Source organism: the organism of the source record quoted next, unplaced genomic scaffold, assembly GCF_019419815.1.
Source record: "Pyrus x bretschneideri cultivar Hongxiangsu unplaced genomic scaffold, Pyrus_bretschneideri_v1 Contig2, whole genome shotgun sequence".
NCBI classification, from domain to species: Eukaryota; Viridiplantae; Streptophyta; class Magnoliopsida; order Rosales; family Rosaceae; genus Pyrus; species Pyrus x bretschneideri.
The window spans coordinates 13,903,415-13,975,503 of NW_025999501.1; the positions used below are offsets into that span (position 1 = coordinate 13,903,415).

Sequence of the window (72,089 nt, forward strand, 5' to 3'; positions counted from 1 at the left end):
AACTACTCCTCATTTTGCCAATTGATTTTATGGTAGAACCTCAATCTTCTTCAAACCGTATGTGCCATGCATTAAATCAAATGATCATTGACACCTGACTTACTCGTGTTTTATGTATATAAGAAGTGTAAATTAGGAGATGTAGAAGTAGAACTCATTTCGTGAAAGTCTTACTCGTCTAATTAATGAGATTAAGCTGCGCATATCTATCTAGAAGGTAAAGACCAAACTGGACACATGACTCGTTCACATTGTATGCAACATGAATTGTAAATTTTAGAGGGTCCCCTGTAATTTATCATATCGTTTATATCAACTCATTGGATTTGGAATGGAAGGTTACCAAATCCTAACCTCTCTCTATTTTTCATGAGTTTTGGGAAGGAATCCTAAGCTACAACAGCATCACCTTGTATTTTTTTAGCTCCGGGATGGTCGATAAGATCCACCCATTTGCTCATTTAGTCAATGACTTGGTTGAAATTTTATTCGGTTAGGCCAATGGAGAGAGGTGACCCACTCTCCCTATTTATTTTCCTTTAGAAATACTTATGGATAGTAGAAACTAAGAACCAATATGTATAATTTATGGTGGGACTATTTCAACTGTACTTTAGCTTTTAATTTACACGTTATAATTTGAGTAGTTGACAAGTTTAATTGATTCAAATTTAGGTAGAGCAAATAGAAGATCAAGGGATTAGCTTCAAATGTCTGTTTCTAATTGTTTTTGGAATGACTAGAAGTGTTTTATGATTACAAAAAACGATTCTGACTATGTTGGACAGAAAAACTTAAAAATGCGTACGAGTTTTAAAAGTCTTTCTAAATCTTTAAAGCACTTTCTAAAAAAGCATATTCTAGTTCTTATTTAGTATGCACACCCAAGTGTTTTTTTTTTTTTTTGTTTGATATAAGCAATTAAGTTATAAATAAAACTCCAACGTGTTTCTAATAAAAACACTTGTAACTAGCTAGAAGTGCTTATTAAAAAGCAAAATCTCAAACGAGTTTTAGAACACTTAAAACAATATGGTTTGTATGTAACATGACCATGTCGTATTGAAAAACTTCTCGTGCCAACAAATCTTTCACACAAGTTAATCACAAGCTAAATGGGAGATATTGGTGCAACCATGTTAGTTAATACTTGCCTTCCCAAACTTCGTGAAATGCTAACCAGGTCCAGTAGTGCCATGCATGACTTAATTGGAGAAAGTTAGTTATATATATGCGTGTACATAATGTCGATATGGAGTAGCAATTCCTCATTATGTGGGTTTGTCGCAGTATAAATGAAACTGCATGCATGGTAGAAGTAGTAGCGTAGGACTTTATATTCCATAACCCATGGAGTTAGATGGCAAGTTTATTTATTGTTACCCACTTTGTGAGCCGGTGGTTCCAACCACCCCCTTATGGTGGTGAATTCCTTTACACGAAAACTACCATCTACTTTACATTTTTTATTTTTGGGATCATGATGAAATTTTCCAACATACTTTTGAAATATCTTGTATATTTCAAATTTAAATCACGTGTAATCATATGCAAAAGTATACATGTCAAATTTAGGTGTGTTTGCTTACATACCTAATTAAACATTTGAGTTTATAGCTTGTTTTGCGTTTTTTTTTTTTTTAGTAATAAGAAAGACTTATATGACTAAATTGTAATAATTTTAGTATCCGCGAATAGGTTTTTTACTATGAGGATGTTCATAAATTTATTAAAGTTACAGACATTCTATTTTTTTATGTGTTATTCAACAGTTAGAATTGTTCAGCTTTTTAGATTTTTTTTTTCACGGGTTATCATGCTAAAAACCAGTTAAATTATAATTGTTTGTAGTTTGATTATCCACATTTCCATGTCAACTTTATCTAACGAAATCGGACAGACTAATCCGTGAAAGTCTTAAATTAGGAGAGTTTATAGCTCGCTTTGATACTATTTGGTACAAATTAATTATAATCATGACATTCAAACTAAAACAAATTTTATAAATCCAAAAAGAAAATAAAATTTGAGGTAAATTACATTTTACTTGTTCAGTTTAAATATTTTAATCTCATATATTGAATTACTATTTTATTTCAATTTCATGTAACCATTAGAAAATATATTAAGTTAGCTATTAAGTAATGACGTGATAACAGTGAGTTCCACATTTGTGCTGTGCCAAATGACCAAACAACTAATAAAAAATATTTGGATAAATTACGTTTTGCAACCTAAGTTTGCGTTCAATTGGAACATCATACAATATTTTTAAAACATTTCAATTTCATACTCTTACTTATTATTCCATTTCAATGTCATACATCGTCCCAATTTCTGTCAGTTTCTTCGTTATGCACGTCGCGAACCCCACATAATTTGTGTCACATGAATAAAAACAAATAAAGTAATTTTTAATTATAAATGGTCCACCCTCTCCTTCTCCAGCAACCTTTCGACAAGTCCTTCACCGACGTCTATTTCGGTAAATTTAATTAACATAATTTACTGGGATCGTTGAGGTGTGCTTGAGACGAGAACACAAAAGCTTTTCTAGCTTCTCTCTTCTTCTTCCATTTATTTTTTCATCATTTCATGTAAGTCACAAGCTTTTTTTGGGTCTTCTTAAGCAATGTATGACATTGAAGTGAAGATTGAAATGTTTTAAGAATGTTGTGTGATGTTACAACTGAACACAAATATGAGAGTAGAAAATGTAATTTACTCAAATATGCTTATTAGTTGTTTGGCCATGTGGCACAAGTTGGGAACCACATTAGCACAATTATGGAACCCATTGTTACCACATCGTCACTTAACTACTAACTTAACAGATTTCCAAACTGTTGTACGAAACTCAAATGAAATAATAACTAAATGTATGAAATTGAAATGTTTTAACGATGTTGAATAAGATTGTAGTTGCACGCAAACCTAAAGAAATAAATGTAGTTTACCCAATTTATTTATTTATTTTTAAACATAAGTTTACCCAGTTTATTAAAATTTATATTTTAACCATGCTTTGCTTGCATGATAAACAAGGCACCTTCCATAATATCACGAGATGTTAAATTAGATTATTTGACAAAAAAAAAATTATAATATATGTGGTCCCATGACAAGCCACGTGCATATAGATACATCAAAAGTTCATATGAGATCAGAAGCACTCAAACAAACATGTTATGTTGTACCCTCTCTTTCTAGTACAAAATTGTCATATTATTCCACCTTCCGATCCATATCCAAAACCTAGAGAGAGAGAGTTTCATTCGATTTATTAGTGTGAGAGTTACAATTTCAATCCCTCTCGCTCTCGGCGTTGGATCCAATGCACACAAACTCTCTCCCATCTCATCTGCCTTTCCAGTTACACCGAAAAATTACTCCATCGTCGAAAGACTTTCAAGAAACTCAATCTTTCGTAGGGTTATGTAGCTAAAACAGTTTCCCTTCTTTCCTCTACCTCTAAAAGTGAAGCAAAGCTCTCACAGAAATACCAGAAAACCCAACCCGATTGGGAATAGGAATACCAGAGTAATGTGAATTCGATCGGTCGGTCATATTTATATCGATCAATACATCCCGTATATTCTAAATTCCTTTCTTTCTTCCCACCCACCATTGATTCCGATATCTCCTTTCCGTCTTCTTCGTCTTTGCATGATCGTCGTTCATGGAGTCAAACCTAGTCGACCGGATCTCCGTCTTCAACGTCTCGAATTCACTCAAACAAGACCGGAGCGAGAAACCCATGTCGGAGTTTCGATCCACGCCGTCGGATCACGATCATGCGCCTCATGATCATCAACAACAAGAACGGTCCAAGAAACAACAAACAAAGCAGTCCCAGAACATTACACCAGATCACATTAACACCCCGGCAAAACAAGACCGCAAGAAGCCGCCGCTGCCGGGGGAAGATGAATCGTCGACGAACGGCAAGGATGTCATGGATGAGGACGACGACGGGTTCAAAACGCCGACGTCTCTGGAGCACAAAATCCCGCCGATGACAGAATGTCCACCAGCGCCGCGAAAACCGTTTCTAAAGAGAAGGCGGTCGCCTTCGCCTCCGCCGCCGGCTGCTCGCAGAAAGGTTCAGTTTACTCAAGCACAACTGAATGATATTTTCTCCAACTTTTTACTCGTCCCGGATGCGCGCGCCAAAATCAAGAAAGCCAGACGATCAGAGTGATTAATTAAATTGTTCGATATTCGTCCATCCATATTATTCATGGTAACCCATAATACATAATGAATTTAAATTCTGATCTCTCTCAGCTCCATCTCTTTTGTTTTAATTTTTTTTTTGTTGGGTGAGATAGATCTTGGTTAAAGGGAAGGTGACGTATTAAAGTTGGAAAAAGAAGAAAGAAGAAGATTTTATGTTCTTTTGTGCTCGAGGTGTTATTCTCTTCTTCTACTAAAGATAATGAGACTGAAGAAAAATACAAATTATTATGTTTCGTACAAACGAAAGTTTAGTTCTTTGCATAATTTTTTTGAGTTGAATTATTTTCTTTTTTTGAATAGTTTATTTCTTTTTTCTTTCATGTTGCACCTGAATCTGGTGAAGTCACTTCTTTGGATTCACTACAAAAAAAATGAGCACTGCACACAAAAAATTATATGTGCCTTTTGAGGCCAAAAAGCACCAACATTTGTGCTCATAGACCAATAGCAACAGTGCAGCAACTAAGTTTGTATCTGTGCTCTCTATGGGCGTCACCATTACTTATAGCACACAATATGATGTTTTGTGCCCAAAGCTAAGCACAAATACAACCCTTATTGTGTCTTACCTCTAATAAAGGCTACTGAATGTATGGTGTAAGATGGGCACAATTGCTATTTTAAAGGCTCAGATTGCTGTATAAATGTTAAAGCAAGGGCACAACTTTAAAATTGTGCCACTATTATATTTTAATAAATACAATAAAACTCCAGCACAATTAAAAATTTGTGGCATAATTGGATATTTTTATTTAAACATGGAAATCATCAGGTTGCTCATAGAACCTAATTTCCACCTAAATTTAGAAACTTACAAATCATCCATTACAAACTAAACATAAATCAACATTAGCACTAAAATAGTGAAGTTAATATATTACATAACCCATGTTCTCGGCTAAGACCGATTCATGCAACCTAACAATACAACCCATCCAAATGTTAAACCAAAAAATACATGTTATCCTATGCTGGATATACCCGGGATTCTCTATATACAACAAAATATAACATATCCAAGCTTGTATCCCCAAGTCAAACGTACTAATGGTTAAACTAGCAATATATAAACAAAATACACATCTACAAGGGCTGCTTGATGACAACTAACCAGTATTCTCACTTTGGCAGTCCTCATGCATCATAGCACTAGAAATTGGAGGTCCACACTGCACATTCTTGTCATTTCCACCTTCGAAACGCGTTGAAATCTGAGCGTGTGAGCTTCCACACCCTTGCTGCTGATATATATATCTTAGATAATTATAAGTGAGCTTGCTTAGATAATTATAATTACACCCAGAGAACAGCATGTGCAGCAAGCTAGTACCAACGAAACACTCAAAAAAGGTAAAACTCATTTTCATTTCTTCCCAAAATTAAACATAAAAATGTAAAAATTGATCTGCTTCAAACCCAGAGATTCAGAAGAATGGTCTACGAATAACAGAATCAAATTCTCTAACTTCTCAAGCTCTAGTAAGAAGCTTTCCTCGAGCTCTTGGAACCACTTTATGCAATGTTTCAGCCTCTTAACATACTCAGAGTCTCACATTTTTCCTAGAAAATCAATTAACATTAAATTTCATAATCTAAAAATATACCCAAAACCCATCTCAGGTAAACTAATCCCAATAAAATTAAAAAACTAATACATTCAAATTTCAAAGAGCAAACAAGATTAATAATAATAAAATTAAGTGAAAGCTCACAGATGTTGAGATTGAATATTCCTTTTGCATCTCTGGCTCAACTATGCATCAACACAGCAAATACAATCTTTTCATTTGCGATCTCTGCATATCCTCGATAATTAAAAAGAAGCAGAAGCACAACATACCACTGAGCATTAAACCTAAACCCAACTAAGGAGATCAGGTAATCTACTCAAACATACCAACTTAGGGTCCTTGTGCCACTTCAACGTAATTTTGCAAATAGACAACTTTATGTCCTCGCATTTGGCAACAATTTCCATGTCTCATAATTTCCCCTAAAATTGGCACCCAATAAAGTGATATAAGCAGAGGAGATTCAAGCAATGGAAACTCTACCTATACACATATAACACATGTTTGACTGACCTCAGGTCCATAGAAAGGATGTCATGTTTGACTGACCTCCAGTTTGGGCGTTCCTCCTTTCTAAGCATTATATAAAACGAAGCAAAAATTTTGAGAAAAAAAAAGAAATCGATATACCAGAGCATATGACAATTAAATAACTATATAAAAAAATATCAATTTTATGTAATTAGAAGAAAAGCAAACTCAGAAAGATAATTTAAATTTTAGAGAGCTGCCTTCGAAGCGTTAGACAACTATCACTGGAAGCTTGTAATGACTACCCAGTACACAATTGTGAAGTCGGAAGAGGAACTTACAGAAATCATTTATACTCCCTTAGGATTTACATATCTCAAGTAGTCATCCCAGTTGTTGCTAGTCTCATCATAGCCTAAAAGAAATTCACAAAACCATTCATATCACACATGAATTTTGATATAAAAAATATACCTGAATTTAACGAAGAATCTGACAATCCATAAATAAACCAATCTAAAGCAAGGACTTCACCGATAAGTTTTACCTCCATAGTAATAGGCAGCAGACAGATAATAGTTACGGAGATGGCACATAGATGAATCCATGAAATCAGGTAACAAAGGGGTAGCAGACGCTCTGATGTGATTTATCCATTTGTAGCATTACCAGAATGCATAGACCCGTATTGGTCAACAGAAGGCTGCATGGAAAAAGAACTCAAGCTTGGAACCACCACATATAACATAAATGAATGAATGTTTCAAATGTAGTTTGTTAATAGTTTTTCACGATCAATTGTTGTACTACCTAAATACCTTATCTCATCCTGTTCAATTTATATCACGTCTCATACCATAACTACAAACAAATACACAGTTACTCAGTTTCTCAAACAATCAACTTTCACAATATACAAAATAAAACTATCACAATATTACACAAACAAAAAACCGAAAAAACAAAAAACAAAAAGAATTATTCCACAAAAGCCTCAAAAGGAAAAAACCAAAATTATTTACCTTGAGCACAGAGGGCTTCGAAAGCTTCACACAAAAGCCCCAAAAAACGAAGAGTACCGTCTCCTGAAACGAAAAACAGAAGTCAATCATACGCCCAGACAACGAATCTAACGATATAAACAAAACCCAAAATTACAAAAACAAAATTCATACCTTTTATATACCTTGAGCACAAAGTGGTTCCAAGGTTGCACATGAAAGCCCCAAAATTGCAACACCACTGTTTCCTGAAATTGAAGACTAAATCGTATCCAAGCGCACACACAAAACCCCAAAATTACAAACGCAAAATTTAAACACAAACAAAATTATAAAATCAAAATTTAATCTGCTACCCCTTCTCTCCCGTTTTTCTCGCACCCTAATCTCCATTTCTTCAAATGACCTAACTCCCTGTCTCCGTGTATACTCCTTATCTCTCTCATTAAATCAAAACTCTCAAACCCAATTCAAAGCCTCATCAGAACCCATAGCATAATCTAATGAAAAATATTACCCAAAAAAAAACAAAAAGATTCAATTTTTAATATTTTAAAATTGAAGAAAACACAACCCATAGATTTGAAAAAAAACAAAAAAACAAAAAAAAAAAAACCTATTCAAAGAACTTACCAGAAAACGTTAACCTTTTTGGCTTAAAATCATCTTCAATCCAAATCAAAAAGTTGAAGAAGTTTAAACTACTTCGGATTTTTCCAGCGAGCCAAGATTTGACAGGGATAGAAACGAACGTTTGAGAGCGATGGAGACTATGGCGACAAATAGAAAGGGAGAAAAGCTTGAGAGAGATGGAGACCATGGCGACAAAGACAAAGGGAGAAAAGCTTGCAAAACACTGAGAAGGGGGCGAGAGAGGGGGGAAATGGAAAGCAAAGAAAGAAAAAGCAGAGAACTGAAACAGAACGGGCAGCGATGATGGACGCGTGCCAAGAAAGGAACAGAAAAAGAAGACCGAACCTAGAGGCACACTGATGAGAGACGCATGGGCTGGGAGGACAAAACCGCCATTTTACTGTAAAAAAAAAAAAAGCTGAAGGCCAATTGGGGGCATTTTCGTCCACGCACTGTCCGTAAACAGTGCACCCGAGTTTGGGTTTTAGTATAGAAATAATGTCTCATAACCTTTGTGTTGCCACGCTGTGAATTCACTAAATTCTGCGGTATGAAGCGGACGAGAAACATAATTATAACCTAAAAAAATATATACTAGGAGTAAATCTACAAGGGCTAATTAGAAAGAAAACATTATTATATTGGAATACGACATAAGTTGATAAAATGACCCAAGAGGAGTCCAGCATAGCATAAGATAGTTATATTTTCATAGTACACCAGTGAAATATAACATAATACAAAATATATTAATTGTCCTCGTCATTGCTGCTTAAAATCTCAACGGTAACATTCTGCATATTTCGTGAGCTCAACTGTGGGACAGACAGACCTCTAGGACGAATTTGTGCTTGATAAGTGCGTGGTTCTTCAATAATAACGACAGAATTGGTAGACTGTTCAGTTGTTGTTTCAGCAGAAACCAAATTGACAGGATATTGTTCTGTCCTACCTGGGTTTGCCCATGCTGGCAATACACGTCCTTGAGGTGCGCGTACGCATCCGTTATTGAAGGGTAATGCGTAGCCAAGGCGACCATCAACAAAAGTAGTAAGAATGTACTGATTATTAAAAGGACGAGGCATGCGCCCGGCATTAACAGGTTGTCGTGGACGTTGAACTGGAGGATTCGTTGTGGAATTTTCTGTTGTAATGTTGGAAGCAATATACGAATGTGATGCTGGAGATTCAGTTCCAATTCTAACTCCACGACGTCGCCTGTCCGCCATTGTCAATGATGTAGAACTTGCTCAAATTCAAAAGAAACATATGTGTATGAAGCAACCTTCTTAATTTCCATATACAAATTAGTAAGGGAGTGTGTGGACGTTTTATAGTAGAATAAAGGCACAAATCCATAATTGTGCCAACATATTCTTTTGCTATAGAGTAATTATTATTTATTAATATTTACTGGACACAATTTCTAACATTTGTGTCAGAAAAGAGGAATTTATAATTATTAAAATATATTCTCTATTTGAAGACCCAATGAGAAGTAGAGTGATTTATTATTTATTAATATTTAGTGGACACAATTTCTATCATTAGTGTCATAAAAAAGAATCTACAATTATTAACTCATTTGTCTATCTGAAGACCAACTAACTTTTGCACAGAGACCAACCCTAAGGGCACAATTGTTGGTTATGTGTCACTGCAGGTAGGACTTTAAAACCAAAAACCATATCACCAAGTATAAAAAACAAACCTGCAAGAAGATAACAATCCATAAAGCAATTCAAAAAGATACGAATCTAACAAACATTCATTGCACCTGGAAATGATCCTTTGTAAATCTAAAACATACCACTTAGTACTATGGTGTAGTGGTATTCTTCTTTATTTGTAAGTGAGAGATCTGAGGTTCAGCTTTCGGGAAAAACAAATTTGAACAACATTATTGCTAACTTATTTTGAGGCTAAAATATTGCACGGTAATAAACAGCTTCATACCATTATTTACCACAATTTTATAAATTTTAATTATTGGTGTGCTAGTGGAGGTAAAGACAAACGAGAGAGAACATATAGTGCCTTTGACAAATAATTTTTATAGACACAAAATATTTTTTGTGCCCATTTTCAGTAAAAAAGTTGTCATGTGATCCCACTCGACACGATTTTCGTGCCCATTACTGTTTTGTGTCTGCTTTTTTTAACATTGGGCACAATAGATGGTGCCCTCTATGGAATGAGAATTGTTTAAGCTTTTTGGTGGTCAAACTGACACAAAATTCTCAATTGTGCCCTTTATTTTGTACCCAAAGCTCATTTTTCTTGTAGTGATTCCATATTATCATGGTCCCATGGACAAATTTCAATTTGTTTCTGAGTGTATTCAAGTTGAATTTTAATGGATATATTAGCCTATCAGGGTGAAAAATTGTTTGAATGTCGTCATCAAAAACTTTAACGACCATTTTATATATTTTCTCTTTTGTAAATTTTATTTTCAAAATTTTAATAAATCACTAGTACAAAAACCTATTTGCACGACATTGTAAATTTCGTTGCGCAACATTTTGGCACCAAAACAAGAATGTTTTCCTAGCTTTGCACGACACAGGTGCATCTACGTCACGCAAAGTGTTTTTTATTTTTTTTCCTTTTGCTTTTCTTTTGGGGTTCTTGCATTGCCTTTTTCTTTTGTGATATCCACTTGTGTAAATATTTTAAATTGATGCTCGAATTAGTTCATTGTATTCATATAGGGTTAAGGAGTGTAGTTGTAAAAAATCATGAAAATCGGAGTTAAAATAACCGTTAAATTGTGATTTTTCGTTTATAACCGTCGAAAAGGTTTGTCCCGTTACTTGATATCTAAATGTTTGTTTTTTGCAATTTTTGGCATATGCGATCTCGAAGCATATTCAAACAAGTTTGACGGTCGGATCATTGAAACTTGTTTTGTACAATGCGTATCCCATCAAAACAATAGATTCACTAACACTTGGAGTTTATTTATGCTTTCATTAAGTATAACATAAGATTTTGTGGTATCCACTTGTGTAAATGTTCTAAATCAATGATCAAATTAGTTCATAAGCAAAGGGGAAAAAAAATACTTTGTGTGACAAATGTAAACCTTCGTCACACAAAACAGGATTTTTTTTTTCCTTTTCCTTTTCTTTTGGGGTTCTTGCATTGCCTTTTTCGTTTGTGGTATCCAATTGTGTAAATGTTTGAAATTGACAATCGAATTAGTTCACTGTATTCATATAGGGTTAAGCAGTATAGCTGTAAAAAATGATCAAAATTGGAGTTAAAATAACCGTTAAATCGTGATTTTTCATTTATAACCGTTGAAAAGGTTTGTCCTGTTACTTGATATCTGAATGTTTTTTTTTTGCAACTTTTGGTGTATGCGATCTCGAAACATTTACAAATAAGTTTGACGGTCGGATCGTTGAAAATAGTTTTGTACAATGCATGTCCCATCAAAACAATAGATTCACTAACATTTGGAGTTTATTTATACTTTCATTAAGTATAATATAAGATTTTGTGGTATCTACTTTTCTAAATGTTTTAATTTGACGATCGAATTAGTTCTTTGTATTCATATAGGATCAAGGAATGTAGCTGTAAAAAATCATCAAAATCGAAGTTAAAATAACCGTTAAATCATGCTTTTTTCGTAACCGTCGAAAAGTTTTGTCCCGTACTTGATCTCTGCATGTTTGTTTTTTGCGATTTTTGGCATATGCGATCTTGAAGCATATACAAACAAGTTTGACGATTGGATCGTTGAAACTAGTTTTGTACAATGCATTTTCCATCAAAATGATAGATTCACTAACACTTAGTGTATATTTATACTTTCATTAAGTAAAACATAAGATTTTGTGGTATCCACTTATGTAAATATTTTAAATTGAAGATCGAATTAGTTCATTGTATTCATATAGGATCCAAGAGTATAGCTGTAAAAAAAATCATCAAAATCAGAGTAAAAACTACTGTTTAATCGTCCTTTTTCATTTATAACCGTCGAAAAGTTTTATCCCGTTACATGATCTCTGCATGTTTTCTTTTTTTTTTTTTTTTTTTTTTTTTCGCAATTTTTGCAATTTTTGCAATTTTTGGCGTATGCGATCTTGAAGCATATACAAACAAGTTTGACGGTTGGATAATTGAAACTAGTTTCGTACAATGTGTTTCCCATCAAAACGATAGATTCACTAACACTTAAAGTTTATTTATATCTTCATTAAGTATAACATAAGATTTTGTGGTATCCATTTGTGTAAATATTTTAAATTGACGATTGAATTAGTTCATTGTGTTCATATAGGATCCAGAAGTGTAGCTGTAAAAAATAATCAAAATCGAAGTTAAAACTACCATTAAATTGTGCTTTTTGGTTTATAACCGTCGAAAAGTTTTGTCTCGTTACTTGATCTCTACATGTTTTTTTCTGCGATTTTTGGCGTATGTGATCTCAAACCATGTACAAACAAGTTTGACGGTTGGATCATTGAAATTAGTTTTGTGGAATGCGTATCCTATCAAAATAATAGATTCGCTAACACTTAAGAGTTTTTTTGTACTTTCATTAGGTATAACATAAGATTTTGTGGTATCCACAAGTGTAAATATTTTAAATTGACGATCGAGTTCATTCATTGTATTCACATAGGGTCAAGGAGTGTAATTGTATAAAATCATCAAAATCAGAGTTAAAATAGCCGTTAAATCATGATTTTTCATTTATAAGCGTTGAAATGTTTTGTCTCATTACTTAAGCTCTGAATGTTTCTTTTTTGTTTTTATGATTTTTGGCATGTGTGCTCTTGAAACATATACAAACAAGTGCTCTTTTATTATTTCTTTTTCTTAATGAGAAAGGAATACAACTCAGTTTATATACATTTGTCTAATTAGGCTTAGTAACTAATTATACTTAATTTAATCTCTTAACACAGAGATTAGTTACAAGACTATTATAACCAAAAAATTACAGTTGTAGCTATTAACTAAGTGGTATCCCTTTACACCACCTCAAGCTAAGCGGTGGAGCACCTAGAGAAAGCTTGGACCGGAGATAGTGAAACCGTGACTTGGACATAGACTTTGTATGAATATCAACAATCTGATGCTCAGTATTTACATACAAAACTGTGATGAGATCCGCAAGAACAAGTTCCCTGATATAGTGATAATCAATCTCAATATGTTTTGTACGAGCATGAAACACGGGATTGGAAACCAAAGAAATGGCAGACACATTAGCACACCATAAGGTAGGAGTGTGAGAGAGTGGAAAAGTAAGATCTTTAAAAATTTTACAAACCCATGTGATTTCGGCAGCAGTAAGAGTAAGAGATCGATATTTAGCCTCAGTTGAAGATCGTGCAATCGTTGGCTGCTTTTTAGCACTCCAACTAATGAGATTGGAACCTAAGGAAACGCCATAACCAGAAGTTGATCTTCGATCAAAAACACAGCCGGCCCAATTAGCATCCGAGAAAGCTGTAAGGTGTTGAGAACCTTTTTTAAACTAGATACCTTGATCGACAGAGCCTTTGAGAAACCGTAGAATATGTTTGACTGCTTGGAAATGAGTATCTCGGGGGCAATGAAGAACTTGACACACTTGATTAAAGGCAAAAGAAAGATCTGGCCGTGTCCAGGTGAAGTATTAGAGAGCACCAACTATAGACCTGTACTCCTTGGGATCAGACAACAGATTGCCAAGATGATCTAGTTTAGCAGTGCCAAGTGGAGTGGCACAAGGTTTACAGCCTTCCATTTTAGTCTTAAGAAGGAGATCCATAGCATATTTGCCTTGGGACAAGAAAATGCCTTCAGATGAGCGATGAACCTCAAGACCAAGAAAATAGTGAAGAGGCTCGAGATCTTTAACAGGAAACATATAATTGAGCTTGTGAATGAATGCTTGACAGGAAGAAGCATTTGGTCCAATGACAATGGTATCATCCACATAGACTAATACAATCACAAGATGAGGAGAGGTATGCACAAACAACAAACAATCTGATGTAGAATTTGCAAAACCAAGGGAGAGAAAGGCATGACCCAATTTGTCATACCAGGCTCGAGGGGCCTGCTTTAAGCCATAGAGAGACCGATTGAGCTTGCATACAAAGGAAGGTTGAGAAGCATCAACAAAACCAGGAGGTTGTTGCATAAACACCTCCTCTTTTAGTGATTTATGCAGAAACGTATTGCTAATATCAAGCTGATTTAGGAACCAATCATTCTGAACAACAAGAGTTAATAAGATGCGAATAGTCACTGGTTTTGCAACAGGACTAAAGGTTTCTTTGAAGTCAATACCCTCTTGTTGGTGAAACCCTTTGGCTACAAGACGGGCCTTGTATCGATTAACTGTGCCATCGGGTTTGCACTTAATGTGGAAAACCTATTTACAACCAACAATGTTTTGATGAGGAGAAGAGGGGACAAGAGTCCAAGTACCTGTGCTTTGAAGAGCTTGAAATTCTTCTAACATAGCTTGATTCCAGTGAGCATGTTTGGATGCTTGCAGATAAGTAGTAGGCACAAAGTTATCCATAACAATTGGATGTTTTGCTACAGAGAGCGCTTTAGGTTTAAAAATACCGGCTTTGGATCGGGTAATCATAGGATGAAAGTTGTTGGAAATATTGGATGGAGTGGGAGAGGAAGAACTTGAGGACAAATGTAAAGATGGAGGGGGAGGAGAAGGTGGAGAGGAAGACGACAGAGATGAAATAGGTAATGAAGAGGAGACTGGTGATGGTGAGGTTGCTGGAGCATGGAAAGAACTGGGAAATGGAAGAATGAAGGTTGAAGGAGAAGAATTCGAGCCTTGTGACTTTGAAGAAGGCAGAAGAGTCTGTGCATCATGAAAAGGGAAGTGCCCTTCATTAAACAGAACATGTCTTGAAATATAAAGACGCTGAGTTTTAATATCCAAGCATCGCCCTTATGCTGAAGACTGTAACCAAGAAAAACACAATGGGTGCTTTTGCCATCCAGTTTAAAAGAAGTGTATGGTTTAAGCCAAGGATAACAGTTGCAGCCAAAGACCTTCAATCTTGAATAATCTGGAGACTTACGAAATAGTAGTTCCCAGAGAGATTTATCCAGTTGAGAAATTGGTAGTTGATTGATGAGATACAAGGCAGTTGTAAAAGCTTCAACCCAGAACTGATGAGGAACGCGAGAAGAAGCCAAAAGAGTCTTTGCAGTCTCAGTGAAATGCATGTGCTTTCGTTCTACACATCCATTCTGTTCTAGTGTGTGAGGGCAGCTATATTGATGAAAAATACCATTGCAGGATAGAAAAGAATTGAACTGTGAGCTGGTAAATTCACCCCCTGAATCTGATCTCAAGACTTTGATGTTATTGCCAGTCATAGTTTCTACATAAGCTTTGAAAGAGACAAAAAGAGAGAACACCTCAGATTTATATTTCATGAGAAACATCCAGGTATATTTTGTAAACTCATCCACAATCAACAAGTAGAACCTATAGCCACTGACAGAAGGAATGGGAGATGGACCCCAAACATCACAATGGAGCAATTCTAAACTAGTAGAAACTGAACTTGTACTAGAAGAAATAGACAACTTGTGATTCTTGCCTATAGCACAATCAGTGCAAAAGAAAGATACAAGTTTGTCACCACTGTGAGCAAGACCATGCTTATTTAATATTCTTCGAAACATAGCAGAAGATGGATGACCAAGTCTTTTATGCCATGTTTGCAACGATTCTTTGGTGCTAAAGAACGCAGAATGAGGAGCAGGAACAGTAGAGAGACCATGAAAAGGATAGAATCCATCTTCAACCGGAGACAATGCAATTTTGAAGATATCTAAAATTGGTCATTAGGCAACAAAACTACATAATTATTGACCTTTAACTAGTTAAAACCAGCAATTGAAAGCCCAAATTTTTTTTCTATTCTAATATTAATAATTGAGATGCAAAATCATAGAAAATTTATGCTAAAACATTATTTCTTATCCATGTTGTATCAAAGAGATCAACAGAACCTTATTTGAAGGATTCACTTAACTGATAGCTTAAATTAAGACAGAGAAGAAGACAACCTGAAAGCAACAACTTATACTGGAAGATAAAATCACCTTTTGGATCTTCCCATAAAGCAATGAATGAACACACCATCATTAGATCTTGTAGCTTCGTCAATATAATCGATGCACTCATCAAAGTCCTGTAGATGAATAGAAAATGATAAGTCCTTCTAATGAAGTTATTTAAATGAGTGTATTATGCACTTACACATGGATGGAAATTGATGTATAAGCACCGATGCATTTATCTGGGGTTGAAAATTAAAACTAGATTGATCAGACAGACACGAGAATGCGCAAAGACTAGTTTATCCACAAATCTAGACAAGCAATGGACGAATCTAGAGGTAAGCAATTAGCCACAAGGTATTCCTAAGTTCTAAGAACCAAACACATAAACCACATAGGTAGAACATCATTGAACAAAACGAAGGGTTGACCTGAAAAAAAAAATCTAACTACTATACATGGGCATATCAATGTTAAATTAAAGTTTGATTAGGTTGTACGTCAGACAAGCTTATAAAACTGGTCATAAAGGAACATAAGATACTCCAAGATAACAACACAATAGGTCATTGCTATTTCGACCACATATGCTTTTTTTTTTTCTCTCATAAATTACAATTCTGGGCTTGGCTATGGGTCTAAGCCTTCACTAAAAATTCTAGATTTATGCTAATGTTATATAATTTACCAATCTGGAGAGAGATCCAGAGGTAGCACATGAATGGAGATTAAAACACATATGCATATATGATAAGAAATCCAATCCTTGTAGAAGACAGATCAATACAAAACATATTTGACTATTTAACATGACTATCATCAGACTTTTCTTACATACTGTAAAGCATCCAGCTTCAGCCACAATCCTCTTTTCATAAACTTCATATAAAAAAGAAAAACCATGTGCTATTCTTATAAGCATGAATGCAACAGAGTTCTTAAATCCACAAGGTTTTTTTAACTTAATCAGATTGAACTTCTTAACCATAAAGTGAAACCTATTGTGTTTAGTAACTTCCATTTTGAAATGGAAGTAAGATGCTCCAAAACTGATTAATCTCAAAGGTAAGAGATCATGGAGATAAGGAAATATGAAAAGTGAAGAAACTATGTTACCTAAAACAGAAAAATGATGACTCAACTGTTTCTCTTCCTTCTTCTTTCGCTATAACATTGATATTTTCTAACTTTAATGATACTTAAGCAGCAACTCAACTACATAAAATATTAAGCTAAATTAGTAGAATATAATAATCCGCATTTGGGCATTTTGCTTTAAGCCGTACAGTACAAAAAATTATGCTAAAAGTACAAAACAATGAACCACCAAGTAAATCAGAAAGCAAAAAACCCACATCCGAAAGTACCCAGAAGCTAAAATGAAAGAAATTTAAATGTACTTGTCATTGTTGCAATCCATTTTTTGAGCAACAGCAACTCAATCGTCACCGCCCAAATGCCAAACCCTTTTTGCCTGCTCTCTTTACACACAGACTCTCTGTCATGGGTGGAGAATTAAATTGAAAAACCCATCTGCCAAATTAAAGGAGGAGAGAGCAAGGAATTGACTCTTTGGATTCGAGAACATATATACGAAAAAAACTTTGAAAGATAGAGAGATAAACCAAACTCAGTTAATATTTGACATACATATGCACATATGCACATATACACCACACATAGGGACATGGTCCAACTCTCAAAAACTTTGTTTGAGTATTAAGCTCTAGTGATAAGCCACAAGATACAGTTTCCATAGCATGATCAAATTTTTGAGGTTTTGATTTAGAGGCAATATATGCATCAACGTTAAGGCTTATGTGATCAGTTAATATCATTGAATGTTAAGGCTTATGTGATCAGCTAATATCTTTGAAAGTTGAGGCTTATGTGATCAATTCATTTCTTTGAATTTCATCACATCTTGATTTTTTAAGTAGCCTTCTTCAGTTGAATACTTGAATAAGATATGTGGATTAAACTTTGAAGGATGACATTTCCAGAAGGACTTCATCCTTGATCCTTATTAACTGAGAAATGATAAGGTGAAGGGTGTTAACCTCAGGTGGCTTTACCCACATTTGTCCGTCATACCAGCCACTCTCTTTGTAAGGTATAACTGTTGATAGTAGCCTATCACCAACATAACTCCATCCTTGCAGTACGATAATTATATGATTTACTTGCTTTAAAGATTCTACAATGAGAGACATTCTACTAAACAAATATTAAGCATGAAAATTGCTTGGATGTGCTTGTTTTTCTTTCTTATTGCTTACAATACTACTATTTAATGTCTCAATATGAAATTTCAAGCCTTGCATTTGTTTTCATGCAATCCATACATACTGGGGAACCTGTAGTAATATATGTTCTCTGGTATTTGGGGTTAGTAGAATTGAATCCATGGCTATTTAGCAGGTTCATAATCTATCATGTGTTTAGCTTTTCTCCCCCCTTAATATAATTTTTTCAAGAGTTCTACCTATACAAGTACAAATTTTTTTTCTTAATCCATATGCTTATGTCCATGCAGATAGAGAGATGCAACAATTGTTGAGGCTCAAGCATTAGGGGCAGTAGTTCACTCTCAAGGTCCATTGTTTGGAGGTGTTCAAAAAATGTGAAGTCTTCAAGTGACAATGTCCTTGTTTGTTAGAGGTCTCTGGATAGTTTGATATTTCTTTGCATATCTCATCATTTTGTTGTTTACTTTAGAAGATTACTTCTTCTTGTTTTTTTTTTTTTTTTTGGTTTGGACATCTTATATGTACATTTTTATATATTTTATAATTAAATACTTTTTCTTGGTTTATTAATTACTGTTTTAATTACAATATTTATTAAAAATTAAATATAAAATATTTTTGCCAAAAAAAAAAAAAGGGTTTGCGTGACAAAGTGTGGCTTTTCGCGACGCAAGTCCTACGTCGCACAAAGCTGTCTTTGCGTCTTTGTGCTACGTAGATATGTGCATCGTGCAAACCCTTTTTGCGCGACGTATGTTTCTTCTTCGTCGTGCAAACCCTACTGTCATTGTCTTGGCGCTACGGTTAGCGCGTGACGAAGGTTTCGTTGCGCTATTTTTTAGGCAACGATATCAGACTTTGCACGACGAAGGTACCTACGTCGCACAAAGTGTTTTTTTCTACTAGTGAATGCATGCACTATGATAATTGACATATTAATTTGTGGGTTTATTTTGTCAAACGTTTGTTTTTCCTTGCATGGACTATTTTAAGGCAAGACATAAGTATGGTATTTATTATTCGAAATAAAGTTTAAAATAATAAACAAATTTACTTAACCCAAATAAGTGTAATTACATTACATATTGTGTTTCTAATTATGCCCCTTCTATACCATATCAACCGTGCCAACACAAAAAGAATGTGAGAGAATAGAAATAAGGGATAGAAACCCATAAATTAGTCAGTTACAAGTTAAAACCGATATGCTATTAGCTTATTGGAAAATTAATTTTTGTTAATTTATTAAAAAATTGATACATATAGTGTTTCGTATGTAAAATTATTAAGTTTTTTTTTTATATACATATATAGAGAATGAAGAATCACAATGATTCCAAATCTAGGACTTAATCAACAAAGAATTCAATTTGAAGCTTAAAAATTAAACAGCAATGTTGAAAACTGTCACATTTGTTAAAAACTAGTCTAACCTTTACCCTTGCCTCGTCGTTTTTATTTATAAATTAGTTATCAATTTCTATTATATATACATCATTCTAATAATTTTCTATGCTGATGTCTCATTTTTTCCTTTCTTTCTCATCAATCTCCAACTAAAGAAAAATTAACATAATAATAAGATAAAAATCTTATAAAAAGGCTCCTTGATGTTTCATTTATTTTTAGGGTAAATTACATTCTACCCTCTCAGGTTTCGGTGCAATTGCAACCTCATACAACATTTTAAAAACATTTCAATTTCGTACAACCGTTACAAAGTCTATTAAATTAACCGTTAAATGATGACATGACAAATATGAGGTCCTCATTTATGCTGACATGGTTGCCACATTTGTGCTACTTGGCTAAACACTTAATAAAAAATTTAGAATATTAAAATAATTAATTAAAGAAAAGTTTAAAAAAGAATAATAATAAAATAAAAAATAGAAAACCAAAAATCCCCCTCGTCTTCACCACCCGAGCCCACCCCCTTCTCCCATCCCCCATTAATTCTGCACCTCCATCTAAGCCAAATTTCCAAATTCCTCACTAGGGTTCTCGTGGACTCTCTTGGCGACAAGAACCAGGACCCTGACGAAAGCGCCACTATGCGTAGAACTCTCGACTACCTTCAAAAATTTGATGGAGGTGGAGCGTAGAAGTCTCGCACCGACATCACGGAACCTTGATGTCCTCATTGCCTAATTTGGACCTCACCAGCCCGACCTGCAACTCGAAGAATTCAAATCTGAACCCAATTCCACCTAGATCTGAACATGTTGCTAACCCATGCGCAAATTAAAGAAAGTCATTCATTGTGTGAGTAATTTTGTGCGAGTTTTGCGTTTGAGGAGTTCAGAATTAATGGGGGAAGGGGTGGGTGACGGGTGATGGGAGAAGGGGGTAGGCTCAGGTGGGGAAGACGAAGGGGAATTTGGTATTTTGGGTTAGATGGAGGTGTAGAATTAATGGAGGAAGGGGTTGGGTGGGTGATGGGGATGGGAGAAGGGGTTGGGCTCAGGTAGGGAAGGCAAAGGGGATTTTTGTTTTGTTTACTTTTTTTTTAATTAATTATTTTAATATTTTAAATTTTTTTATTAAGTGTTGAGCCACGTGGCACAAATGTGGCAACCACGTCAGCACAAATGAGAACCCCATATTTGCCATATCATCACTTAATGGTTAATTTAACAGACTTTGTAATGATTGTATGAAATTGAAATAAAATAATAGTAAACGTATGAAATTAAAACGTTTTAAAGATGTTATATGGTTGCAATTGCATTGAAACCTGATGAGCTAAAATGTAATTTACCTTTATTTTTATCATATGATCTTAATATTTTTATTGGTTCTAACTTATCAATTGACAATATGTGGTAAAGCTTGCTTTGACATTTTTATCGTTATTTATTAGTAGGCATTTGTTTGGTGATGGAGGAGATGAGAGTTTGTGGGATGCATCAAATTATTCAAATCCCTTTTTCTAGCTAAGCTTTTTGCTCCATCTGTTAATAGAATCTTCTCTTAAATCTGTGTATATATGTATAATTAGGATGGATCCGTGACACCAATTTTTTTAAATAATTTTTAACACAAAAATTGTGAGGTTCACTTTGTAATGTATTTCAACGATCCAAACAATCTATCTTTTAGGTATTTTCTCAAATATCATGTTTTTCAAAAATTAACCAAATCCGAAACAATATAACTGTTGAATTAAGGTTTTAGGGTTTCTTTGTAAAAACGTATTCGTGCATTTTCTTTACTGCAAATAAATGTCTTAATTATTCTTGATTTATCCGTTTTTTTGCAATGATGATTTATAAATGATGTTCTAAAAGATACATGGTTTAGATAGTTGAAATATATTACATTCACAAAAACTTATAACAAAAGTTCTATAAAAATAATGGTGTCATGGAACCGTCCTCTCTCTCTCTCTCTCTCTCTCTCTCTCTCTCTCTCTCTCTACACACTCACAGATTTAAGAGAAGATTCTATGAACAGATGGCGCAAAAAGCTTAGCTAGCCAAAGGGAACTGACAATTGTGTTTCCAAGATAGGCGAACATGCTCCTAGTCCCATGATAAACTAGTTTTATAAACTTCTAAGTACCAGATTAATAGTTAATGAATATAATTAGAATATATAGACGTGGGATCCAGTACTATTGTTTCTCCATGAAAGGCCATTGATGGATCTGTCTGCTTATTATTTTACAGATGAATTAATCCAAGCAGACAAAGTTTTTTATAGGTAAGAACATTCTTATTTGATCCACGAGATTTTTACTGTTTGCAAATTCGGAAATCTCATTTTTTTAAGTACTAGATGATTACTACAGCACGAATCAAGATGAACTTAAGTCTCTCTAATCATGGGAACTTTAACTCGGAGAAAGCACGCCCGATGGATATCGTTTTTAAAATTTTAGAAAGTTCCTATTGGTATTATAAAAGAAAATGAGAAATACAAATATGGTAACAAGATTCTCTTAAAATTAGACTCTTCATACTAGTTCTAGCGTGGGAACCCTACCCCCAAGCAATACACTATATTATCCATCCAGTGAACAGTAACTACCCTTAATGAACAGTAATCGTCTTTTGCATCTCCACCGTTACACTTCAATAGCCCTGACAATAGGCAATAAAATATTAATATTTTATTTAATTATAAAATAATACAAAATAATTTTATTTGTAATTTCGAATAAGATTTTTAATCGCTTTCGTTGTGCCACGTGTCATTATTCGAAAATTTATAAAATAATATAAAATAATTTTATTTGTAATTTTGGATAAGATTTTTAATCGTTCTCGTTGCGCCACATGTCATAAAATCCGAAAAGACAATTATTGGTGATGGATTTCTGATAAGATTTTTAATCGTAGTCGTTGGGTCACGTGTCATTATTTGAAAATACAATTATTGGTGATAGATTTCCGATAAGATTATTAACCAATCACGTCGCGCCACGTGTCATAATATGTTTACAATATTTGAGGATAGATTTCCATTAGATTTTTAACGAATGACAACATGCCACGTGGCATTATCTACAACCTAATCCCTTCTGAATCCTCCATATAATCCACCATCCATCGTCACAAATCTCACACCAATTTTCTCAAGATCTCTATCATTATTTATAGTTTCTGCTTCATTTTTATAATGTCTTCTTCTTCTTCAAGATGATGTGGGAAATCGATCAGCAAGAGGAAGAATTGTTTAACCAATCAGAATGAATGTTCAATCTCTAGGTGACCCAAAATGAGAGGGAAGAGGATGAGGAACGTAGAATGAGAGATGTTGAAGCAAGAATGGCAAGAACCTCATATTCCCATCGAGTCATTTATGTTGTGGGTCAGATCTGCAAGCCCAGCCATTCCGGAAACCTTGATAGAAGCAGGTAACGACGAGGTACGGAACTCTTGGACGATTATTTTGTCCATAATAGTGCATTCCCTGATATGTACTTTAGACGTCGTTTTAGAATGGAACGACATTTGTTTAATAAAATCATTATTGTTGTTTGCAACTATGATTCTTACTTTGTGTAAAAGAAGGATGCTTTTGGTGCTATAAGTCTCATTCCCTAGCAAAAAATTACTGATGTCTTGCGGATGCTTGCATATGGAGCATCTGCAGACCAAGTGGATGAGATAACGAGGATGGGGAAATCAACCATTCTTGAGTCCTTGATGAGGTTTTGCAGAGCAATCGAATCTATCTACACTGGTAGAGTATCTCCAGAAACTTACTGACATGGACTTGCAAGGGCTTATGAAGAAGGGCGAGATGCGAGGTTTTCCTGGGATGATTGGAAGCATCGATTGTACGTACTGAACGTGGAAAAACTATCCAAGTGCATGGCAATGCGCTTATAGGGACAGAAAATGAGCAAAAAGTATCATTTTGGAGGCAGTGGCATCTTTTGATGCATGGATTTGGCATGCCTTTTTCGGGGTTCTGGAAGCTGAAAATGACCTCAATATCCTTACCCAATCCCCAGTGTTCAACAATGTCCTACAAGGAAAGGCACCAAAATTCACGGATTGCGTCAATGGACGTATGTATGACGGGCCATACTACCTAGCAGACGACATTTATCCAAGGTGGTCAACGTTTATTAAAACAGTGCCATGTCGGCGAAATGCAATGGAAAAACACTTTGCAAGCTATCAAGAGGGGTGCGGGAAAGATGTGGAGCGTTGTTTTGGTATCCTCCAAGCTCATTGGGCGATCGTCAGGGGTGCTGCTAGATTGTTTGATGTAGAGTCGCTTCGATCCATCATGATGACATGCATCATTCTTCACAATCGAAGAACCCGTGCAACATTGTGGAAGATGAGTATGATTATGATGTCGTTGATGAATATGAGCTAGACACGATGAACAATTCACGAACACGTATATATTGTGCTCATGACGCCACCGAAGAACTTGTGCAACATAAGCCATTAGAAAGGGATGAACGTTACAATGAATTGATCAATCAACGATATACTGCACTTCAAAGGCCATATATGCACAATGTCTGGCAAATTGATTTGATAGAACACCAGTGAGAATTGAAACAAGCTCAAGATACTTAAGTTCATTTAGTGTGTTTGTGTTTTTTTTTTTTTTTTTTTTTGGTGTGTTTATTTAATTTTAGTGTGTTTTTTTCAGTTCATTTAGTGAGTTTTTTGTTATTTGGTATGTTTATGTAATTTTATTTGGTGTATTTAAATATCTTTTGAATAAAGATTCTCTAGTATAAATAAATTACCAAATTAAATAAAGTGCTAAAATCAATAAATTGGAAACAACATAAAGTACTCTATTCAATAAATAAGAAATAACAACCCAAAGTGATTGGAAAATTATGGACTCCGATTACAAAAAGTACTCTATTCATCATCACTTAACCAATTTGTGGTGCTACGATGATCTTCTCTTGTCATGCTAGGACCATCTTCTTTTGCTCTCGCTTCTCTTGCACGCCTCCTTCGCACCACTACCTCTTTCTTCGACTTTCAAAAATATTTAGAATTTGGAGACTTCCCTTCTAAATGCGTGTTCATAATGTCACGATCTCGTTGAACCATTCTTTCTTCTCTAACCTGTTCCCTTTTTTGCCTAAGTAGCTTTCTCTCTCTCTCATTAACTTGAAAAACTCTCTCAACGGCTGCAACATTTGCCTCCTCTCTAGCCTTATCAGCCTTAAATTTCGCTATTTCCCTCACCAAAGTCAATTCACCTTGGCGAGCAAGTTGTTCCATATACTTTGCATAATCATTCTTCGAAGCACTCCTTTTTTTCTTTGAAGCTTTCTTACCTTGAGGCCTAATTGGATAACGGGTCAATCCCGACGCTTGTTTAGGGGCGGATTTTTGGGCACTTCTTCTGCTTCATCTTCATGAACATGCAAGCCATGATCAGGTGTAGATTGTAGAAGGGTGCTGTTCATGAAAACTTCTGGACCGACACGCACAACTTTGAATTTAGGACAATCTTTGACAATATTCCAACATTCCCACTGGTTGAATGATTTATTTTTGGTTTTGGTTTTGGCACCATACCAAGTTTGTGCTTGAAGTTGCTACACGATGCGGGATAAGAAATAATTATAATGAAAGTAGGTAACAAATAATTATAATGAAAGTAGGTAAGTAATAAATAATACAAACAAATAATTATAATGAAAGTAGGTAACAAATAAATAATACAAACAAATAAATATAATGAAAGTAGGTAATTAATAAATAATACAAACAAATAATTATAATGAAAGTACGTAACAGATAAATAATACAAACAAATAAATAATATATTGTTACCTGATCTGCGTAATTTTCTACACTTCGAATATTAGTACTGGCTTGTGCCAAGGCATTTCTCCACGTACTAAACGATTAGCTAAGTAATTTCCAACGACTGGACGTCGATTCTTTGGTTCTTTTCCCACCTATTTTCTCAAGATAATTGGTATGAATAAGACTCCACATTTCTCGCAATTGCATCTCATTACCTGTAAGCGAACTATGAGTAACTTTAACCCAGCTAGTACACAACACAATATCTTCAAGAAACGTCCAATTCGTACCTACATCAGTAGTCATTTTGTTGAAAAAAAATTGGATTGAAACTTTGAGAGAAAGATAGGAATGTGGTTGAAAATAGTTGAGAAAATATGAAATTATGGTGTAGGATAGATGATAATGAGAAGATATTTATAAAAAAAGTAAAAACAATTTTTTTTAAAAAAATTCAAAAATTTTTTCGGATTTTTATTCATTTTTCAAATTTTTTTATTCAACTAATTAATCTCTACCGTTGGATTTTAAAGAAAAAAATTGAATTCTAACACTCCAGAATGCACCACGGGGCACAATGGTAACATTTATGAATTTTTAAACTATTTTTTTTTTATAAAGGATAATAATATCAACCGTTGATCTCAGATCCAATTGTTGATATTAAATAAGATTTTTTTTATTTTGTTTACCGTTGCAAATCTGACGGTCCACATTTTCTTGCTGTTAAGATCCAATGGACCATGGAAAGCCAAGTGTCTTCCCAACGGTAACAATTTGAAACTGCGCTGTGGGCCCCATTTGCTGAAAACATGTCGGGTGACGCACCCCCATGCGCGGGTGCAGTGCACGCGCCTTACAGAAAAAAATAAAAAAAAAGGGCTGACGTTAGCCTTGCATTAGAAAGCCTTCAGGCTTGCGGGCTGGCAATTCGTGACATGCCTGGTACTTGGGCCTGCCCTGTCCCTTGGGCCCCCACACACTAGAGTCAATAAGCCGGGCTCCCGGGCCTTGTTTGCTGGCCTGTACCCTGAGCTTTAGCCAACGCTGGAAGTTCTCTCATGGACTCTTAGTCACCTCATATTTGTGGCATAATATTTTATAATGTTGGTATGAAAATTGTGCCAAAACATAAGGTGACGGAGAGTCTCGCTCTTAAGAAAGAGTCTCACTAACATTTATCAAAGAAAATTATCGTGCATTTCTTTTAGTGCAAAAAATAGAATATAAATAAAAGCATGATGACTTTTTTATTATAAAAGTTAATCAACAATAATTTTAATGTTTGCTTATTGTGAATTGTGATCATGTTAAATTTGTAGTAACTAGTAATGTGACCTCACCACTTCTATATGCTTAGCACTTAATTGTTAATTTGGTACTTGAATATTTCTCTTAACATAGAAAATTAGGTAAATTACATAAAAATACCTTAATTATTGGGTTAGTCACAGTTTCATATCTCATCTTTAAAAAATGTCAATGTCATATCTCATCTACGAATTTATTACAATTTCATACATTCCATCAGTTGTTTATCAATTCCTCTGTTAAATGCTGACATGGCTTGAGGCGGGACCCACTTTCTATTAAAAAATTAATTAAATATTAACTAAATATTAAAAATTAATTAAATATTAACTAATTATTAAAAAATTAAATTAAAAAAAAAAACCAAAAAACAAAAAGAAAAACTAAACCCACACCCAGATCTTCCCCATTGACTTGTGTCCCACCCCCTCCCAAAAAAAAAAAAAATCACACCCCCACTTTCTTCCAGCATCTCCTGGTTTAGATCTTCACCTTCTTCGCCAAATTCCTTTCCCGCATAATCAAAATCCAAAACCCTCTTAGCTCTGTTGCCATCTTCGCCGCCACCCAAACCATCAAAACTTGAATTCATTTCACCTTCACCACCCAAACCATCAAAACCGGAATCGATTTCCCCTTCACTGCCCAACCCATCGAAACCAGAACTCATTTCACCTTCACCACTGCCCAAGCCGTCAAATCCAAAATTAGAATCCCCTCGCCACCCAAACCTTTCGAACCCAACCCTAACCTTGATGGCTCATTCGATTCCTCCAAGCTTAGAGCTTCAAATTCAGAGGGAATCACTTGACCGCTCTCCGATTTGTCGACGGGAGGTTCTTCGGAAACCCTAATTGCTTTCTTTAAGTGCTTTAGCTTCGTTTTGTAGACTGGCGGAGCAGCCTCCGTCGACAGCAGCTCTAAATTGTCCATCTCTGCAATGGATTTCTCGACGTAACGGATGAAGAAAAATCAAATTAGAGTTTGATGGGACGCGATGGAGAGAAGGTAGAAGGGTGATGGGAAGTTTCAGGGAGAGGAAGGGGATCTGGGCGTGGGTTTGGTTTTTTTTAATTATAATTTTTTAATCTTTAGTTAATATTTAATTAATTTTAAATAGAAAGTAGGTCCCACCTCAAACCATGTCAGCATTTAACGCAGGAATTGACAGACAACTGACGGAATGTATGAAATTGTAATAAATTCGTAAATGAGGTATAACATTGACATTTTTTAAAAATGGGGTATGAAACTGTAACTAGTCCAATAGTTGAGTTAGTCTTGTGTTATTTACTCTAAGAAATTAATTAAAACGAATCTTAATATCGTTACCAATTCCCCCTTCATACTCAATCTCCTCTCCAACTGAAGAAAATTAATCTTCATTTTCTAGAAACGTACGACGTTGTATTGACTTGGTGTTTACACTATCTACTTTCCTAGGTTTCACTTTGTTTGGAACATTGACTTGTCTTGTTGAGCGTATGCTCTCGATTGAATTTGTGTTAAATGGGTTGTTGGATCTTCCTTTAGATATTTGGGTTCCGGTCGATCCCTTGGAGCCTTGGAGGTGGTTCAAAGTGTGGGCTTTACAGGTGGCTGGTTATTGCCTTCTTAGCTGCGAGAAATTTTTCAGTGTGATCAGAACACGAAGTAGTACATCACATGTCACTATATAAATAATAACGATATATGTGTTAAAAAGCTAATAACTTAAAATAATACAATTTTCTACCACTTGTTCCGTTCACAGGGAAAATTTTCTCCTCAGCCGCGGGGACATGCGACTAATCTATTAGGTTACTAGGCGGTGACGTGGCAAAAAGTGAGTGGCAGAAACGAGGCCGTATATGCCGCACGACATACACGGATAAATTTGTAATAACAATCCTAATTATCATTAAATAATAACGAATCAAAGACGTGCAGGAACGTAATGCAATAACGTTAATTAACCACCAAACTCCCTCCTTTTTCTCTCTTCCACTTTCTCAATCTCCCTCGCGCAAAAACACACAACAGTTTCTAAACACTCCAAAAAAACTCCAGTTTCTCTACGGAATTCGATAATCCAACGCCACAATTTCCATTTTGCACATTCGATTGCGCAGTTTTTGCCTAATGCACCATGAAGATGGAGCGGAAGAGGACGTTGACGATGAACTGGGACGGCCTCCGGGACGACGACGACGACGACCGCTTCTTTGAGTCAAACGAACGTGCCTCCTCCGTCGCTCCGCTTGACCTTGAGGCATCTTCTTCCGAAGATGAGGATTTCGATGACAGTCGCATGTCATTCGCCTCATGCGTCTCCTCTGTTCGAAATGACGTCGATTTTAGCGCCTTCGCCGCAGCCACTCCGACCGAACCGCCGTCCACTGCTGCAGCTCCGATGACGCCGGATTACAACATCTGGATGGATACGCCGGGATCCATCACTGAGCGGCGGAAACGATTGTTACAGGGCATGGGGTTAGCCCAAGGACCCGGGAAAGACCTCGTAAGCTTCAAACAGCTAACCAGCATTAAACGCCTCGTTTCGAACAAAATGGCAAATGGCGTCGTTCCAATCCCTCGGTCCATCTCTCGTGCCAAAGAAAATGTACAAGTACCGCAGGATCAATCGGTATCGGAGCCAGAACCGGAGCCTGAGCATGATTTATTGCCGGTGGTGCTCGTCCGATCAAGGTCCGAGGGCGACATCGAAGCTTTTTCGGTCGACAAACAGAGGAAAGAGGAGATAATCGGAACAATCTCGAAGCAACGCCTTACGAGGACTTGCTCCACTATCGCCGCGCCTCGTTCGAGAATATGTCCGTATACAGAATCGGTCAAAGGGTCGCCAAACCAAGTAGGCGGCGCCACCCCCGCAATCCGATCTGTTCAGACCGGTGGTGGATTATCGTCGGTCTTCTCAAACAACGGGTTAGAAGCATTCTTCTTGATCAAGAATCTGGACACGGGGACCGAGTTCATCGTGAACGAGTACGATCAGGATGGGTGCTGGAATCGACTCAGCGATCTCCAAACGGGAAAGCAATTGACGATGGATGAGTTCGAGAAATGCGTCGGGTACTCGCCGGTGGTGAAAGAGGTGATGAGAAGACAAAATGTTTCGAGGGAAGGTGGTGGCGACAGGAAGGGCGGTGCAGTCGGTGCAAATTCGTTCGTTTCGAAGAGCCTGAGGATGAGCAAGAGAAGAGGTGTTGCTCTGTTGAAGAACAGCATAAGAGGCGTGGGGACAGCCGTGAGTGTGTTGATTGGGGAGAAAGATAGGGAAAACACGACGCCACCGCTGACGCCACCGGCCCAAAAGCCCGCCAAGAACTCGAGTTCTTCTTCCTCGGAGTGGGTTAAAGTTAGGCAGACAGGGAAGCATTACAAGGAGCTATCAGCATTGCATCTGTGTCAGGAGATTCAAGCTCACGAGGGGTCGATTTGGACTATTAAGTTTAGTTTGGATGCGAGGTTTCTTGCGAGTGCGGGAGAGGATCGGGTAATTCATGTGTGGGAAGTGCAAGAGTGTGAGATTATGTCGTTGGACGGGAATTCGACCCCGCTTCATCACTCTTTCGGGTCCTCTACCCCTGATCGTTCGCCATCGATGTCTGATCAACCTGCGCTTGGGCCACCCGAGAAGGAGAAGAAGAAGAAGGGGCGAGGAGGGTCTGCTAGAAAAAGCAATTCAATCCCAGAGTACGTGCATGTACCCGAAACTGTGTTTTCGTTTTCGGAGAAACCATTTTGTTCTTTTGAAGGTCATTTGGATGCTGTTTTGGACTTGTCCTGGTCCAGAGATCAGGTTAGCTTTTTGCTAATTGTTTCTTTTCCTGAATTGATTAATATAAGGTTAGGCTAATTTAGACTAATTTTTGCCGATGTAATTTGATCAATTTGCAGCTATTACTTTCATCTTCAATGGACAAAACTGTTAGATTATGGGATTTGGAGACCAAGACTTGCTTAAAGTTGTTTGCCCACAATGATTATGGTAAGATATTCATCCATGTAAACTAATTAGACCTGTAAACGGATCGGGTTTATTGGGTTTGGGTCGGGTTCAACCTGACCGTTAAGTTAACGGTCATTCAAACCTAACTCATTAAGCTAACGGGTTACTTGTTTCACCCGTTAACAATTATTATTACTTTTTTTTTTCATAGAGTTTATTTTTTGTTGTTAAGACTTGACTGAAATTACTAAAACATCCTCAACTAACGGGTGCTAACGGGTTGACCCAAAGTGACCCGTTATTTAACGGGTTGTTAACGGGTTCACCCGTTAGCGACCCAACCCGTTAAGCATCCACCCAAATACTAATATTAACAGGTCGGGTCCAAAATGCCAAGTCTAAAACTAATGCTTAGCTCTTGCGTGTATTTGTTATCCGAAAACTACAATGCAGTGTACAAAATGCGCATGGGTAGTGATTTCTGCACTCTTATTTTGTCTCCTGCACTTCATGGTTTTATGACCTTTGAATTGAATAAAATCAACAGACATAAAAGAAGGGATAGCGTAAAAGAAGAAAGTGGGAATGTCAAAATCACTACCAGTACTGAGACATGGACACATTGTGTACCGTTGTTCCTTGATTAGTTTCTTGAGTTTTGACTTGGGTTATTGGTTTTGTAGTGACTTGCATACAGTTCAATCCTTTGGATGACAATTACTTTATCAGTGGCTCACTCGATGCCAAGATTCGATTGTGGAATGTAGCCGTTAGGCAAGTCGTGGACTGGACTGATCTTCATGAAATGGTCACTGCTGCTTCTTTCACTCCAGATGGCCAGGTACAACTCCGAATGTATTGCTTTTGTCCAGATGCCCTACTTTTTTCGGGTTTGGCGTATTTTTGAACATGCTTATAATTTTCTGAGGGCTCTAAGTTCTAACTAGTCATTTGAATCAACTTAGAAAATTTTATCATGATTTGTATTAATCTTTCTTCAAATTGATGTCATCCCTATAGGCTTGTCTCATTGGTTCGCACAAAGGAAACTGTCATATGTATAGTGCAGAAGGTACAAGTTGCTCTTTCTACTTCTTTTTTTCTTTTTTTCTTTTTTTTTTCTTCCGTAAATGTGAATTAAGACAGTCAATAATAATTGATAAACCTCATGTTGTTTCATAATTCAGATTGTAAATTAAGTCAGCATAGTCATATTGATATTCAGAACAAGAAGAAGAATCAAGCCAAAAAGATTACAGGTTTGCAGGTAATGCAACTATACTTCTTTCTCTAATCGAACAGTTTTGAGCCCGTAAAACCATCTGAAGTGTTTTTTACCTCCTCTGTTATTATTTTCATTGGAAACAGTTTTCGCCGATGAATCCATCTGAAATGCTTGTTACCTCTGCTGATTCCCGGATTCGAATTTTGGATGGCACAAACGTGACTCATAAGTTTAGAGGTATGCAGAGCTCATCCAATGCTCAGAGCCTTTCACTTCCTCTTTACAATTCTCTACTTAATAAATAATACCCAAGATGTAATTTACAGGTTTCCGAAATACAAGCAGTCAAATTGCAGCTTCATTCACTCCAAACGGAAAATATGTTGTATGTGCTAGTGAAGACTCCCATGTATATGTTTGGAAGCGCGAAGAACCCCGAATCTCAGCCACAGGTAAAAAGAGCATCATCAGTACCAATTCCCACGAGCATTTTCAGTGCAAAGATGTTTCAGCAGCAATACCATGGCCAGGCACCATAAGGGGCGACCCTCCACCTGTCCCCGTGCAGCATTCCAAGAGAAACTCAAAACGCTCAACGCAACAGCCGCAATCCGGCAATGCATCCCCTACTCAAGAAGATGCAGGTGTAAGCAAGAGAATGCTACCGCCTCTTCCGAAGAAAAACAATAAAGACAACAACACCACAACCAATAAGGGAGATGCATCAGATCAAACACCTTCAAGTCCTGCGCCGGAAGATCAAGATCCTGCTCAAATCTCTCGAACAGAATCCGGGATTGGAGAGTCGTTTAATTCAGACCCTTCCTCTATTAGGTATGGTGATTCAAGTTCTATGTCTGCTGGTAGTGCCTCCACATCATCTTGGTCTTCCTCTTGGTCATGGCTCGACAATATAGGCAACAACCATGCTAGCCAAACAACACAAGCAACAGCTTGGGGTTTGGTAATTGTGACAGCCACTCTGGAAGGCGAAATCAGAGCATACCAAAATTTCGGGTTGCCGCGAAAGATGCAGAACAATATTTTTGGAGGCCCTACTTAATTGGTTATGTGCTGGTGAAGATATAAGATCTTAATTTTCTCTCCTTAAATGGAAACAAATTTATTCCGCAAGGTCTCGAGTTCGATTCTCCGATCCCAAGAATCTCTTGTATCAAATTTCGTCTACGAACAAGCTTCTCACTTGTCATGGATACATACATAGTCAGAAAATCGATGGTGATCAAACTGCACATTAGTATTTTTGTTGTAAATGTCAAAGCTTGTTACCCTTCATCAGAATTTTTTGTAAGTTAGACCCCATCATCCCTTTCTACATAATGGGCACCTTGTAAGCTGTAAGCCTATTATTTTTGTTGTATCAGGCCAAAAAACAAGAACGGTATTTTCTTGTAAATGTCAAAGCTGACCATTATCACAAGTATTGTAAATTATTTTTCTTAATGATACATTTTACTGGCTTTAGACGATGATGAAACGAATGAACGATGCTGATTATCACGTTTATACGAGGAATGTAGAATATCTTTTTACAAAAAAAGTGAAGATTAGTGCAAATACTAATTATGACGTTTCTACGAAGAACGTGAATTCCACCTTCCTAAAACGTAAACATGAGTGCAACTTAACGGGTCTGATTATAATGTTTGTACAAGCAATATGGATTCCTCCTTACAAAAAATGAGCAACTATTACAAATTCTAGTTAACCCATTTTGATTTGTGAACGCCAAATCACGTTATATTAAACTGAAAAGCGGGCCAAACATTCATGTGTTCGACATGCTTTAAACTCAAACACTGCGCGCGAAAATATGGCAGAAAGCAAGAAAGCCAAAACTTCAACTTCGAGCTCTCTCGCCACCGTCCAAGACATTTAGAAACGCCTCGTTCGATTGTCTTCCTCCTCCATCTTTTCACCGCTGATTTCCTCCACCTCGTCCCCAGAGTCCTTATACATCTTTCTCACACATACAATTTCAAAATTCTTCGATTGATTTCATCAATTTGAATCTCTGACTACTTAATTGTTTGTGTTAGCGTGAGTCAATATTAGGAAAAATAAGGAATGTTAATAATAGGAGTCCTTTATTAAGTAGGTTTGTGTATATGTTTTTTGTTTCCTTGTAAAACTATGATAGCACATGTATATATTTCTAAACAAGTAATAGAAGATTTAATTCCCGTAAAAGTTCTATTTGTTATCAAGAGCCAAAACCCTAAAACCCTAGTTTTCTTTTCCGCTGTGCTTGGTTGACCTTATTTCTGCAAATCTTCTGCCGAAAACAGTGTTGCCGTGTGGGTGTGGTACTGCCGTGTGTGCAGTCTGCTGCTATGTATTGATGTGCAGTGCTGTGTATTGTTGCCGTGTGGGTGTGGTATTGCTGTGTGTGCAGTCTGCTGCTGTATATTGCTATGCAGTGCAGTCTGCTGCTGTATATTGCTGTGCAGCGCAATACATTGCTGCTGCCGTGAGGATTGCTGTGTTTTTTTTCTGCAATTGTACCGTGTATTGACGTGCAGTGTGTACTTGTCTACTGCTTGTCTGTTACCTTAGAAAGACTTGGGGCTACTACGGTATTGGTGGTGTGTTCTCGAATCAGAGTTGTTATCGGTTTGTACTGCTTCTGTACAGATTGCAAGAAGCCGTAAAATTTTATTAATGGACTCAGGAGGCAGTGGTGTGTTGAAGTTAGAGGGCAGTAATTCAACCAATAATCAAGTAGTGAATCCTGTCGTTATTCAGAGTGATGCATCTGCTGTACCAAATACCGTGAAATTAAATGGATCGAATTATCATCTTTGGTCCAAGGTTTTGGAGATGCACATCGCTGGACGCGGTACGAAGGGTTTTGTGACTGGGAATACCAAGGAGCCTGCTGAGGCTAATGCTGAGTATGAGGCGTGGGAGACAAGGAATGCAATAGTAAAAGGGTGGTTGATCAATTCCATGGAACCTTCTATCATGGGATTTTTTATTCACCTACGTACTGCTAAAGAAGTTTGGGAAGAGGTGGCTCGAACTTATTATGATGGTTCAGATATTTCTCAGATTTATGAATTGAAGGTTAAATCGTTCAGACTCCGTCAAGAGGGTCGGTCGGTTGGTGTGTATTATGTTGATCTCATGTCCATCTGGCAAAAGTTAGATCAACGGAGACCAATCAAGATGGTATGTGCTGTGGATTTCAAGACACTTCGAGAAGAAATTCAGGTTGATCGTGTGTATGCTTTTTTGGCGGGTTTGGATGATGTGTTTGATAAAGTACGTAGTGATATTTTACGTACTCAGCCCTTACCTTCTGTTGAGGAGCTGTTTTCTGTTGTTCGACGTGAAGCTCAACGACATGCTACCATGATGGGTGGGAGTAACAATCAAGGAGGATTGTCGTCCATGGCAATAATCTCTCGGCCAGCTGGTACTCATCGTGCTAGTAATTTTTCTAATCAATCTTTAAATTCTCGACCTTTCAACCGAGAAAATAAAGATGATTTGAAGTGTACTTTTTGTGGACAAACCTGTCATACTGAGGATACATGCTTTACTAAGCATGGGGTGCCTGATTGGTTTCCAGAGTTAAAGAAAAAATTGCGTGCCAAGGAGCGTGGAGCAGCTGGATCCAGTGGAGGCCGTGCCTCCCTTGCTGCGGCTACACCCACAGTCCAGGAAGTCGTGCCTAGTTCTAGTAACTCCAGTCATAATTTGTTGCTTGGTACTCGGGGTGACTTGTCTTCTGACACAGGTACCGTGGGACGTGTTCTCTTAGCCTCCGAAAATCAGCACCATACATGTTGGATTCTGGACTCTGGGGCAACAGATCATATGACATATGATAAAAATATGTTTCAATACATGACCACATCTCACAGGAAAAATATATCAACTGCCAATGGTACTTTGGCACCCGTGTGTGGTGCCGGCACTGTGCATCTTACCCCTACACTTCCCCTACATCATTGCTCGCTTGTTCCTTCTTTATCCCATCATCTGTTATCCATACCACAGGTTACTAAACAATTAGATTGTGTTGTTCTAATGTATCCATCATTTTGTCTCCTTCAGGATATTCAGACCAAGGAGATAATTGGGCGTGGCACTGAGAGAGAGGGGTTGTACTATGTGGACGACGTCGTTTCTGGCAGAGCTAATGCGGTTCGAGCGTCCCGGTCTAGTAATTTACAAGAAGTGTGGTTGTTGCATCGTCGGTTAGGACATGCATCTTTTGGGTATTTACGGCATATGTTACCTAGTCTATTTAGTGGAATAAATGAATCAGACTTACATTGTGAAGTATGTATTCTTGCTAAAAGCCATCAAGCTTCGTTTCCTCCTAGTATGAATAAAAGAGCTTTACCGTTTGAACTTGTGCACTCTGATGTTTGGGGACCATCTCATGTTGTTACTTCTTCTGGGATTAAGTGGTTTGTTACGTTTGTTGATGATTGCACTCGTATGACGTGGTTATATGTGGTGAAAAATAAGAGCGATGTTGGTATGGTATTCCGAACCTTTTCTCAAATGATTCGGACACAATACTTATCTGTAATTAAAGTTCTTCGTTCTGATAATGGTGGTGAGTATCTTAATTGTGAGTTGCCGGAGTTTCTTTGTGATCAAGGCATTCTCCATGAAACAACCTGTCCCTATACTCCACAGCAAAATGGAGTGGCTGAACGGAAAAATTGCCATATCTTAGAAACGGCACGTGCTCTACTTCTGGGCGCATCTATTCCTAAGATTTTTTGGCCTGAAGCAGTTACTTATGCTGTTTACGTGATTAATCGTATGCCCTCTCGGGTGATTGACTTTCGAACTCCTCTTCAAGTCCTCACTCAACATGTTCAGGTGATGTCTACTCATACTCTCAAGCCTCGGGTATTTGGTTGTGTGGCTTATGTGCATATTCCGAAAATTCATCGCACTAAGTTGGATCCGTGTGCCCTTCGATGTGTGTTTGTTGGTTTCTCATCTCACCAAAAAAGATATAAATGTTATCACCCTGAGACTCGGCATATGTATGTTACTATGGATGTGACCTTTTCTGAATCGGAGTTTTTTTATGCCCCCGTATCTTCATCTTCAGATCACCAGGGGGAGAGCTCTAGTGGTGATCTGGAATGGTTGGACTTGGGAGAAAATACTGTGGTTGATGCTGCGGCCGTGCATGCTGATGCCGTGCCTGCTGCTGAAATACCAAACATGCCACGGCATGAGTCAGAAGTTGCTGCCGAGAGCAGCATGCAGTCAGAAACATATGATGCCGAGAGTGACCTGCAGTCAGGACAGTTCATTGTCGAGCCTACTTGTGTAACCCCCTCTCTCTCTAGCTCCACGATGATGCCCAATGATTCTTCTCTGAATAAACCTGAGGTAAGTATTGTGGATGATTATGTAACTAATGCAAGTACTGATGTAAATACATATAAGTTGCCACCGAGACAAAATCGGGGTGTGCCACCTGACAGGTTTTCTCCGGAAGGCAAAGTAAAGTATCCGATAGCCAACTATGTCTCATGCAACAGTCTTGCACCAGAGCGTAAGACCTTGATAGACAATATGGAGGCTATTCGAGTACCAACTCGTGTGGATGAGGCTTTAAAGGATCCAAAGTGGGCAAACGCAATGGATGAAGAAATGTTGGTGTTACAGAAGAATAATACCTGGGAGGTGACATCCTTGCCGGAGGGAAAAAAAACAGTTGGATGCCGGTGGGTGTTTACCGTCAAATACAAAGCCGATGGATCAATAGACAGGTACAAAGCAAGGTTGGTAGCTAAAAGATACACCCAAACATATGGTGTAGATTATCAAGAGACGTTTTCTCCGGTTGCCAAGATGAATACGGTACGTGTTCTGATATCTTTAGCTGCTAATATGGATTGGCCATTAAAACAGTTTGATGTGAAAAACGCTTTTCTTCATGGGAACTTGGAGGAAGAAGTATATATGGATTTTCCTCCTGGGTACAGTGTTGGTAGAAGTACCGAAGTATGCCGGTTGCGTAAGTCTCTTTATGGGCTGAAGCAATCGCCTCGTGCATGGTTTGATAGGTTTACTCAAGTTATGAAAAAGATTGGGTATTATCAGAGTCATTCTGATCATACATTGTTCGTTAAACGGAGACAGAAAAAAGTGACAGCCTTAATCATCTATGTAGATGACATGATTATTACTGGAGATGATTGTGATGAGATTTCAAGATTACAGAAGAATCTTGCGGCTGAGTTTGAAATGAAGAATCTGGGGGATTTGAAATATTTTCTTGGAGTTGAAGTTGCTCGATCTTTGAAAGGTATTTTCTTGTCACAACGTAAGTATGTTTTGGATTTGCTAAAAGAAACTGGTATGCTGGGATGCAAGCCAGTAGATACACCTTTTGTTGAAAAACATCATCTATGTGTGGATCCGAATCAGAAATCAGTTGATAAGGGGAGATATCAGAGACTTGTAGGGAGACTAATTTATTTGGCTCATACACGGCCTGATATTGCCTATGCAGTAAGTGTAGTAAGTCAATTTATGCATTCACCAAGTCTAGATCATATGGCTGCTGTTATGCGTATCTTAGCGTATTTAAAGTCTGCACCTGGGAAAGGAGTTTTATATCGGAAGTATGGACATTTGAGAATTGAGGGGTTCACGGATGCTGATTGGGCAGGGAGTATAGGTGACAGACAGTCTACTTCGGGATACTTTACTTTTGTAGGAGGAAATTTGGTTACATGGAGAAGTAAAAAACAGAACGTAGTATCAAGATCATCGGCTGAGGCCGAGTATCGAGGGATGGCTCACGGCATTTGTGAGATTCTCTGGCTTCGAAAGCTTCTTGAGGGGCTTGGGTTCAAGCCAAAGGAAACCATGAGACTATACTGTGATAATAAGTTAGCAAGAGATATAGCTGATAATCCGGTACAGCATGATAGGACAAAACATGTGGAAGTTGATCGACATTTTATTAAAGAGAAGCTTCAAAGGAAGATTGTGTCAATACCTTTTGTGAAGTCAGAGGAGCAACTTGCAGACGTTCTAACTCATGCAGTATGTAGTCGAAGGTTTGATGACTCGCTTGTCAAGTTGGGCATGTGTGATATCTATGCACCAACTTGAGGGGGAGTGTTAGCGTGAGTCAATATTAGGAAAAATAGGGAATGTTAATAATAGGAGTCCTTTATTAAGTAGGTTTGTGTATATGTTTTTTGTTTCCTTGTAAAACTATGATAGCACATGTATATATTTCTAAACAAGTAATAGAAGATTTAATTCCCGTAAAAGTTCTATTGTTTGCCGGGGAGATGTTTAGAGATACCGCAAGGCTCGCAAATCTACGCAATTCAAGCTGAGAACGGCAGCGAAGCTCGAAGATTACTTGGATTCGGCTCAGCTCTCTCAGGCCTCCGCCAAGCTCAGCCGCGCGAAGAAGGTTCCGGAGGCGGCGATGAGGTCGCAGATGAAAGAGGTCAGGGATTTTGAGTGCCTGATCAATAAATTGAAGGTCCTGGTGGATTCGGACAAGGAAATGGTGAATCTCAAGGACGGCAGCGGTGTGGAAGCTTGCACTCCGTTTCAGCGTTTTGAGCAAATAGCAACGCGGCATTTCAAAGGGTAAAGATCTCAAAACACTAGACTGTTATATTTCAAAAGGGGTGTGTTATCCACACATCTCATTTTACTACTTAAACACCCTTTGATAATTTCTATCCGTTGATCTTCTTCAATTCATCCGATCCAACGGCCGAAAATTCAAAAGGTGTGTGAGAAGTAAAATGGTGTGTGCGGATATCACACCCCTTTCAAAATTTTTAGTTTGTTATAGATGCAGTGGAGTCGATGACATGCGTAGTTTGTGTATAGATGTCAAAATGGAAACTCTTGGGAAATAAGGATATGTGTGCAGTGGAATACAAAGTAAATAAGACATAATATTTACTAGGTTCGGCAAGTGTGCCTACGTTCTTGGGTAGTAGTTGTTGTTTCTCATTATCTAAAATAATAAGAATATAAATATAACTTTCACTATTTTTCTCTCTGTCTCTCTAGCCTTGGTATAGCTTTACATGAATTTCTCTATTTTGTATTGGCTTCTTCAATGATGCAAATACCTATTTATATATAAGTCTTGATCCAACAACACCTTATATGCATGAAGAAAATTATCACCTTCCAAAGACTTTTTCACCTGAACTTTTAATTGTTGACACAAAAGTTTGTTTTGGTTTGCTTCCTCATACCTTTATATGTGTGGCATTCACACTATATTTCAAAACAAAAATACCATTTTTTAAAAAAAAATTTGAAGTGAAATTAAGTTGTACCTAGTGCTTACCATGTTTTAGGCAAGCTAGGGTATTGTATGTTAATTCAAAACTTTACCTTAATGCCTTGTTTGTGACTGCTTTATGTGACAAACACTTTTGTTTATAGACATTTTTGCTAGAAGTAAGGGGTGCATTTTTGGTTGGATCAACCCGAACGTGTATATGTCCAACACGGCTTTAAACTTGAATGAGCACATTTTTTCTTAGTCATAACCTGCACAAACCCAACCTGATATCAACCCCACTATTATTTGGTTGAGTTGAGTTAATCATTTGTCATCCATTCCTAACCCAACTCAACCCAACCCAACCCAAATGTAGCTCAAATTAACTGATGCACATATTACACCAAAGTCCAACAGCCAACACCTTTCATAACATTATCGAAGCTGTATATGAATGAAGGGCTTTTCATTAGTCAGCTTGAATTTGTAGTCTCAAACCCTATCCATCACTAACTCTATTTTAATATTAAATTTAGTGGCGATCATTCAACCACAATCAAGTCGCAGCCCTAACTAGAAGTGTCTTTATTTGAAACTCGTCAAAGCATTTTTAAGTTGTTCTGCCAAACGTATTTAGAAATAATTTTAATTTTCAGAATCTTTTTAACCATTCTAAAAACAATTAGAAATAGAAACACAGTCCACTCTATTTTTTGTTTTTGATGAGATTTAAAGTTAAACCCCAACCTTATTTGAGTTCATCCACGGTCTAACTTATAACTTTTTAAAAACTTTTGGGATGAATAAAAAGTTTATAGAAGTATTATTTGAAAGAAAATTTTAGCAAAATTATACTTGCTACTAAGACCCACAATTTTATTTTTTTGTTTTTAACTACTATTTTTCTCATCCAATACACGTTATTTACACATATTTTTTAATAATACATGTAATCCATGTTTTCTATACATATTTATAACATAATATTGAAGAAATAGAAATAAATATTGTAAATAATTAAATATTAAAATTTTAAGAAAGGCCGAATTTTCACATTTTTTTTTTTTACCAAAATTGTTGAATAATACGCATACATATTTTTCACATACTATATCAATTCCAAATTTTACTAACTATAGTTTAAGAGCTCGTTTAGAAATGTTTTTAAAATGACTAAAAGCACTTTTAAAGAACATGTTTTTGAGTTTCAAAAGCATTTAAAATGTTTTATGCAAGAATGATTAGTTATGTGCTTCTTGTAGAAAGTGCTTCTTGTAGAAAGCACTTCTAGTGCTTTTCTAAGATTCACTTGCATTTTTACTCAAGATTGATTTTGAAAACATTTTAATAAAAAACACTTTTGGCCATATTAAAAACAATTCCTAAGCTCTAAATTTAAAATATCGTTTGTAACAAACAATTGAATTTGTAAGAGATCCCTTATTTTCTTTGTGTCTAAGGAAATATCCGCTTGGACCCAATCAACTTGGGCCCAATGCTAGGCCTCATCTTACAGTGTGAAGTCTGGCCTGCAGACCATCGCTCCCCATCGTCACCAATTTGAATTCCCGCGCTCTAAGATCTCAATTGTGAGCTGACTCTTCTTCCTCCTCCGCAGAATCCTTCACCCATGGCCTCCCCGACCTTCCACCCCGTCGTGGACGACATGACCTAGAAGATGCCGCTCTGTGGGCCGTCATCGACTCCGCCGCCGGCTCCCACTCCTCCTCCAAATCCAAACCCCAACCCCGCATGCCCCTCGCTATCAAATACCCAAACCACCCTCGCTCCTCCCCAGTCTCAAACCCTTATCCTCCGCCCAAGCTGTTCAAGACCGCCGCAAGACTCGACTCCTCAGCCGACTCCGACTCCAAGTCAACCGCATCAGAGGGCGAGGTCGTCGAGGAACCCTGGGCGTTTCACCCCCCGAGGAAGATCGCGAGGTCCTCTTTTTCCGAAGTCAACGACACGAGTCCTCTGGTCGTAGTTCGAAATGTGCAGCGCACGACGCCTACCACTCCTACGACTCCGTTTTATTCGTCGCCGGAAACGCACTTGTCGCCGGGGATCGGGAATTTTGCGAGCCCTGTGAGCTATGCGCAGAGAGGGGAGAGGGATAATAGCTCTGTAGCTGTTCATAGCATGTCCGGGAGGTTCCCTTCGGTCTCTCTGTTCAAGGAGTATCAGAATGCAGCTATGGCGGTAATTTTGCTTAGATGATTGAATTTTTCAGTTCAATTGGGTTTTACTGTATTTTAATTTCTTAAATTTTCCTACTTAACTATATGATTAACCTGCAAAATTTGGGAAATCTGAATTCAGTAGATAGTTTTGACCGAATTTATGTTTCGTTTGGGCAATTTCAGTCGAATCTTAATGCTTTTTCTTTTTAATTTTGTTACCATATTATAAGGATTAAGCTATGAAATTGGGGAAATCTTAATTCACTAGCTAGTTTCGAGTGTCGAAGACTCAAAGGCCTAATTAGTTTGCTGTGTTTGCATGATTTAAACTGATAGATTTTGGAGAAAACAGATTACACCATGATTTCTGGGCATCCTTGCATTAAAAAGTCAGGTAAGTAGATTAACAGAGCTGTTTTTTGTTTCAAATCAAGCGGGAATTCTAGGTGAAAAATGAGATGTGATTCTTGTATGTGTGTACAGGTTGGAGGAAGATATCATTTTACTTCAATCTCTCTTTTGAGATCAAAGACAAGACCATTGAGTTTGATGAGAATCGAAATGTTCTGCGTGCCGAATTTGTAGTTCGGGCACACATGCAGTATGAATTTTGGATCTTGGGAGCTTTTGCATTTAAGATAGCAATGCAATTCCTATATCATGATTGTCATACTTTATTGTGATTATGGTTGCTATTTTCCCTCCTTCCTTTGTCACTAGGGGCGGTAGGTTCTCAGATGGATGGGGTGCATGCGATCGGCGTGAGAAGAGATTCAATAAAGCAAATCATGATATTCCGAGCACAGCGGAGACCAGGGCTAAAAGCAAAGCATCCCAGGTAAAATTTTCTCTCTTTTTCTATATTCCCTTGGCATGTTTTGGCAGCTTCATTTAAATACAATTCTATGCTTGTTTTAACCCAAGCTTATCGTCGAATGCTCATCTCATCTGGTACACGGCTAGGAAGTTCGCTTCTATCACCTCAGCTCACTTAGATTAGATGATTAGACTATTATATGTTTGCCTTTTTTCTTGTTGATCTTATTGTGAAAGTTAGACAAATCTGTCAACCTCAATGACTGAATTGTACCTAAATACAGTCTAACACTGTCTAAATCGTTGTGTTTGGCTCCGAATTTTGTGATTTATAGGCTTATAGCAGATAACTATAGTTTTTCTTTTTTTCTGAACCCCATATGATTTCCAAGTATCTTCTATGAATCTGTTTGATAAGGGACTCAATGTGTGCCTTCATAGAACTGGTTCTCATATTCTGCTGGAGCTTGCTTTTCATTTGCTGAGTGAGGGTATGATTTTCTTTTAATTTTGATAAATGGTGAGGGTAAAACTAAAGCTTCCATGGGGAAGATGACCAAATACACAGATTTCTTGTCGGGTTTGGAGTAGAGTCCAAGGCACATAGCATCAGAGAGTGAGATAATCTAGTTTTAAGTGTCAGAACCATTCATGTGCTATCTTTTTTAAGTGCTTCCAGGCTTTGTTTGCTAATCCAAACATCAAAAGAGAAAGCTCCATAATTTGATTAAATTAATATAAAGTACACTTCTCGGAAAATTCTATGGTGCTCCAGAGTATTCTATATTCCGAGGTTTTTAACCGTCAGATCTTGGTCATTGTATCTTTGATTCCTGGGGTTTCATGCCCAACTGATTTAAACCTGGTGTTATTTTTCTTTTAATCCATTAGTACCTTTCCTTTTGAATTTATGTTGCAATGTTCTTAATTTGTATTTGGGGCGCTCAGCCGCCTGTTGGAAGAGTCCGTTGAAATTTCCCCTGAAAGTTCGAATAATGTATCTTCACATTTGCAGGATCTGCTAGGAATCGGAGAGTACCGACCAGGTGCAAGTCAGTTCAACCATTAACCGTGATCTCAATAGTTGTTCCCGATTTGCTTTATTAAGGTTGTGCTGTATAATTCTCAGAATTTTTTGTTTGAGAATTCCAGTGTGATTGTATCTTCACAATGTCTTTTGAACTGGAAAACTTGTCCAGGGACAAATTTCCTACTCTAATTTGCCGAGGAGTGGTTCAAACTTAGGTGTAAGGAAGCGGGCACGCTACCTTAACCCACTAACCTAACTTATGCATACACAAATGAACAGATTGGGTAATAAAAGTGCAATTCAACTACAAGGCCGTTTTCCACAATGTTCCCTAAATTCAACACCAGATGCAACCAATGAGACACACCCTTGCAGTTGTTTTGCAACAATATATTAGATTAAAGGCTCGTTTGGAAGTACAAATTTATAAGGTGCTTGTACTTATCAATGCTTTTTGTTTGTAGCACTTTTCAGTAACGCTTTTATAAGGAAACAGTTTGTTGTTTGGCCGATAAACAAGTGTTTTCGTATTGTAGAAGCGCTTTTGATATTAAAAAGAGTGTTTGGTTGTTAACACAGACATATTAGAGAGCCATTCCCATGGAACTAACGAAACGGAATAATTTTTGTGGAAGTCTTGACCATGGGATCTTCCAAGGAACTATGTTGAAGGGACCCAAGTGCTACCCGTGTTTTTAAGAAGAGAAACTCAAGAAGCACCTCTAGGTGCTTCTAGAAAATTCACTCCAAGTGCTTCTATTCTTACCCAATGCATTTTTAAAAGTTTCGCAAAACAACTATTTTTAAGAACAAACGCGTTTTTACATTTTTTTTTGGAAGTGATGTTAACTCTCAAAAAGCAATTATCAAACGAATCTTAAATTCGTACAGTGTACCATATACCTTTCTCTTTCCTTCTTTTTCTTTTTTCTACCCTGTAGCTGTTTGATGATCTTGTGACAATGTTTTCAAATATTCTTCAAATTTACAGAAAGTGTGTTAAAAGTGTGAATCACACGTCAGGAAATTAAACTTCTCCTCAAAAGGAACCTGTAAAGTGACTGAATTCAATGTAATATTAAGAATTTGAATGACTAGTTACAAAGAATAATTTGAATTTTTGAACGCATATTTAAAATTACATTCAAGCATTTTGAGCATACACATTAGCACAATTATTTGGATTTGAAGTCTCTTATGTTACAATGTATATAGCCATTTAAATCAACTTAGTCTTATATTTGTGTCATTCTTCTAATCTATCTATGTAAGCTTATTATAAAAATCAAATCCATTGTTTTTAAATTCTTCAATCCGAATGAACCTCAAGCGTTATATGTACAATTCTCTATATTTTTTCGATTGAACACGACGATAGATGCATAAAAAAATATGCAAATTATCTTATATAAAATCGGAGCATCTGTTACGGAAGTACGTGCGTGAAACAAATTTTTTGTAGACTTCTTAATAAGGAGAGTTTTTTCAATGGTAGCTAGTTTGGGGTTGCTATGATGTGCAAAAAAAAAAAAACGTTGTTTTCAAAAGCAGGGGTAAAACTGCTTCTACTTTTTGATGTTTTGAACCCATGACATTTTTTTTAATTTACTCAACACAATTTAGCACCAGCTTTTTTAAAAAAAACTGATTTTAAAATAATTTTAATTGTACCAAACCAGCCCTATGAAAACTCATTTGTGTAATTTGGATTGCAGGATGAAGGGTGGCCGTTGGGATTGAGACTACTAAATGCGAGAGTTAGGTTGATCAAAAACCGAGATTTGACCGGTGGTTCGGTCTCATTCAGCACTTTGATCACTGCCTTTCGGACTTCCTCCATTGCTTCTACCTCCTCCTCCTCCTCCTCAGATCTTGATACAGAGGTCAGTATTTTTCTGCAATGGATTTAATGATGGAAAAATATTTAATGTGATTCGAATAAAGTTATAAACCCATCATTAAGCATGCATTTTAAATTTGTACTAGCATGCCATACCACCATGCTTGTTGGCTCATCATTCTCCATGATTTCTCTCACGTCTCTGCTTTTTTCCTCCTTTTTAATAATGCAACATTCCTCTGCTTTCATTATGTCTCAATTTGTTATGTTTAGAATTGATTTCCTTGAAGTGTACACCTGCCATGTAGGTGGTAAGAGCACAAGACCATATCCATGGGGTGGGAAAGAGGGGATACCACCACTTTTTAGCACTTTGAGAAAAAAAAACTTCAGCAGATCAGTCTGATTATATGTCTTAAAAACATGTAAATTTTACATCTTGAAGTATGTAACCTCTGTCTGCTTTCTTTATAGGAGAGGAACTTATATGGTACGGATACATCGTTACTGTAACACTTATTCCAGTAATAAAATGATAAGTGGAGTGAAAAACAAACAATATTATTGTACCATTTAGCACGAGACATCACTGTAAGTGTAACGGTATACTCGTGTCTTATCCATTCTTCTCTCATGTTAGAGCTAAAAAGGTTTACTTCCTCAATGTTTCTATCCATGCAAAGGAAGCTAAAACCAGCTTTAGCTCCTCTCATTTAGGATGCTCTAATGGGAATGCGCATGAAAAACATTTCGAGTTCTATAATTAAATCTCTATAATTAAGTCCCAATATATAGAGATTTCCCTAATTAAAGCTGGATTAGTCCATCTTTAGTCTTCCCCATGGAAGACCATCATGGTGTTTGACCTTGTTAACTTGATATTGTCTCTTGCTTTTAATAAAATATCAGCACATGAAACTTCCCAATGCTCAATTATGTTTACCGAAGAGGCCCATTTGCACTTAAGCATGATTGTAATACCGCTACAATGACGTTATTGTTGCATCTCGTTGGAACATATTATCATGTTTTGTGTTCAAGTTTGGTATTTTATGTAAATCGTGAGATTCTTATTTTAGTGATTCTTTAATCCACCCGGTTTCAGTCAACTGGATCTTTCTTCCATGACAAGAGCATCACACTGGGGAGCCTCATCGGCGTTTCCGGCATCTTAGACCTCTCCAGAAGATCCAAGGGGAAGGAAATGTTTTCCTTCTGCTCCAAGCTAACGAACGAATTTGTGAAAGTGAGCAATAATACTCCATCACTAGGTCACTTTCTTGAGGCAGAAAGGAGCGCAAGTAGCAACAAATTAACCAAAGAAATAACGTCGTAAAAAGCCGAATATGGCCCCGATTTCTCACCGTCTGTGCCGGTTTCCGGCCGCAACAGGGTGTTTGTGGACGGTGCAGTTGCAGCTGCTCAGCCAAGTCCTTCAGAGAGTGGAGATGGCGGAGCAACATCCAACAGAGTTTTTATAATACGACGATGGATTTGGAACTCCATTACTGTTTTCATGTTTGTGTGGATAGCTTATCAAATGATCATTGACCCCTCATTGATGGAGGATTCTTATTTTAATTAATATATAAATATATAATTAAACTCTGAATTCCACTGCTTGGTAATGGTGTGTTAGTTTCACACTTTAACATGCTCAATATTCTAAACTAATCTAATCTACGGGAAAAGGTAACGAACTCAGGTGAAAGTGGAGATACATGATACTCTACCCCTACCTAACCCACATCTGCACACGCTTTCTTAGATTGCGAGGAAACTGCAGCTTAAACCCATGGAAACAGATTCTTTACAACACAACTCCTTGCAGATGCAGATATGTTAAAGTGGCTCTGTTGATTCCTCGCCACAGACGGCTCTTACCGAAAAACTCAGTAGTTTTTTTTTACCTGACATTATAAGTTTCTACCTTAAAGTAGGAAGACAGACTTAATCTCTCGTTACACAATCATAAAAGAGTGAATGAGGCAAAAAGGACTAGAAAAAACATGAAATAACAAAAAGAATCCTTTGTTTCCTCAAATGAAAAGGGTAATGTAATTGAACTTTTATTTATTTAATGGAGAATTATATTTATAATTGGGTGAGGAACCCTTGAAAGTTTTGCTGCTTCTTTAATTTAAAGAAAAACAGACTCAAATGACTCAAAGAAACAAGACCTGGAGATCCAGGTTACTGAAGGACATCTATATTCTCATATGCTCTTTAGCAACTAAGACCCTCCAAACGAATTGGAAAACATACCGCTGAGGATCCCTCTCCATCTTCCCGAGCAAAACCAAGACAACAAGCTCCTTCATCTGCTGCACTATCAACAGGTTCAAAGAGAACAAGTCCATATCTCCAATTGTCAAAGCTTATGGATCTCCTCATTGCACTCGGCAGCTACCTTCCCTGAACTGCGACTTCCCATCCTTCCGAATGAGCTCATGGGAGACAACCCCTTGAAGCTACTGCTGCCTTCACTGACATTAGACTTTCTTGATCTCCTTGGCTTTGTGGGACTCATTTCCGGATCCACGTCATTGTTGGCCTTAATGTTGGCAACAACTAGTTGGGTAATGGTGGTTCGGCAAAAGGGGCAAACTGGGACTGTAGGACAAGTAGATGATGGATCGGGCTTCTTGTGGCAGCATAGAGCAAGGGTACAATGCGCGCACATTTGATGACCACATGGTCTGACCTCAATTGTGCATAACTGGTCAAAGCATATGCAGCACAGGTCCACATCGCTAGCCTGTATGATATGATTTGACCCATGAATAAGAAAGGGACATGCATTGTCCAAGAAATATAATTCTGCTAAGGTTTCATTGCATCGGTGCACAAAAAACACATTTGACGCCATGTACTTGCAATTCTGATATTCTTTTAATAATTCCAATATAAACAAATAGATAACCCTAGAAAAACTATAAACTCTTTTGACTGACCCAATCCTATCAAGAAAAAAAAAATGCAAACATAAGCAACAAGAGAAGGCACGTTTACCTCAGAGGCATTATCATCAGCCTCTGCATCTGAATGCAGAGGAGATGGAAGTGAGTAAACTGTATCCTTCAAGATAGTTTTCTCCCTCTCCATGTTTGCCTCCGTTAATGCCTTTTCTAACAAAGCTTTAGCCTCTGGATTCAGCTCGCTGATGAACTTCAAAGGCGATGGCCAGACAAGAGGCTCTGCTGATGAAGGGTTCAATACGGCTGCGCAAGCTTGATGCTTGTGCTTCAGAGCAACTGTATATGGTATTCTCCTGCAGAGATCCACTTTTCAGACGTCATGACAACATATCTATAAATCTAGAATCTACCTTTTACCAAAATAAGAACATTTACAAATTAAAGAAGGAAGACTTGTGGGTTTAGAGGCACAATTCATTTATAACGCGAATGATTTGCAGTACAAAATCAACAAAACAAGCTCGTCAGCCTGAATTTTTACTGGTGTACTGACAATGCTTAAAAAGATTTCCAATGCAGAAAATATGGTGCAAAGAAGGCCTTTTTTCTTGAGGATTGTATCCATATATTAATACCAACATTGGGTTCTTCCAAGATACCATTCAAAAACAGGTAAGCAATTAGCTGGCAGCGATAAGAAATTAAGGAATTAAAAACAACACAAATTCCTAATTAGAAATCCATTTGTTTTATGGAATGCAATGATTCCATTAAAGTCTATGAGAAGCAAAAACTCGTCGACCTTATTGACTAATACAGACAACTGCCTAGTGTTTCAAACATGGCAAGATGCATAATTATTCAGAGGCATTACACCACCCATTAAAGAAAGTTACCCAGAAGAGTCTTTTTGAAGCCGATCTGCTCCCCAAGCAAGTAACTCTCTGACACAATCTAAGGATCCACCACGAGCAGCTAAGTGAAGTGGTGTACTTCCAGGGTAGCTGCACATATATGGTACTGCAATCAATCTGACTGTCAAAGTATTACTATAAATCTATAACATGAAAATAATTAATATAGATAATTACCCATATCCACCAGTTGAAGCACAAACAAGAGCCCCATTGTCTAAAAGAACATGAACGCACTCTGGCCATCTTTGGCGGGCAGCTAAATGCAATGGGGTTGAACCACCTCCATCTCTTATGTTCACAAATCTCGCAAATCCCCTGCCAATGCCATTCAATGTAGCATAAACATCAATCATCAGAGAGAGAGAGAGAGAGAGAGAGAGAGAGAGACATCGAGAGACAGTGAAGAAGGACCAACCAAGAATTTGCAACAGGGGTGGAATGCGCGGTGGAGAGAATGGCTTGAAGGCAGTCTGAATGGCCATGGTATGCAGCGTAATGCAGGCAGGTTCTTCCGTTCAGGGAATCAAACATCAATATCTAACAATTCACACAGAAAACTTAAATATCAGCATCTCAGCAGTATAATTCAAGTCAAAAACTGTATACGAAAACAGAAAAAGGTAATTTGAACAGTGAACATACATTTGCTCCCGCTTGGATAAGCTTCTGGACACAAGTGATATTCCCATTCATTGCAGCCAACATTAACGGAGTCTAAAACCCCATCACATTCACAAACAGTTCAAACCACATAAGAAAATTGGGAAGGACAAATTCAAAACAAGGCAATCCAATCCAAAGCATGCAACTAATCTTTATACACAAAAATCATCAAAAACAAAATCCCATTACCTGTTTGTATCGATTCACCACATCTGGATTGATAACAGACCGATCCAACAGCATAGCGAGAACCTAAACTTAATCCGATGAAGAACATTAATGAACATAAATTACAATTAAAATCCATCAATGAAATCCAAAACCCACCTCGATCCGGCCATTTGCAGCGGCGACATGCAGAGCGGACAGCCGGCTGCGGCCTTTGCTCAGCTCCAAAACACTTGGGTCAGCTTCCACCATTGCTCCAACGAGATCCAGGTCCCCATTCTCCACAGCTCCAAAGACTCCATTCTCACGAGGCTCTCCGCAGCTCAGGCCCTGACCCATCTCCCTCAACACTCTTACCGTTATCGCATTTGAAAGGTGGCCTGAGAGATAAGTTTCACACGCGCCACCTTTCAATGGCGACGTGCTGCCACCGGCTGGGCGGAGGTGGGACAGTTCTGGCGATAGCAGTGGCTTAGGCTGCAATGAATATCGATGTGAATGGTCAATTAAGTAGTAAACGACTAGTACTTGCGGGACTGCCCTCGAAATTCGGACTGACCGCTGAGATTTCGGGCAGCTTGACCGCGCGGTCCTTTCTTCTTTCTATTGTACTAATGAACAATTTTAATGTCAGAGCTCGGGCAGCTGTCAGATATTATTATTCGGCAATTTTTTTAGGTTTTGTATGTCTTATCCTTCGATGGATGGCTTGACACAAATCTTTGTTTCACACATGGGTTTGGTGGCAAATTAGATAATCTAGTTTTAACCAACTTGCATTTTCCCACACTAAATCTTGATTTTCATGTTTTTTTTATGAGGAAGTTTGGGGTAGATTGTTTGATTAGTTGATTGATCGCACCATTTAATATCGGTAAGTATAATTTTGCATTGTTGCATGCTGAATCAAGTCGTCACGAAAATAAGTGTGTGCTAAGTGTAGTGCAATTTACTGAGGCATATGCTTCCCCTCTTCCATTCGTTGATCGAACTGCTGATGATCAGGGGTGAAGAAACTCAATTATCAACATGTTATTCATAGTATGAGTACTATCAATACTTCAATTATATACATGTCATTGTTGATTCAATACCGAATTATGTGACATAATTATACTTGATGGTTAGACCGTTTAGCCAATCAGATAGTCAAAACATTCAACGAGATAAATAACATTATAATGAATTATTTGACATGATTATAGTTGATGGTTCGACCATTTAGCCAATTAAACTTTCAAATAACATTAAAACGAGATAAATAACATTATACCAAATTATGTGACATGATTAGAAAATTAATGATTGGGCCATTTAGCCAATCAGACTATCAAATAACCTTACAATGAAATACATAACATTACTAATCTACTTGTGTATTTTTATTTTATTTATTATGGTTTTTTTTTTTTTTTAGTAATGAGAGTCTTTATATAAATTTCACCTAACAATTGCTAGATCAAACACAAGAATGATTGTGATTGTATCCTAAGAAAACCATCGGCCGTCGTATTAACTACTAAAAAAATATGATTAAACCTATGATTAAGTCCATGCCATCTGTTTCTTATTAATTAATTTATTTTTGGTTATATGGTCTTCTTCCTCCCCTTTGCGTTTTGGAAAAACAAGTTTGGTATCAAATGAAGCATGAAAATACAAGTAATATTGGTGAAATTCAGAAAGCAGCACAAATATATATATATATATATATATATATATATATATTTTAAGCACGTTGGCTGTTACATAACTATTTGAAAATAATACATTATTTTTAAATATATTTGAATGATGGACATATTTGTAATTTTGTTTTGAGTAAATTATAGCAATGGTCCCTTAACTTTAACTCAATTAGAGCAATGGTTTTTCAACTAAAAATCCATTACCATTATTTCCTTAACTCATCAAAACATGCAGCTGTGGTCCCTCAACTAAAAATTCATTATCATTGGTTCCTCAACTTTAACTTTATTGGAGTAAAGGTTCTTCCAATATAACTCATTTTGACAAAATTCTGACGAAGTTGACAAAAATGATCATAACTACATGTTTTGATGAGTTGAGGGACCCCAATTGTAGCAATGGTCCTTCCAACATAATTCTGACGAAGTTGAAGAAAATGACCTTAGCTACACATTTTGATGAGTTGAGGGACCAATAGTAATAAATTTTCAATTGAAAGACCATTGTTCCAATTTGATTAAAATTGAGGGGCAATTGCTACAATTTACTCTTTTGTTTTTGTTATGTAGTTGGAGGACAATAGCTTTTCCACTTTCGGACTTCTTCCTACTTCTTGTGCCCATTATGGTTGCAAAGCCTAGCTAAAGTTGTGGTTTGCTTTTGTCTTTTTATCCAGCTTTCGTCAATTACATACTGCTCTGAAAGGGTAATGTTAGGAAGAATAAATTTGTAGATAAAATTTTACAAATTAAATGCTGTGGAAGTTGATAATTAGATTATAAATTAAGCATTGATAAACATGCTCATTTCTATTGGTGACACATCACCTAATTTGCAAATTTTGTCTACAAATTTGGTTTCCCAATCATTACCTGCTCTAAAAAAACCAACCATGAAATATAATGTTTTTAAAATACTTTTTTACAAAATTTTTTCTTTTAAATAATTATGTACACCCTTTTAGTTTTGTAGCCGTTTGATTGAACAATTAAATGTCTTCTTAACTCTAAATACCAGCAACTGTTGAATTTTTGCCTATATATTGCGACTACTATCCATGTTAAGGTGCCTTAGAAACGAAACCGTATTTTTAACCAAAAAAAAGATACGAAGTGTCACATCCCGGGCAGGGACGGATCATTTCCCAGGCCCGCTCCACCACCGTAGCACGATATTGTCCGCTTTGGGCTTACCATTCCCTCACTGTTTTGTTTTTGGAAACTCACGAGCAACTTCCCAGTAGGTAACTCATCATGGGATTGCTCTAGCCCCCTTCTCGCTTAACTTCGGAGTTCCTACGGAACCCGAAGCCAATGAGCTCCCAAAAGGCCTCGTGCTAAGTAGGGATGGGAATATACATATAAGGATCACTCCCCTAGGCGACGTGGGATGTCACAATCCACCCCCTTAGAAGCCCGACGTCCTCGTCGGCACACTCGCGGCTAGGATTAGGCTCTGATACCAAATTGTCACATCCTGACCCGAGGCGGATCACTTCCCGGACCTGCTTGTAACAACCCGTCCGGGGATTTACGGAAGAAAATGAGTATTGTTGTATTTTCACTAAGTTTGGGGGATACTTTCCTTTTTAAAATTGTTTTTGAGTCTTATTTGGTGAGCCCAAGGGGCCCACCCCTGTTTTGTTCCCTGGTTCCCTTTCCCTTTCCCTTTCTTTTATTTCTTCTAAAAAGTCTCTCTTCTCTCTGTCTTTCTTTCCCTCCCTGCGAGCAAAACACACCCACACACACACACCTCCATGCCCACACCTATAGCTCTTTTCTAACCCTGTGGTTATGTTTTGGACGTCAAACCATGAAGAAACCACCTCGGAGACATTTCCCCAATTTTCCAGCAAGCACCGCCCATTTCGAGGCAATTTCCGGCCAAACCACGGCGAGTTGGCCGGTGTGCAATCTCTTCGTCTCGCTGAGTACTACAACTTTCCTTTTTGTTTCACCCAATTTCATTGAGTATTGAAGAAGTTATACTCATTTGAATCTTACCCAGTTTCCGGCGGACACCCGTGGCTTCCAGGCTGTTTTCCGGCCAACTCCGGCCACGATGACGGGAACCAAGGTCCTTACCTTCGGGGCTTCAATTTGGTATATTGAATGACATGTTTTGGTTGAGTTTTGGGCTCCAACGGAGCTTGGGAATTCTCCAGCCGAAATCTGGCCTTCTCTTCCTTTGGAATCCAACGAACACCCAAGGCCTTTGGGCCTTTCCTGCCAAGCCCAAAACCCTGGGCAGCCCAACCCAACCTTTTTATTATGACATCCCACATCACCCAGGGGAGTGATCCTTAAATGTATATTCCCATCCCTACCTAGCACGAGGCCTTTTGGGAGCTCACTGGCTTCGGGTTTCATGAGAACTCCGAAGTTAAGCAAGTAGCGCGCGAGAGCATTCCCAGGATGGGTGACCCATCAGGAAGTTCTTATGTGAGTTCCCAGAAACAAAACCGTGAGGGCATGGTCGGGGCCCAAAGCGGACAATATCGTGCTACGGTGGTGAAGCGGGCCCGGGAAGTGATCATCCCCGGGCCGGGATGTGACACCGCTCCACCATAGTAGCACGATATTGTCCCCTTTGGGCTTACCATTCCCTCACAGTTTTGTTTTTGGGAACTCACGAGCAACTTCCCAATGGGTCATCCATCATGGGATTGCTCTATCCCCCTTCTCGCTTAACTTCGGAGTTCCTACAGAACCCGAAGCTAGTGAGCTCCCAAAAGATCTTGTGCTAAGTAGGGATGAGAATATATATATATATATATATATATATATATATATATATATAAGGATCACTCCACTGGGCGATGTGGGATGTCACACGAAGCCTTATTACATTGTGTTTCATTAAAGTTGGGTATTATTATGGGAGTTTTAACGAAAAGCCCGCGTTACTGTTCACTTTAACGAAAAACCACATTTTTACACTAAAAAGTCAAACCTGATACTATTCACTTTACCCTTTATTTTGTTCTTATTGTTAAAACTCAAAGTTTTAAAACATTTTTCATTAGTTTTCCTTATTATTTAGGGACAAATGATGCACAAAAACTAGAAGGAAAAGATAAATACTCCCAACTATTTGAAACTTAGCGACAAGCCTATTCCAATTTTAGTATCTCCGATCAAGAAATACAACCACCAATTTGCTCTGCTCCTCGAGAAGTTAGCAAATACTAGCCTGCAAAATTGGCCAAAAAGCTTTAACCCACACAGTTTGATCAACGAAGGTTTATTTGGTCAGACTAGACTGGCTCTAATCCCGAATACAGATGGGACGAGTGATTTTTTAGTTAGGTCATAAATTTTGGCTATTAGATATTTAAAATTTTAAATGGGAAAACGAAAGCGTCTAACATGTTAGAACTACCATAATTACTAAATTTAACTTGCTTTTTCACTGTTATTGTTGTCTGACATGGCTATGACTGAGTTTTTATGGCATGTTACTTACTTGGAACGAACGAAATCACAAATTCATGAACAGACACAAGAAACAAATATAAAACCAACTATATCTTAGTTTGGATTACGAACATAATATGAAATTGTTTTTTATGATCATATATTTGTAAACACTAGGAAAGTCAGAAAATTGTCATAATGATGATATCTAATTACTCATAGTTTAGTGTTGATCCTAAAAACTACCAAGCTTAAGTGGCACGCATGCCGAGTAACTAATAAGCTAACTACATTCTTCAGTTATGTGCGGGTCGTGCCAACTCGTTGGCCGAGTTTGGTCAAGAAGTAAAATATGCTAACGTTGCATTAAGCGCACGTTGATTTCTCGATCTTGCGATTGTGGCCGAGGAAGGAACACGTCTCAGCTTTTAGGTTTTAGAACGTGAAAACAAGGTTGTTAGTTCTGCGAAGTTCACAAATCGTCAAGTGACAGGGCTGGACTGTTGTCTCATTCGGCGAGGAAATTTACTAAGTTTACGCTAGAATTTGGTTGCTTGGAAATAACATACCAATGGGCCAGCAGTCGTTCCATGGTCGATGAAATCGCGGCCCGATGTTTATTCTGTTTGGTATCAGACATCAAGATCAGCAATTAGGTCAACTAACCCAAGTCTCGCCGAATCCTAGTGAACAGTCTCGGCGCCAACCGTGATGGTCCTTCCTCGTTAACACCTTGCAGGGTGATATAGCTGATGTGATCATCATAATAGCGTGCCTGAATGATATTAGCTTCGAACGGCTGATTGTCGGCTAGATGAACCATAACCAATTTGTTGTCCTAGAAGATGACGACTTGATATAATAATGACGAAATGATACAGCTTGTTTAGTGGATCTAGTCATGACCGAGCAAGGCATTATACTCAGTCTTTGAATTGACTATGAAAAATGCGGTCATGTGGTTGCGACCTGCGATATTTACCTATAAAGGAAGCACTCCCTTGGTCTGAGACTTGTCACTGACAAAGCTGCTCATGGTTACCCCTGATGGAATAAGTTTGTTGTTAGAGCGACGTAATGCATTCATGCATTCATGATAGAAGCGGGCATGATGTTGACCGTTGCTCAACAGTCGACGAAAATTTTGGAAACCGGGTATCCTTCAATATGAGTCATAACATACAACGACTTCAAATAATGAAGATTTATGGAAGACTAGCAGGGAAATAGTTTGGAAATAACTGCCTTAAGTTTATCTTATTTGGTTACTTGTTCGATCTTTTCGGTGGCCACAAAATAGACTTGTGTAGCTTCTTCGGCAACCACCTCACCATCCAAGAAGTTTGGTTGAGATGTAGTTGGCTGGAATTCGGCAAGTAAGACATGGACCCATGTTGATTTCCATGTTATCGAGGATCGAATGGCCTATTGGGTCATGATCTTTGTCCTCTGGATTTTCAGGCAAAGTATCTTGCTCATAAGCATTATCTGCCTGATCTTAATCGGCTGCCATGAGAATCTATTCCTGCAGTGCATCCACCGGACCCATTTCGTTCTGACCATCGACTTCGGGCTCGCTTGGCATGGGAACTTGGTGTTGCTTTTGTGAAGCCTTGCAAGTCCGCCCTTGATATGAGATGCGAACGTCTCTTGTGTCTAGGTAAGCATCTAATCGCGCCACATATTCTTTCTCATCGATCGTAAGACTGAAGAGGGCAATGACTTAGAAAACTTCAAAATGATGCCGTAAATATTGGAGGTCCTCGATGGTGAAGGGAAGGTCGACAGGATTGATATCGGTATATGGGTTTACCTCAAAGCCGAGAACTCAAGCCTTTCGTATATGCTGGAATCTAGCCTTTATCCTCAGATCTGTGGTCTTTTGGATGATTTGTTCGGCATCGGGGCAAGTTAACGCCAGATCAAGATCCTTTTGGCATGCTTTAGATAGGCCATATAAGTCGTCAACCGAATGCTTCTTGTGGAATTCCGCATGTATTCTAAAACTTCGTCAAGAAAGGATGGGTAAAGATTCCATCGGACTTTGATTAATGGCTTTTGTGGGGGTAGTAGAGGAAGTTTTCTTTCGGCTTCCTTCCGGAAGTGCTAAAGGCGAGTTTTCATCTCCCCAGGCCAGAGAAGGAGTTTGATTCGCTTTTCAGATTCTTCAATCGTGGTTTCAAAGTCATGATCAATCATTTTCTTTCCTTGAAGTAACTCAGCAATGATGGCCGGAGGTTGTCGATCATCTTCGTTATCTACCGTTTCTTTCGACTACCATTTGGTGGCCAAGGTAACTTGGGTTGTTCATCGGCGAGCCATATAATTCATTCTTTGGCGTCGACGTTTCTACAATTTGGATAACGCAATATATACACTGGTGAAAGAGTTGTAGGTATACCAACGTTGGTCACGTGGCTTAGGTGGTTTGAAGGTGCGCTAGTTAGTTAGTGAGCCAAAGCTGCCAGAGTTGGGCGCATAATACTCCTCATTATAAAACGGCGCATCGAAGTAAATGCATCGTTTAGCTGAAGATGGCTTGTTATCTTGTACTTAAGGGCTAACCTATCAAAAACTTTCTGACGCTGGCCTGCACTAAGTACCTTTTGGGATGTTGTTACAGCTATGAGCGCCTATTATGGTATTTCAATCCGAAGTGGCTTTTCATTAGACTCAGTTAAGATGACGTTTGCTTTGCACCAGTTACATAAAACCATCGGCCCGTCAATTCCTTCTGCACTGGAGTTTGACATTGACTCGACATTAACTGGTCCTGAAAAATCTTTGGGTGGCTCGTTTGAAAATAAATAAATCTTCAATCATGGCCAAGAGTTCTGCTTAGGGATGAATTGCATTGGAACGAACTAGGCCTTCCCTTTTCCTCTGGATGGCATCACGAAATATGACATAATTATTTGTTATATGCTTGTTCGAGTTGTGTATTTACAATATGTTTTACCTTTTAAATCTTCGACTTTGGGAATATTATGCCCTGGCTGAAGCTTGACAATTTTCGCAAACAATAACTGGTCGAAGATAGTGTCGGCCTTGGTGATGTTGAAAGTATAGATTTTAAACGTTTTAACGGCAATTTCCTCAAAGGCCGAGCGGATTTTGGCATTTTGGAGTTAGCATGAGCCAATGCTTTGCATATGTATGGTTTGTCGATTACTATATCAGCCGCGTCTATACTGGCATATTGGGATTCTTCTCCGTCAGCCGATGCATAACTGACCGTAGGGTAGGGTTTTTATATATTGTTTCTTGGGACAGGGATTTTGAGATCTTTTCCTCTCGAAGTACATAATTGTATTGCTCGACATGCTGAGCTAGTTTGTACATATCTCAGAAATTTTCCCCCAAGAATTTCTTTTTGTACTCTACATCCAAGCTGTGTAGGGCGAGCCTAACGAACTCGACTTTAGGGAGAGGTACTTGGCACGAGTTTCCGGTTAACTTAAACGTCGTAAGGTATTCCGTTGATGACTCATCAGAGGCTTGAGCCGTCCTGGCCAAAGAAGATATTGACACGTCCATCCCTGGTCGATAGAATTGTCATGAAATGTCTCAACTAGTTCCTCCCAGTTTTGGATGGAGTTAGATGGGGAGTTGATATACCATGCGAATGTTGAGCTGGTTAACGAGAAATTAAACAGTCATAACTTATGGAAATCACTGTTAACATCCCCACATTAAGCAGTGAATTGAGCTACGTGTTCCAGCAAAGACAATGATGATTCTCCAATGAAAAGGATAAAGTCTGGAATCTTGAATCCCTTTGGATACTCGAACCTTTCTATAAAAGCTGGATATGGGTGAATAAATTTTGGAAACTTCGGCCCCTTTTTCAAGGCCGAATTAATCATCATCTAGACCTCGACCATGTCAACATATGCTGTTTCTGCCCTCTGGTCAAATCCATTTGATCTACTGGTTGATTCACCACTTTTTTCTAAGTCAATCATTTTGAGCCGAGTAGATCCTGTCTTGCCCTGTTTCGTTGGCAGGGGATTGTTCTTAAATGAAGGCTGCCTGGAACGATCGGCGGGTCTACCTTCGTGGGCTTTATTAACTAGTACTTTGAGCAACTTGGTGTGTGTAGCGCTATTATCACGCATTTATTCAATTATGCTTTTTTACTTCTCGGCTGAACATTTGCTTAAATTACCGAGATTGCTCTTCAAGTCGTCATCGAAGAAACGACCTAGTTGGTGGGTCAGAAGCCTCACTACCGTCTTTATCACAATCCTTCACTAATCCTTCAACAAAAATGCATTTTGTCATTTTGGTAGTGCATCACGAGGCTGACCGTTGAGACTAACTTCTTTTTCTTAGCGTGTCGCACTTGTGGCTTCAGATGTCATGGTAGCATGAGAATTTTGTGCCTGTAACAAACCATCTTGTCCTGGGTTATGGACTGGAAGATTAGTTGTCGATTTTCCCATGACCGTTTTCTTTTTTATTGATCGTGTCTCAATGGTCATGAACTTCGTAGCCTTAGTACTATGTCCCACTGGGCATGCTAAAATGTTGACCCTAAAAACTACCAAGCCTATGTGGCATGCAGGCTGAGTAACTAATAAGCTAACAACGCCTTTCAGTTATATGAGAGGCATGCCAACTTGTCGGCCGAGTTCCGTTGGGGAGTAAAATATGCTGACATTGCGTTGAATACGCTGCTGACTTCTCGATCTTGTGACTGCAATCGAGGAAGGAACACGTCTTGGCCTTTAGGTTCTAGAGCCTAAAAACAAGGTTGCTAGTTCTGCAAAGTTCACAAATCGATGGTGCCGGGTTCAATCACAGTGATTATATTCATGAGAGTATAAGCACGCCGAACTAGTACTAGACTATATGTGTAATACTCTGAAAATTTAAATATATGAATATGTGGAGAAGATCGAAAACATAAATCGATTTATGGTTATGAAAATAGAAATTGGGAAATTTTTAAAGTTTTAATTCCGGAAATTATTATAATGTACGAAGTTTGGAGTTTGAAAATTTATTATTTAAAATCCATGAACCATTTGAGGTCACAATTTATATTTTTGAATAGAGCTCGATCTCACGAACGTGTGGGCGTAAACCGTTCGTGAAATAGAGTTATAACGAAAAAGTTATTAACGTTTAAAGTCAGGGATAAATTGGTAATTTTAAACTTCTTTGGAAGGCTCTAGAAAATCTAGAGCCATGTGATATGCCACGTTTGTGGCTGGGATGAAAGGAAAAGAAAAGGGAAGAAAGAAATGGACGGCTAGGATGAGAAGGAGAAAGGAGAAAAGATAGAAAATGAGGGAAGAACCGACCAATGAGAGGGGAAAGAAAGGAGGGGAAAGGAGGGAGAAAAGAAAGGGAGAACCGGACCTTCCCTCGGCCCCCTGACCCGACCCTGCCAAATTTTCCGTTTCCGACCACCGTTGATGACGGCAATGATGCCAAAATCACCCTCACTCCAAGACCAATCAATCCCTCTTCCATTTTTACACTTAAACCGACGAGGGGGAGTTTAATTTTAAGGAAAATACCCACGGTGGGTGTGTTGGCCTTAGGCGGAGATCCACCAAATCTGAAATGTTTTTGCTCAATCACCACCACCTTTAGTACCATATTGAGCTCAAAAACAAAGCCCAAACAAGTTTAGGGGCGCCAAGGTTCGTTTGAGGTTAAATCGAACACACCCAAATTCAAAGGTTTCCGGCGGTTCAAGGAAGTTTTTCAGGTGTTTCCCGCCCAAATTGGACTTGGCCACAGGTATAAAAATTGTTACCCTCACTGAGATCTAATTCTTGCGAGTCGGGGCGATCGACCTGTTGGAAGTATGCCCACAAAGCCACTCATTTGATGTAATAGCTTTTTGGAATACTTATTGTGTTAAATTATATGTTTAATAGAAGGGCAAAGCTTATTGTTAATCACTATTTATAGTATCTTGTGTTTAAGCAATAAGGGAATCCAAGGAATGTATTTGATCTAAGAGACAAGTGATTTAAGTTAGTTAAATTAACGAGACCTTTCTCTTATGTTCATTCCTAAAACGTTCCTAGCCATAGGATTGCCAATTGGGCATTGACAATCCGCTAAGGTTAGTATGTGTTATGTCGACTCAAGCGTGAGTATGAACTAGTCTCAAGCCATTTGGTGTTGGACACTAAGGCAAACACATAGGTGCTCGAAAGAGTAATCGAGTACACTGAACAACGATCAAACAAGAGTTCGAACATACATGTCATGTGAGAACTCAATAGTTGCAATATGCAAAGTAGTCCTTTGACCTGAGGCATCATTGATGTCTAATGGTTAGGTCCTTGATCTTTGATTATGTCAACGGCATTCCATTGGAGTGTCCACGGCATTGTTGGGGTCAAGTTATCTAGTCATGTAGGCATATGAATGTACAACAAAGGATCTCTAACCTTCCATGATGGAAGGAGAATACTCTAAGATATGATTCGAGAGTCTTTGGCCAAAGCATATGAATATGACTAAGGAAGATGTTCCAAATCTTATTCAATTGAATCATATAGAGAAGTATCACATTGGATAGTAGACATGAAACAAACTATCACTTAAACAATGTGATTAAGAGTATTGTATTAGAGAAGGACCGTATTGCATTGTAGTTGTAACTGGATAGGTTCTCCAACCACTTCTACTTAGCTTGGGTAACCATGACATGCTGCTAGGCGTCACCCATGGTTTGTGGAAGCCCTAAAGATTAGCAAACACTAATTTAAGGGAGAATTGAAATGTGGTTTCAATTCACAATCGATCGTTAAGAGTAACATCGCCCACTACCTCGCTAATTGGAACCTAATGGATCGTACACCGAGTAAAGATATAAGTGAAGAAATTATATGAAATGGATAAGCAATTAAATGGTTTAATTGAAGAATGGTCAAGATTAATTAAATAGTTAATTAATTATACGAAACGTTCGTATTGGGCGTTTAAGTTAGTTTTGGGCTTCGGGGCACAAAAACGTTTTGGTCCACAAGGCCCATTATGTTTAAGTTGTATGACAACTAAAACAAAATGGGCAATTAAGCCCAAATACATTATATGGCCGGCCATAACCTTAAGGGTAGTGAACTTGGCTTAATTGCAAGTTTGCCACTCCATTGTGAGGTGGTATAAAGACATCTTTATAGCCATTTCACCCTAAGGGTTTTCTAATTGAATTTGGGTGAAACCTATTCTCTCATTACCTTAGGTGAGGAACATCTAGCAATCTTTCTTACCTAAGTCATCCATTTCATCTTCACACAACATCTTTGGTGTGGAGACTTAGAGACACCAAACTTTTGGTGTTTTGGAGAACAAATCCTCAAATCCTCAAAGAAGAAAAGGAGCACTAAAAGGGAGGAAATCACAAGGAAGATTCAAGGAGCAAGGAGGTGACTTGAAGGCCCTCCACTTGGGTGAATCCCTTGTGCAATCAAGGATGAGCTTCAAGGGTAAAGAATCTCTAAATTCTTATTCTCTTTAATTTTGTTAAAGAGTCTTATGGTTCACCATATACTAGGCTTTGAAAGTCATGGGTTTTATGAATTGTTTTTGAATGCATGCCTACTTTAAAGAGTTATTAGTTTGCATATGTATTCAAATGTTCTTACATGTTCTTAGCTAGGACAAAATTTTTCCTTCAAGTGGTATCAAGAGCCTAGGCCTAGTTTATGGTGGATCCTTTTGGGTTTTGTGATTTTTCATATTTTGTGATTTAAGTGTTGTAAATGTTACAAGCTTTGTTCTTGCTTTGAATATAAATTTTACTTGAAAATTTAGCATCTCAAATGTTGTAGATGTATTTCATTAAAGCATGAATAATGGAACTAAAAGTTGGTGCCAAGTGTTTTGGGATTTTCGGCCAAATCCAAAGGGTGATTTTTTGGGTTCATGTTAGGCTTGTTAAAATGGTTTTAAAGTGCTTTTTGGAACCCCTAAGTACCCTAGGATAATAACCCTCTTTTGAGTTGTGAAAATTTGAGTTTTGATGAAAGAAAACATCCATGGAGCTATTATGAGTTTTCATGTATGTTCTTCATATTTCTTGAAGTTCTTATCAAGAACAAAAAGTTTTGAAGTTTTGATTCAAAAGTTTTATGTTTTACATAAAGTTTTGAATATTAGTTGATGGGTGATGATTATGTCAAAGATATATTTTTTGAATATTAGTTAATGGATGATGTTTGTTGGTAAGAAATGATTAAATGGTTTTAATTATATCAAAGGTATATTTTTCTTTTCAAACCATCCCCACCATCTTTAATCTCACCCACCAAAATCCACTTACAAAATTTTATTGTATCAAAAACTCAATATTTCAATCCATGGCCGGCCACTCCTCTAGTGGGGTGCTTTTGTGCAATTAAATAAAGTTTTGATACTTTTGTGTATTTGTATTTTGGCCCAAAAGTTTGTGTTTTTGCAAAATGGCCCAAATAGAATGAGAACAAAAATTGTTTTGTCTCTTTAATGAGAATTGGATTTTCATTATATTTAGTTCCATTTAAATCAATTCTATGGATCCAAAAACCAATTGTTTAAAGTTGTTTTCTTAGTTAATTTAGTTAATTAAGAAAAGGGTGATTATGAACCAAAGGCCTCGATAATTGAGCTATGTAATTGGCCGATTTACATTATGAATGCTTGGGTTTTAAGTAATGTAGATTTGAATGTAATTTGATTAGTTCAAGTTGTTGTAAAGGGCATAAGCCCATTATTTGTGTTGTAAAAGGGCATAAGCCCTTCTTATTATTTCATGTATTCCTCTTTGTTTATATGTATGCAAATTGGAATAGTTGGGTCCAACGCCCAATAGGAAATAACGGTTTAATTGGATTAAACGCGTAACTAAAATCAACAACTATCTACCTTAAACCCAAGGTCCAACACAAGGCTCGTGTTGGATCAAATCAAACGGTTCATAATCATCCTAAAACCTAATATGACCATATAGTCCATATGAGGATGCAATGCGTTCGTTAGTAGTTCCATATAGTCTCGCTTGTTTCAACGAAACAGTGGGAGTATTATATGCTACTAAATCATATTAACTTGGACCAATAGTTATGATAGGGCCATGTTCTTTTAATATGATTAAAACGTTTTGATGTAGCCCAAAACTACTCCCTCAAACGAATATTAAGTTGATAAACGAGAGATGTTTTGAACATTTCTTCGTAGGCCTTCCACCGTGGTGGGCTCCAAATCGTTTGTGACTCATGCACCGGCTTCACCCTATAATGGGGAGGTACAAAGTATGGGCTTACATTCAGGAGGAGTCCATAAACATATGATGAGGTGAGTGTAGACAACGAGTATGACCAACATGATATAATTCTGAGGTTGTGCTTGAACCTCTACATAAACTAAGCATGGTGGGAATAACTTAACTAAGTGCAATGGTGCCAACATGATAAATTCTGAGGCATTCATTCTCTAGAGGCCAAACTAGATGGGTAATTACAAGAGTTGTAAATGAGTAAAGTGTTATTCTCTCATCATTATTTTTGCTAACCAATATCGTATAATCGTGAGGTGGGCTTGGTAATGGTGAGTCTCCCATACCCCGCTAAGAGTTCAATATAACTCTCGAATTCCATTGAGGGATGTGGAGTTTGCCAAAAATAGTGGGTGGTACTATTTGATTCAAGACCCAATCAAGTAGTTAATCAACAATCTAATACGATTTCTGTTATGTTATGTAGTTAACGACATGGCTAAAATACTACCCACCATTATACTTGACAAAATGGCCCAAGACTTTTTCCTTGCATATCTCTCAAATGATTTCACTAAGTTTATTGTAAACTATAAAGTGAATAGATTCGATCATACTTTTAACGAGATGATTGACATATGCTGTAAATTTGAAAAAGGTTTCAAAAGGGACAGTGGGAGTGAGAATGCAAAAACAAGGAAAAGGTTTCTTAAGAAGAAGGCAAAGAAATCCAAAGGAACATGCTTTCATTGTGGAAGGGATGAACGTTGGAAGAAGAAATACAGGGTGCGCATTGCGAGCCTTATGACACGAACTTTTGAAGAGACTATTTCGGTCATAGAAAGTGCTTTTACAATGAGCTCCAATTCCTGGATATTTGATTCAGGCGCTAGTCAACATATCTGTAATACGATGCAGGGACTAGTAGGGAGCAAGACACTACGCAATGGGGAGATTGTTGTGCGAGTTGGGAACGGCGCTAAAATCTCTGCAAAAGCAAGAGGCACCTACATGCTTAACCTACCCTCTGGGGAAGTCCTGGAACTTAAAAATTGTTTATATTTTCCTTCATGTATAAAGAATTTGATTTCTATCTCTAAGCTTTTACGAGATGGGCACTCAGTATTGTTTGACAAAATGAGTTGCACTTTATACTTGAACGGTCGTATTATCTCTCATGGTAATATGATAGAGGGACTTTTTCACCTAGAGACGAATAGTGGGATGCACTGTATTGAAAGCGGGAATACCTCAAAACCCAAAAGGGCTAGAGAAGAAGTTAACCAAGTTAGACTTTGGCATCTTAAACTTGGACATGTAAACCAGGATAAGATTCGCAAGATGTCGAAAGATGGATATCTTAGCCCATTAGGTAATGACCTCATGGGAACTTGTGAACCTTGTCTACTGGGGAAGATGACCAAATCTCCATTCACTGGGAAAGGAGAGCGTGCCACTGAAATTCTAGGGTTAATCCACACTGACGTATGTGGACCTATGTCTACTACGTCGAGAGGAGGCTTCTCCTACTATATCACATTCACCGACGATCACTCTCGGTTTGGCTATTTGTATCTTATGAAGTACAAGTCAGAGTCCTTTGAAAGGTTCAAAGAATTCAAGAATGAAGTTGAGAAGCAAACTGGGAAACAGATAAAGACCCTAAGATCGGATCGAGGGGGTGAATATCTGAGTGACGAGTTCCTAGATTATCTCAAAGAGTGTGGAATTGTATCACAGTGGACTCCACCAGGAACTCCTCAACATAACGGAGTTTCTGAGAGGAGAAACCGAACCTTGATGAACATGGTTCGTTCTATGATGAGTTCCGCTGATTTACCAATATCATTCTGGGGATATGCACTACACACAGCAGCTTATTTGCTAAATGCAGTGCCTTCTAAATCTGTTCCACAAACACCATATGAGATATGGTATGGAAAGAAGCCAAGTCTTAAACATCTTAAGATTTGGGGTTGTCCAGCATACGTTAAGAAACAAGATGCTGGAAAGCTTGAAGCGAGATCCGTTAAATGCTATTTTGTGGGGTATCCTAAACAAACCTATGGATACGAATTCTATCACCCTGACGACCAGAAAGTCTTTGTCGCCAGAATTGCTATATTCATGGAGGATGAATTAGTTCTTAAAGGAACTAGCAAGATAGAATTGAAGGAAATTAATGAGATTAATGATGAACCACAAACAAGCACTCGACAAGTTGACAACCCTGTTCCTGAACCCCTAGCTCCACGTAGATCTGAACTGGTTAGTAAGCAACTTAGGAGGTATGGCTTAGACAATGACTTTGCAGAATTGCACCTTCTAGGTGACAATGACACAAAGGAGGACCCTAGAGACTACAATGAAGCAATGTCCGACATTGATTCAAGGAGATGGCATGAGGCCATGAAATCCGAGATGGATTCCATGTATCAAAATCAAGTCTGGACTCTTGTAGACCCTCCGGAAGGTATAGTACCTGTTGGAAATAAATGGGTATTCAAGAGGAAGATAGGCGTTGATGGGAACGTGGAGACTTATAAGCCTAGATTAGTAGCCAAGGGTTACAGGCAACGAGAAGGGATTGACTATGAAGAAACTTTCTCTCCTGTAGCCATGATTAAGTCCATTCGGATTTTGCTTGCTATAGCTGCGTACCATGATTATGAAATCTGGCAAATGGACGTGAAGACAACCTTTCTGAACGGCTACCTAGAGGAAGAGCTTTATATGGCTCAACCCGAAGGTTTCGTGTCCAAGTCTGAAAAGACTAAGGTATGCAAGCTTCAGAGGTCCATTTATGGACTTAAGCAAGCCTCCAGGAGCTGGAACATTCGTTTTGATACTGAAATCAAATCGTTTGGTTTTACTCAAAATGAAGACGACAATTGTGTTTATCAAAAAGTCGTTGGGGAAGCAGTTGTATTCCTAGTGTTATATGTAGATGACATATTACTATTCGGGAATGACACTGCAGTACTTTCTTCTGTAAAAGTGTGGTTGTCCAAAACCTTCCACATGAAAGATTTAGGAGATGCATCTTATGTACTTGGGATAAAGCTCTATCGTGATAGATCCAGAAAATTAATTGGATTATCCCAATCTATGTACATTGATAAGGTGCTAAGTAGGTTCCAGATGGAACAATCTAAGAAAGGTTTTCTTCCTGTGAGACATGGAATTCACCTTTCTAAGTCCATGGGACCTAAAACTCCTGAAGAGATACGGCAAATGAATACTATTCCTTATGCCTCCGCCATAGGAAGTCTCATGTATGCCATGATATGCACAAGGTCTGATATCGCATATGCTGTGAGCATTACTAGTCGATATCAATCTAACCCAGGATCAGAACACTGGGCAGCTGTCAAGACGGTCCTTAAGTACTTAAGAAGAACTAAGGACATGTTCCTCGTTTATGGAGGAGCGTCAGAGTTGCGAGTGGAAGGCTATACAGACGCAGATTTCCAATCTGACGTCGATGATAGAAGTTCCAACTCCGGATATGTATTCACTCTGAATGGTGGGGCTGTCAGCTGGAAAAGCAAGAAACAAAGTGTAATTGTTGATTCCACGACAGAGGCTGAATATGTCGCTGCAGCTGAAGCCGGCAAAGAAGCGTTCTGGATGCAGAAGTTCATCACTGAACTTGGAGTGGTTCCAACCATTACGTCACCAGTAGCTTTGTACTGTGATAATAATGGGGCGATAGCTCAAGCCAATGAACCCAGGGCACATCAAAAGAACAAGCATTTTGATAGGCGCTTTAATATCATTAGAAGATATGTTGCCGAGGGGAAAGTCAACATCCTCAAAGTTGCTTCAGCCGATAACGTAGCAGATCCACTAACGAAGCCAATGTCTCAAATCCAACTTGACCGCCATATGGAAAAGATGGGTATTAGATACATGGGAGGATGGCTTTGAGTGCAAGTGGGAGATTGTTGGAAGTATGCCCACAAAGCCACTCATTTGATGTAATAGCTTTTTGGAATACTTATTGTGTTAAACTTTTATATGTTTAATAGAAGGGCAAAGCTTATTGTTAATCACTATTTATAGTATCTTGTGTTTAAGCAATAAGGGAATCCAAGGAATGTATTTGATCTAAGAGACAAGTGATTTAAGTTAGTTAAATTAACGAGACCTTTCTCTTATGTTCATTCCTAAAACGTTCCTAGCCATAGGATTGCCAATTGGGCATTGACAATCCGCTAAGGTTAGTATGTGTTATGTCGACTCAAGCGTGAGTATGAACTAGTCTCAAGTCATTTGGTGTTGGACACTAAGGCAAACACATAGGTGCTCGAAAGAGTAATCGAGTACACTGAACAACGATCAAACAAGAGTTCGAACATACATGTCATGTGAGAACTCAATAGTTGCAATATGCAAAGTAGTCCTTTGACCTGAGGCATCATTGATGTCTAATGGTTAGGTCCTTGATCTTTGATTATGTCAACGGCATTCCATTGGAGTGTCCACGGCATTGTTGGGGTCAAGTTATCTAGTCATGTAGGCATATGAATGTACAACAAAGGATCTCTAACCTTCCATGATGGAAGGAGAATACTCTAAGATATGATTCGAGAGTCTTTGGCCAAAGCATATGAATATGACTAAGGAAGATGTTCCAAATCTTATTCAATTGAATCATATAGAGAAGTATCACATTGGATAGTAGACATGAAACAAACTATCACTTAAACAATGTGATTAAGAGTATTGTATTAGAGAAGTACCGTATTGCATTGTAGTTGTAACTGGATAGGTTCTCCAACCACTTCTACTTAGCTTGGGTAACCATGACATGCTGCTAGGCGTCACCCATGGTTTGTGGAAGCCCTAAAGATTAGCAAACACTAATTTAAGGGAGAATTGAAATGTGGTTTCAATTCACAATCGATCGTTAAGAGTAACATCGCCCACTACCTCGCTAATTGGAACCTAATGGATCGTACACCGAGTAAAGATATAAGTGAAGAAATTATATGAAATGGATAAGCAATTAAATGGTTTAATTGAAGAATGGTCAAGATTAATTAAATAGTTAATTAATTATACGAAACGTTCGTATTGGACGTTTAAGTTAGTTTTGGGCTTCGGGGCACAAAAACGTTTTGGTCCACAAGGCCCATTATGTTTAAGTTGTATGACAACTAAAACAAAATGGGCAATTAAGCCCAAATACATTATATGGCCGGCCATAACCTTAAGGGTAGTGAACTTGGCTTAATTGCAAGTTTGCCACTCCATTGTGAGGTGGTATAAAGACATCTTTATAGCCATTTCACCCTAAGGGTTTTCTAATTGAATTTGGGTGAAACCTATTCTCTCATTACCTTAGGTGAGGAACATCTAGCAATCTTTCTTACCTAAGTCATCCATTTCATCTTCACACAACATCTTTGGTGTGGAGACTTAGAGACACCAAACTTTTGGTGTTTTGGAGAACAAATCCTCAAATCCTCAAAGAAGAAAAGGAGCACTAAAAGGGAGGAAATCACAAGGAAGATTCAAGGAGCAAGGAGGTGACTTGAAGGCCCTCCACTTGGGTGAATCCCTTGTGCAATCAAGGATGAGCTTCAAGGGTAAAGAATCTCTAAATTCTTATTCTCTTTAATTTTGTTAAAGAGTCTTATGGTTCACCATATACTAGGCTTTGAAAGTCATGGGTTTTATGAATTGTTTTTGAATGCATGCCTACTTTAAAGAGTTATTAGTTTGCATATGTATTCAAATGTTCTTACATGTTCTTAGCTAGGACAAAATTTTTCCTTCACGACCATCACTCGCGGCGGCGGCACACGGCCAGGGAGCCGACATTGTGTTTTTATGCAAATTTCATTATTCTCATTATGCTTTTGAGACCTAACTGCTATGGTTTGAATATTAATATGATTGTGGTATATGTTGGATTAAATGAATATATATGGATTTGGTTTGAATTTTTGTATATGTGAACTACAAATAGTTTGATCCCTATTTAGGGTATGTAGGCAATTTAACGAGACGTTAGATGCAGCTATACAATAAGTGAGATTAAATAAACGAGACAAAGCCTTGAATGAGAAATTGCACTAAGAAAGGAGTTTGGAATTTTATTATAAAAGGAAATCTTATGTTTTGTATATTTAAATTCTAATTATAAATTGTGTGAACGTTTAATAAATTAACCAGGAAAATTAAATTGGGCCTATCATTGGAACTATTTCGCGAAAAATAAATATTTCGGGGCGGGGGCGTGACAATATGAACACAAGTACTCAAAGGAGATATATGTCTTGATCGTAAATGTGGTTCGGTCATTAGAATGCCTAACTCTAAAACCTACTTATGAGGATCATAAACAAAACTCGTCTTTTAATATGCTGAGCCTAATAACTTGTAACACCTCATTTCGTCGAAAAGACTGATGAGATGACCTCTACCAACAAGGACTCAGAAATCCTTGTTAGTCGAGACTTGGATAAATAACCAATCGGCCTCAAAGCAGTGATGTCTAGCCAAACTAAAGGTGCGTATCAGTCGGCTGGTCCTACAACTCGAATGTTGTTTATCCAAAATGAAGATGTCACTGGTTGCCTTCATATTGCTGCTTATCCAAATTGAAGATGTGTTGACGGGAAGAAATGGGAAAAGGAAAAAAATCTCAAAAGGTGTTGAGAAGCTTTGCGCAGGGTAATTTGTGTGTTGAATTGGAGAGGCTTGAACGATGCACTCCCTTCTGTATTTATAATAGCAAACCCCCTCATGGCCGAGTTAGAATTGTACTCGGATTAGAACTCCTCAACCTAATCTAATTAGGTCTCGGCCAATCCTAACTCCACTAGGACTTTGAACCAAGCTCTTTAGCAAATCAAATTCATCCCCTAATTCTCAACATCCTTAGCCTTACAACTCCTTGTTGCACTAGGTTTCGACCACCTCACCCTTGTCTAAACCAATCCCCCTCGCAATAGGACTCAGCCAACCTTGA

General features: G+C 37.8%; 4 protein-coding genes, 2 long non-coding RNA genes and 1 pseudogene across 6 annotated transcripts; 5 read left to right on the forward strand and 2 right to left on the reverse strand.

Annotated features, from left to right (window-relative positions):
* The first annotated feature begins 3,192 nt into the window (after positions 1-3,192).
* LOC125476612 lies at positions 3,193-4,503 on the forward strand. The gene is made up of 2 exons (XM_048582890.1): positions 3,193-4,243; positions 4,332-4,503. Exon 1 carries the CDS (start codon positions 3,680-3,682, stop codon positions 4,199-4,201), a length of 522 nt encoding a protein of 173 aa, XP_048438847.1. The 5' UTR covers positions 3,193-3,679; the 3' UTR covers positions 4,202-4,243; positions 4,332-4,503.
* An 11,237-nt stretch (positions 4,504-15,740) lies between these two features.
* LOC125476626 lies at positions 15,741-17,599 on the reverse strand. Its single transcript, XR_007257936.1, has 2 exons — positions 17,377-17,599; positions 15,741-16,107 (listed from the first exon to the last, which is right to left on the reverse strand). It is a non-coding gene; the product is annotated as an uncharacterized LOC125476626 (long non-coding RNA).
* A 6-nt stretch (positions 17,600-17,605) lies between these two features.
* LOC125476625 lies at positions 17,606-18,791 on the forward strand. The gene is made up of 2 exons (XR_007257935.1): positions 17,606-18,089; positions 18,513-18,791. It is a non-coding gene; the product is annotated as an uncharacterized LOC125476625 (long non-coding RNA).
* A 10,123-nt stretch (positions 18,792-28,914) lies between these two features.
* On the forward strand, positions 28,915-33,348 carry LOC125476964 (WD repeat-containing protein 44-like). Its single transcript, XM_048583680.1, has 7 exons — positions 28,915-30,588; positions 30,687-30,777; positions 31,422-31,579; positions 31,759-31,810; positions 31,926-32,005; positions 32,107-32,200; positions 32,290-33,348. The coding sequence occupies exons 1-7, from the start codon at positions 28,915-28,917 to the stop codon at positions 33,024-33,026; spliced, it is 2,886 nt and encodes a 961-aa protein (XP_048439637.1). The 3' UTR covers positions 33,027-33,348.
* Positions 33,349-41,745: 8,397 nt separating this feature from the next.
* On the forward strand, positions 41,746-44,456 carry LOC125476794. Its single transcript, XM_048583324.1, has 5 exons — positions 41,746-42,446; positions 42,764-42,821; positions 42,911-43,028; positions 43,148-43,265; positions 44,259-44,456. Exons 1-5 carry the CDS (start codon positions 41,997-41,999, stop codon positions 44,310-44,312), a joined length of 798 nt encoding a protein of 265 aa, XP_048439281.1. The 5' UTR covers positions 41,746-41,996; the 3' UTR covers positions 44,313-44,456.
* A 173-nt stretch (positions 44,457-44,629) lies between these two features.
* Positions 44,630-47,657, forward strand: LOC125476878 (annotated as a pseudogene).
* A 500-nt stretch (positions 47,658-48,157) lies between these two features.
* On the reverse strand, positions 48,158-51,272 carry LOC103931066 (putative E3 ubiquitin-protein ligase XBAT31). Its single transcript, XM_009340478.3, has 8 exons — positions 50,939-51,272; positions 50,801-50,863; positions 50,591-50,662; positions 50,364-50,485; positions 50,123-50,263; positions 49,928-50,035; positions 49,126-49,384; positions 48,158-48,871 (listed from the first exon to the last, which is right to left on the reverse strand). Exons 1-8 carry the CDS (start codon positions 51,116-51,118, stop codon positions 48,485-48,487), a joined length of 1,332 nt encoding a protein of 443 aa, XP_009338753.2. The 5' UTR covers positions 51,119-51,272; the 3' UTR covers positions 48,158-48,484.
* Between the last annotated feature and the right edge of the window lie 20,817 nt (positions 51,273-72,089).

Bases quoted from the DNA above. Each gene is read 5' to 3' on its own strand.
- LOC125476612 (XM_048582890.1), top strand. From the start codon at position 3,680: ATGGAGTCAAACCTAGTCGACCGGATCTCCGTCTTCAACGTCTCGAAT.
- LOC125476964 (XM_048583680.1), top strand. From the start codon at position 28,915: ATGAAGATGGAGCGGAAGAGGACGTTGACGATGAACTGGGACGGCCTC. The intron at 30,778-31,421 runs GTAAGATATTCA...TTGGTTTTGTAG, and splicing joins GTTTGCCCACAATGATTATG to TGACTTGCATACAGTTCAAT. The intron at 31,811-31,925 runs GTACAAGTTGCT...TTCATAATTCAG, and splicing joins TCATATGTATAGTGCAGAAG to ATTGTAAATTAAGTCAGCAT.
- LOC125476794 (XM_048583324.1), top strand. From the start codon at position 41,997: ATGCCCCTCGCTATCAAATACCCAAACCACCCTCGCTCCTCCCCAGTC. The intron at 42,447-42,763 runs GTAATTTTGCTT...TTAAACTGATAG, and splicing joins ATCAGAATGCAGCTATGGCG to ATTTTGGAGAAAACAGATTA. The intron at 43,029-43,147 runs GTATGAATTTTG...CTTTGTCACTAG, and splicing joins GTAGTTCGGGCACACATGCA to GGGCGGTAGGTTCTCAGATG.
- LOC103931066 (XM_009340478.3), bottom strand. From the start codon at position 51,118: ATGGGTCAGGGCCTGAGCTGCGGAGAGCCTCGTGAGAATGGAGTCTTT. The intron at 50,663-50,800 runs GTAATGGGATTT...ATGGGGTTTTAG, and splicing joins TGGTGAATCGATACAAACAG to ACTCCGTTAATGTTGGCTGC. The intron at 50,486-50,590 runs GTATGTTCACTG...GTGAATTGTTAG, and splicing joins TTATCCAAGCGGGAGCAAAT to ATATTGATGTTTGATTCCCT.